This window comes from Astyanax mexicanus, chromosome 18 (genome assembly GCF_023375975.1).
Source record: "Astyanax mexicanus isolate ESR-SI-001 chromosome 18, AstMex3_surface, whole genome shotgun sequence".
NCBI lineage: Eukaryota > Metazoa > Chordata > Actinopteri > Characiformes > Acestrorhamphidae > Astyanax > Astyanax mexicanus.
Genome location: NC_064425.1, coordinates 12,779,870 through 12,851,958, shown reverse-complemented (window position 1 = coordinate 12,851,958; position 72,089 = coordinate 12,779,870). Strand labels below are relative to the sequence as shown.

Sequence of the window (72,089 nt, the reverse complement as noted above, 5' to 3'; positions counted from 1 at the left end):
ATGAACAGGAATAAAATAAAAGACAGAATGAAAAGAAAAAGGAAAGCAAGATGGAAAGAAAGATTAGACAAAAGAAAGAAAGCAAAGCAAGAAAGATTATATAAACAAGAACAAGAGCTGTGAGTTAGATCTTTAGTTTGTGTAAAAGTCAGAATTCAATAATTAGTATTAAAGTGAAGCTGCTGATAGAGAATCTCTCATTTAGTATTAATTATACATGAACACATTAATTTAACAAACATTAAAATATATAGAACCGAAATTTAGTGAAGAGTCTTTATGAGACTGATTACCTGAACGTGTGGAGGAGAACTCAGAGCATAAACCACAGCACTGGCAACATCACCAGCCTGAAGACACTAAAACACAACAGCAGAATTAATACTAACTCTTACTACTGAATTACATTAAGAATAATACATCTTAATATTAAAAGGATTAAGCGTTAATATTATATAATATATATTATGAATATACTACTGCTTTCACACAAAAAAGTCTTGCATCTCAGTTTCTGATATTTTTCTGGAGTTTCTCCTCATGTGGGTATACACACACACACACATACACACACACACACACTTACCTTTATACTTCCGTAAGTAGCTGCAGCTTTCTCTGGGTTTTCACTGTAGAGCCGATAAGCGAATTCTGTTTCCACTAGACCAGGAGAAATACACTGCCAAACAAAGAGCACTAAACATCAGATCTTTATAAATTAGACTCAATACTGAAGAGTTACAGATAAATAAGCTTTAGCAAGTAATCATCTAGATATTACAAACAGGGCATTTAGTTTTGCAGTTCAGTAATAAGGTCAAGTTTAGATTACATGATTTTAGGCCTGATTTTCCAGTCGCTTCACAAGCTTCACAAGCCCAACAAATATCTAGCAGGTTTAATATCTGTACCAGGCAGCGGCTGCTACAGCCAATGAGAGCACAAGACACAAGGAGAAACCTGACTGGAGTTATAATATAATATTTTTTTTCTAATATATTTTTACACAAATTACAATGGGTCTATGGACTAATTTCTTTACACAAAATCACTCTCACTTCAATCAATCAATCAATCAAATGCGAACACATTATTGTTAGCTTTACTCAAGTGGAAGTTTTACCTAATATGTCCCCTTTAAAAGACATCCAATTTGGAACAAAAAGAATGTGTTTTTGTCACATCAATTTGACAACTTGAAAAACATGTATTTGGACAGCAGTCAGGCTCGCCTTGGGTTCCTCCTAGTGAAAATCTATGGGCCCTATCTTACAACTTGTGCAAAGCGAGTCGTGATGCTCATTGCTATCTTACACCCCACCAACAGTCTATTTTTTTAACACCTTGGGATGTATTTGCATTTAAAGCTATTCTCTATTTAAAGAGTGCAGCTCTTTAAATGTGGAATAGCTTTAAATACAAATATATCTACACTGATGGTGATGGTCTGGTGGTCTGGAAGGGAGGTGTGTTCAGGTAAATATCTGGCGTGTTTCTATCTTGGTGGTGGAAAACACAGGTGCTCCACTGACTGATTTAAACCCTAACAACAATAAACAGCCAGATGTCCATTCTTATCTAAGCAATGCAGGTGTGCTGTGATTACCCCCTCTTGTTACACACATATGAACACATACTAAATAAAATAATAATCCTCTTTCTGTAAATGAGCTGCTAGAGCACCTTCACAGCATGAATGAGCAACTGGTTTATTTCACATTACGCCCAAAACACATCCATGATTAATTAAGAGAATTAGTACATGCCTTTTGCTTGTTTCAAGCCGCACAAGATGTACTATTCTCATCGTCACGATAGCAAAGACAAACTGACACGACCTAAATCAAGCTGCACAGTGCTTTCTAGTCATTTACAGGACAAATACACTTTTTGCTTAGTAAAGACAAATTCTATCATTAATCTGTTAAATAGTTTGAGAGTTGGTCTTACTGTAGCTCGTATGTGGCTCTTGGCGTCCCTCAGTTCCTGTCGGAGGCCCTCAGTGAGAGCGGTCACAGCGTACTTGGTGGAACTGTAGAAGTGTACATCAGCACTTTGCACCACCCGGTGTCCACTCATGCTAACACACACAGGAGACAACCTTCATCTTCAAGATCTGAGCAGATAGATAAATCTACTGATTTGGAACCAGGAGTATAAATAGAGGAGTTAAGATTTAACTGGAAGGGTCCAGGAGAAAATCTCCACAATCCCCTGGTCTAAACATGATCATCTAAAATGTGAAAAGCAGCAACTATTGTTCAGCACCTCCAGAAACTCCTTTAAGACAGTTCAAGAACTTCTTTGGATATTGGCATGATGTCTAGCTTTTGAGTATCTTTTGGTGGACTTCACTTTGTCAGGCAGATTTTTTAAGGTTTAATGACATTTGTATGTGTTAATGTATAAAAACGTAAAAACAATTACATACCTGTTTATGTTAATGATGTGTCCATCATCCACATTTCTCTCTTTCATGGACTGATATGCTTCACGAGTGCAGATCGACAGCGCTATTACGTTCACCTAAAAAAATTACAGCCAGATTTAACCTGTATTATTTTTTCTCAAATATCTTAATGCTTATCATCAGTACCAGTCAAAAAAAATGGTCTTACCTTAAATACAGTGTTTTTTCATTATTCTATAATGTTCTGCATTTTATTTTAAAACTAGAATCATACAAATTATGCAGAAAAACATATGGAATTAAAAAAACTGAAAAACAAAAACAAAACAAAAAGAATATTGTTTATATTTTAGATTCTTCAATGTAGCATTTTGGAGGCATAAACAAAAAGAATCAAGACATTGTTACTAGTAAAAGCTAGATCTTAATATACACTTTAATATATATATAGCTATATGGATACTATATTGAGTAAAAAATCTGTGTGAGTTATAGAAGTCCATTTACTACTTACATCAATCATGGTTCTCCAGCTGCTGGTTCTTCCAGTCAGTAAAGGTTCTGGTAGAGCTAATCCAGCATTATTGATTAACACATCGACGCCCTGGTGTGAGGATTTGATTGCAGAGAACATGTTTATAATCTCCTCCTCCACAGACAGATCACACTTGTATGGAATCAGAGTTCCGCTGAATCCGGATCGAGCGCATTCTGCTGCCAGTTTCTGGAAAAGAGAAGAAAACTGAACATTAATGACTTTGTGTCTGAGGGTCTAATTAAACATTGACATCCAGCAACGTTATTATTAAAGCGTATCCCCACTAGGGGTCCCTCTTCTTTACCTTATATTTCAGTCTAGAGTTTCATCAGTTGACTTTATTATTTAGAATTAGCCACAGAAAACACATAGTGCACTGAAAGGGCATAAAATACCATTGCAACTTTATTGTGGAAACATAGATAAAGAGCTTTATGACAGCAATAAACCAAAGGTAGATCTGGGGTCGAATGAGGTAGTTTGCTATAGTTCTAGTATAATTCTGGTAGTTTTTCTATAGTTCTGGTAGTCCTTTATATTTCTGGTAGTTCTACTATAGTTCTAACTATATAACTATAGTTCTGCTGTACCTTTTGTAGTTCTGTTACACTTCTAATTATATAACTATTGTTCTGTTATAGTTCTGCTATAGTTTTAACTATATAACTATGGTTCTGCTGTACTTCTGGTAGTTCTGTTATAGTTCTAACTATATAACTTCTGGTAGTTCTGCAAAGAGTTAAAGTTAGTTGGAGCTGATTTTCTCTGCCTGTTTGTGTATTTTCCAGCACAGTTAAGTATCTATAAATCTATAGCTCTTCTGGTAGATCTGGTATCTGAAGAAGATCCTCAGGTATCTCACCTCTATCTTGTCCACGCTCCTGGCGCAGCCCACCACCTTCATACCGTGCTGAACGAGCTCCTTCACTACAGCAGCTCCGATCCCCACCGAGGCTCCAGAGACCAGAGCTACCCTGCCCTTCCAGCGCTCCATCACACAAACTCCCTCACACCCTCACACACCTCCACAAAATACCTCCACCAAACTCCTCCAGAACGCTCAGAAACAGTGGAGAAGAGCTCCGAGCTGCAGAACAGCAACAAAATCACTGAGTGCCTACTCCTGATCACGTGCCTCCTGCCGGCCATGAGCGCGCTCCAATTCGCGCCCTCTGCACTCGCTCCCTTCTCCTGCACTCTAGTTTACTTTATAAGATCCTGTTTTAGCACCCACCACCTAACATCAAGTTATTTTATTCATCATTACTAAAAAAATCTCTCATTAGTTTAAGATGGTATCTAATTATTTTACATTATTGTGAGATACTATCTCATAATTTTGAGGTACTAAGTCGTTATTTTTAGATACTTTCTCACTATTTTGAGATGCTGAATTGTTATTTTGAGAGGCTAAGCCATTATTTTGACATACTAAGTCATTATTATTAGATTCTTATTTTAAGATGCTAATTCATGATTTTGAAATGCTATCACAGATTTTGAGGTACTAAGTCGATATTATGAGATGCTAAGTTGTTCTTTTCAGATGCTTTATCATTACTTTGAGGAATTTTTAGGTGCTATTTAGGTGCACAGCTGCACCAAGAGATAGAGTGTGGGTACGAGAGTGAAGCATGTAGCGCTTGCGTAAAAGCAAAAAGACGCACAAATTCCGATTTGACCGTGAACATTCTTGTCACATGTCCATTGGTCGATTTAGGACCACATATAAAAGTGTTTCAACTCTGATTTGAAAAAATCTTTCTGCTTTTACGCATATGCTACGTGCTTCTCAACAAATCAACATGTCCACCCTTTTATGCTTTTCTTAATTTAATAGTTACAAAATAATCTAATTCAATTTAGAATGCAACTGAAAAGTTAATTTATTTTAGTAATCAGAAAGTCAAACTTATTACACACAGAGTGATCTAATTAGAGTGTTTATTTATTTTACTGTTGATTATAACGGATTGCACATAATGAAAACCTTTTGCATTTCATTTGGAAACCGAGCTCCAGAGTCTGGATGAAGAGTGGAGAGGCAGCTGAAGGTCTGGTGTAAAGTTTCCACAATCAACCAGTAACAGTTTGGGTCAATAAACTCATCCCCACTTTACAGTGCATCTTTTTATATCTTCAGTTTTAGTCACACCCCCTTTAGAATCAACTGACTAATGTTTTACAGATAGTGCACTGTTTATTTGGGTTTTTCACCCAAAGTTCAACACTGCTAAAGTTCTTTAATAGTTCCAGGTTCAGATCTTCAGTCTTTCAGTCATCCTGTACTTTATACACCGTTTAATACAGGATGTTTATTAAGACATCTGTTCCACAGCCCTCATCTGTACATCTCCAATCTGCAGAAAGAAAGAAAGAATTAAATACAAAAAAAATAAATGCAGAAAAATGAATGATAGAACAGAAACTCAAAGAGAGAAAAAGAAAAGTAATAGGAAGCATAAAGACATGAAAAAATAATACAAGAAAAATTGAAGAGATAGAATGAAAGGAAAGAAAAGACAGCGAGATGGGAAAAAAAATCAAAGAAAGAAGAATTAAAGATATAACAAACAGAAAAAGAAGGAGAATAAAAATTAATGAATAGAATGAATAATACAAGAAAAGGTAAAAGAAAGACAGTAAAAAGGACCACAAGAAAGAAAAAAAGAAAGAATAATACAAGTTAAAAAAAGACAATAAAAAGAAAGGAAAGCAAGATGGAAAGAAAGACGATACAAATGAAAAAAAGAAAGAAAGAAAGAAAATGCAACACAGAAAAAGAAACTCAAAAGATAAACAAGAATAAAAACATAAAAGAAAAAGACAGAATAAAAGGACAGCAAGATGGAAAAAAGACATGAAAAGAAAGAAAAAAAGATGGGAGCAAGAAAAAAGATTAAATAAATAAAGATCTGTAAATAAGATCTAAGAAAAGTCAGAATTCATAATAAACATTAATGTGAAGCTGCTGATAGAGAATCTTCAGTGGTTATCTTCAGTATTAATTAAACAACAGATCTTATAAATGTAATAAAAATATATAAAACAGATATTTCAGTGAAGAGTCATTATAAGACTGGTATAAACATGATTACCTGAACATGTGGAGGAGAACTCAGAGCATAAACCACAGCACTGGCAACATCACCAGCCTGAAGACACTAAAACACAACAGCAGAATTAATACTAACTCTTACTACTGAATTACATTAAGAATAATACATCTTAATATTAAAAGGATTAAGCTTTAATATGATATTATACAATATATTATAAATATATTACTACTATTATTACTGATATTTTTCTGGAGTTTCTCCTCATGTATAGACACACACACACACACACACACGCACACACACACACTTACCTTTTTATCTCTATATGTAGCTGCAGCTTTCTCTGGGTTTTCTCTGTAGAGCCGATAAACAAATTCTGTTTCTACTAGACCAGGAGAAATACACTGCCAAACAAAGAGCACTAAACATCAGATCTTTATAAATTAGACTCAATACTGATGAGTTACAGATAAATAGGCTTTCATTTAAAATTTTACAGCAAGTCCTTAGCAATTACTTATCTAGGTAATGCAAACAGTGCATTTAAAATCCCCATAGATTTAACTTTGCTGTCCGGTAATAAGGCCAGGTTTAGATTACATGATTTTAGGCCTGATTTTCCAGTTGTCAACAAAAGCTTCACAAGTCCAAACAAACATCTAGCAGGTTTAATATCTGTACCAGGCAGTGGCTGCCTCTCCACAAGCACACACAGCAGTGCACAAACCCAACTTTTACATTAACAATAAACAAAATACTAAATAAAATAACATTGCTGTTCCCGTAAATAAGTTGCTGGCGCACCTTTACAGGGCAAATGAGCATGTCAGAGAAGTGTTGGACATGCCAGGGAGCTGAGCCGTAAAAACAGCAATTCGCCAGAGTCACACCTGGCTTTTAAAGGGAATGGCAAGTGACAAGGTGATTGGTTTATTTTACATAACCCATGAATAATTAAGAGAATAAGTTCATGCCTTTTGCTCGTTTTTTAAGCTGCGCAAGGTGTACTTTTCCTGTCGTTATGATAGCAAAGACACACCGACGCACCCTAAATCAAGCTGCACGATGCACGGTTGATGGCTCGTCTATAGAACACTAACATTTTTTTTCATTTATTTGATTAATTGATTGCTTGCCTGATTACTTGTCATTTACAGGAACAATACACAATTTGCTTAGTAAAGACATATTTTTTCATTAATCTGTTAAATAGTTTGAGTGTTGATCTTACTGTAGCACGTATGTGGCTCTTGGCGTCCCTCAGTTCCTGCCGGAGGCCCTCAGTGAGAGCGGTCACAGCGTACTTGGTGGAACAGTAGAAGTGTACATCAGCACTGTGCACCACCCGGTGTCCACTCATGCTAATACAGTATAAAGAAGTATGAATAGAGGGGCTAAGAGTAAACTGTGAGGGTCCAGGAGTTAATCTTCCAGGAGAATTAAAAAAAGGCCACATTATGAAAAGAGTACTGGTCAAAAGTTTGGACAAACCTTCTCATTTAGTTTTTTTTTATTTATTTTCTACATTGTAGATTAATATTAAATACATGAAAACAATTAAGGGACACATATGGAATGACTTAATATTCTGCTGAACTGTTGGGTTTCCATATATAGATGCTAAATGATCAGTATCCAAAGTAGTAGACACTTCTGAGTGCATTTACTGTAAATATGATATGAACACAAACCATCTAATATGAACTGACCGGATAAGATAACACACATGCAGAAGAAACAACTCTTAAAAGTGGCCGTGGCAGAATAAGATGGACAGAGAGCTAAAGTCCCCCTATAGCCAAAGGTTACAACACCTATAAAACAGGTTTAATGACGTCCATGTGTGGAAGTGTATAAACATGTAAAAACATTTACATACCCATTAACGTTAATAATGTGTCCATCATCCACATTTCTCTCTTTCATGGACTGATACGCTTCACGAGTGCAGACTGACAGAGCTATTACATTCACCTGTAAAATTACAACAAGATATAAATGTAAATCAACAGTACCATTCAAATGCTTACACACACTATTTTAAAATGTTCTGCATTGTAGATTAATACTAAAGTATAAAAGTCTAAACTATAAATTAAAACCTATGAAATTAATTAATAAACAAAAAAAGTGTTAAATAAACCAAAATAAGTTTTATATTTTAGATTCTTCAAAGTATCACCTCTTGACAGCTTTACACATCTCTGCATTTTCTCAGTCAGTTTTATGAGGTAGAGTCACCTGGAATTCAGGCTTTCAGTTAACAGCTGTGCTGAACTCGCCAGGAGTTAATTACTTGAATTACTTGCCTCTTAATGTGTTTGAGAGCATCAGTTGTAAAGTTGTGAAGAGGTAGAGTTGGTATACAGTAAATAGCTCTATTTGAGTAATGTTCTAATCCATATTATGAGAAGCAAGAACTACTCAACAAAGTAAAGAAAAGAATACTGTAATAAATGAAGGTCAGTCAATCCAAATAGAAGAATTTCAAGTGCTTTGAAAGTATCCACCATCCATCCAAGTGCAATCAACGCAAAGATCATCAAAAACATCATGAGGAAGCACCGCCTCAAGAAAGAAGAGCAAGAGTTTCCTCTATTCATCAGAGTTACCAGACTCATAAACCTCAGTAAAGTTACCATCACCCCAGATAAGAACACATATTTGTTCTTGTTATAGTCTCGATGACTTCAGTATTCATTTACAACTGACTTTTACTGTATGTTTCCAGACTTTAAATACTTATTTTTATATATTATATTTACAAAGTTTATAATGATAAACTATAAAAATAAATGTATTTAATGTATTTATTGGAGTATTTTAATAGCTTATTAATGTATATATAGTATGTACGTAATGTTTTTGGGGTGAATGTAACCCCAAAAATACAGTTTTACAGCTCTGTGATTTTGGTTTTGCATTAGGTACTTATGCTATAAATTCTTAGAATTAAACACACTGTTTTTTGTTGAGATAAAAAAATGATGTGCTGTACTCTGACATAAAAAACCCACTCTATTAGCAGTAGCTTTTAGCTTAATGTGGATCCCGGTTGGCTCCTTCGATCTTTATACAGGTAGTAACCAGTGTTGGGAGTAAAGGCGTTACTTTTTTCAGTAACGAGTAATCTAACTAATTAATCTGACTGTAACTATAACGCCGTTACCATTTCCAACACCCCGTTACTGCACATTACTTTAGCCGCTTTTTTTTGTTTGTTTTAACTTCACTTTGCCCTGGTTAACTCCTCCTTTTTCTGGTGAACTTGAGCTTCTGTAATCGCGTAGCTCTGGGCGCACGTGAACACCTCCGCGTTTGACTTGCAGCACTGTGTGTAGCTGTTCTTAAAAATCATGTTAATTAAATAATAGTTCTATGCTTTTATGTTACAGTGTTAATAAACATAATTCTGATTATATTTCGCTCATTCAATCAGCCCGAAAACAGACAGTTTATGGGGCGGATCGGGTCGGGCAGAACGTGCACGGGCTCCGGCTGGGTCGGGTCGGATTTTTTGGGCCGATCTAAGCTCTATTCTCTTTTGGTGAAGCTGTTATATTAATACCATTTTAACGGTCATTAGATTGTTGTTTTTGTCCATTATTTTGTTTAATTTATATAATACATATTTCCTTTGAGTGCGGCTTGGTTTGTTTAATTTCATCCACAGACGCGTTTTTCCGTTTTTTTCAGTATTACAAGTTTTAGCAATTTTCTTTGGTTGTGTGGAGAATTTCGTTTTTTTTTTGAAGTTCGTTAGATTATATTTTTGGCAACATTTTGGGTTCATTTTCGTTTGTTATTTTTCTAATAATAATAGTAAATACATAACTGATTTCCTTTTTTTTGAGGGCGAATAATAAAAGTAATGCAATAGTTACTTTTACTGGTAACTATAGTTACTTTTATAGTGGAGTAACTCCGTTAGTAACTCAGTTACTTTTTTGGAGAAGTAACGAGTAACTATAACTAATTACTTTTTCAAAGTAACGTGCCCAATACTGGTAGTAACCCATATTTTGATAGCTACCAAAAATGCTTTTTAAATAGATGACAAATTATCATAGGATTTATTGTGATGAACAACTTTATGTAAATTTCAAAATGATTTATGCCACTAATACATACACAGTCAAAGACAAAAATGAAGAGATCACTTTAAAATGACCAGTTTCTCTTGGTATATATTTGAGTAAAATTAACATTGTTGTTATGTTCTATAAACTATTTGAACTCTTATAACATAAGTATTGTTATTGTTTTGTCTAAATGAATATGATCTTGTTTTCTTTGCATTATTTAAGGTCTGAAAGTTCTGCATCTTTTTCAATATTTTGACCGTTTCTTATTTTTCGCAAAAATGCTGAATGCTAAATTACAATATTTTTATTTGGAATTTGGGAGAAATGCTGTCAGTTGTTAATAGAGTTTTACACAAACATGTACCTATAAATAGTAAAATCAGAGAAACTGATCTGATTTGAAGTGGTGCAGAGCTGTGTATATATAGATTCTGTTAGTGTCTGGCTTTGCATTTTGAAACATAAACAAAATGAATCAAGAAAATGTTGTTAGTGAAAGTTAAATCTTAATACACACTTTCATATATATGGCTATATGGATACTATATTGAGTAATCAGTTGTTCAAAAATGTCTGGTCACTACTTACATCAATCATGTTTCTCCAGCTGCTGGTTCTTCCAGTCAGTAAGGGTTCTGGTAGAGCTAACCCAGCATTATTGATTAACACATCGACGCCCTGGTGTGAGGATTTGATTGCAGAGAACATGTTTATAATCTCCTCCTCCACAGACAGATCACACTTGTATGGAATCAGAGTTCCTCTGAATCCGGATCGAGCGCATTCTGCTGCCAGTTTCTGGAAAAGAGAAGAAAACTGAACATTAATGACTTTCTTTGTCTGTGAGTCTAATTAAACATTAACGTCCAGCAACGATATTATTAAAGCAAATCTCCACTAGGGGTCCCCCTTCTTTACTTTATATTTCAGTCTGTTTTTTTCAGTTGATTTTATATTTAAAATCCACAGAAAACCACAGGGTGCAACCAAAGAGCAATAAATACCATTGTGACTTTACTGTGGAGAGATAGATACAGAGTTTTTTTGACAACAAAAAAAAAAAACTAAGGTAGATTTGGAGTTATATATGCTGGTATATCTGGTAGTTCTGCTATAGGTCTTTTATAGTTCTGGTAGTTCTGCTATAGGTCTTCTATAGTTCTGGTAGTTCTGCTATAGGTCTTCTATAGTTCTGGTAGTTCTGCTATAGGTATTTTATAGTTCTGGTAGTTCTGCTATAGGTCTTCTATAGTTCTGGTAGTTCTGCTATAGGTCTTTTATAGTTCTGGTAGTTCTGCTATAGGTCTTTTATAGTTCTGGTAGTTCTGCTATAAGTCTTCTATAGTTCTGGTAGTTCTCGTACAGTTCTACTACAATTCTGCTATGGTTCTGCTGTGAGTTAGCTGGAGCTTTATTAGAGTGTTTTATTGTCTCTTTGTGTATTTTCCAGCACAGTTAGGTATCTGTAGATCTATAGCTCTTCTGGTAGATCTGGTATCTGAAGAAGATCCTCAGGTATCTCACCTCTATCTTGTCCACGCTCCTGGCGCAGCCCACCACCTTCATACCGTGCTGAACGAGCTCCTTCACTACAGCAGCTCCGATCCCCACCGAGGCTCCAGAGACCAGAGCTACCCTGCCCTTCCAGCGCTCCATCACACAAACTCCCTCACACCCTCTAACTCCTCCACAAATCTCAGGAATAGCGGAGGAGAGGAGCGATCACTGCGCGCTTCCTCTTGATCATGTGCCTCCTGGCGGCCATGGGCGCGCTCCAATTCGCGCCCTCAGTACTCGCTCCCTTCCTCTGCAGTTGAGTTCACTTCATCAGATCCTACTTCAGGATAATTACCAGCACCCACCACCTAACATTAAATTATTACATTCATTATTAATTAAACTAATTAATTAAACTGATTTCTAATTAATTTAAAATGCTATCTAATTATTTCGAGAAGTTGTTATTTTGAGATGCTATCTCATTATTTTGAGATACTAAGTTGTTATTTTGAGATGCTATCTCATTATTTTGAGATACTAAGTTGTTATTTTGAGATGCTATTTCGTTATTTTGAGATGCTAAGTTGTTATTTTGAGATGCTATCTCATCATTTTGAGATACTTAGTTGTTATTTTGAAGTGCTTTCTCATCATTTTGAGATACTAAGTTGTTATTTTAAGATGCTTTCTCATCATTTTGAGATACTAAGTTGTTATTTTGAGATGCTATCTCATCATTTTGAGATACTAAGTTGTTATTTTGAGATGCTATCTCATCATTTTGAGATACTAAGTTGTTATTTTGAGATGCTATCTCATTATTTTGAGATACTAAGGTGTTATTTTGAGATGCTTTCTCATCATTTTGAGATACTAAGTTGTTATTTTGAGATACTAAGTTCTTATTTTGAGATGCTATCTCATTATTTTGAGATACTAAGTTGTTATTTTGAGATGCTATCTCATTATTTTGAGATACTAAGGTGTTATTTTGAGATGCTTTCTCATCATTTTGAGACACTAGGTTGTTATTTTGAGATACTAAGTTGTTATTTTGAGGTGCTTTCTCATTATTTTGAGGTACTAAGTTGTTATTTTGAGATGCTTTCTCATCATTTTGAGATACTATGTTGTTATTTTGAAGTGCTTTCTCATCATTTTGAGATACTAAGTTGTTATTTTGAAGTGCTTTCTCATCATTTTGAGATACTATGTTGTTATTTTGAAGTGCTTTCTCATCATTTTGAGATACTAAGTTGTTATTTTGAAGTGCTTTCTCATCATTTTGAGATACTAAGTTGTTATTTTGAAGTGCTTTCTCATCATTTTGAGATACTAAGTTGTTATTTTGAAGTGCTTTCTCATCATTTTGAGATACTAAGTTGTTATTTTGAAGTGCTTTCTCATCATTTTGAGATACTAAGTTGTTATTTTGAGGTGCTTTCTCATTATTTTGAGGTATGAAGTAACTGTTTTAAAATGCTGTTTTATTCTTTTTGAGGAAGTCGTTGTTTTGACATGCTATCAAATAATTTATAATAGATAAAAGATAAAGTAATTTTTTTAGATTCTATCTCACTATTTTGAGATGCTATCTAATTATTTTGAGATGTTAACTGATTACTTTGACATACTAAGTCGTTTTCGATACTAATTCGTTAGAGATTGTTTTGAGATATTAAGTAATTTTTAGTGATGCTATCATAATTTTAAGATGCTATCTCATTATTTTGAGGTACTTTGTCATTATTTTTAGATGCTATTTCATAAGTTTGAGATGCTATCCTATTAATATGTTGTTATTTTGAGATTCTATCTTATATATTTCAGATATTAAGTCATTTTTTGAGATGTTATCTCAGTATTTTAAGATACTAGGATGTTATTTTGATATGCAAAAAACATCTTGAAATAACCACTTAATCTCTCAAAATAAGGATTAAGTATCTTAAAATAATAAGATAGCATCTAAAAAAATGACTTCTCAAATAATAACATACAATCTCTTTGTTTGTGCCTGACGTCTGACACAACACCACTACATTGCATTATAGAATACATTAGAAATTTTTGTGTACGGACAACAATATATCCACGCCTTTTTCCATTTATATTCCAGTTTAAATTTAACCCAATTATAACTTTCTTAAATTTTACCCAATTATAACTTTCTTAAATTTTACCCAATTATAACTTTCTTAAATTTTACCCAATTATAACTTTCTTAAATTTTACCTAATTATAACTTTCCTAAATTTAACCCAATTATAACTTTCCTGAATTTTACCCAATTATAACTTTCCTGAATTTTACCCAAATATAACTTTCTTAAATTTTACCCAATTATAACTTTCCTAAATTTAACCCAATTATAACTTTCCTGAATTTTACCCAAATATAACTTTCCTAAATTTTACCCAATTATAACTTTCATAAATTTTACCCAAATATAACGTTCCTGAATTTTACCCAATTATAACTTTCCTAAATTTTACCCAATTATAACTTTCATATATTTTACCCAATTTTAACTTTCCTACATTTTACCCAATTATGGTTTGTAAATAAACCCTATATAATCTATGCAACACATTAAAAGCAACAATTTGTATTTAATTTGCTTTAAGTAAATGTTACCTATATTAAACATTTCTTAGTACATTCCACAAATATACACTTATCCTATTGGCTCCTAACATAATTTATTTGCATAATGGTTGTGCCCCCCCCCCCCCCCCCAAAACCTCACTCACCACCAGTTTGTAGTCAATCCCACTAGGACTATGTTGCCTTGAGTATAACTTATATGTATCTTATATAGTGGTTTACTGCTTGGCCACAGTGTTGTAGGTCATATAAGCAAGTTACAATTTCTTTACTGTTTATAGAATCACACGAGTGTTACAAATAAAAAGACAAAGACAGCCTTAAACATACTTTCTAGTTCAATACTTTAATGTTGTCCACCATATTAACAGCACTACAACAGGACTGTAGCAAGGCACATTATATGTTGAAAAGAGCAGAAAATGCATTAAAGCATTACAATATACAGAAATATATAACACTAAAAAAGGCACAGTGCTAAAAGGAAGTCTGTAAATATATTACTATTATTATATTAATTAATTATTTAAAAATACACTGTTAAAACTGTTTAAAATATAAAATATGTGACGTCTGTTGTAACAAAGAATAAAAGAATGTAAAAAGCATTGATATAACAAATTCCATACTAAGATGATCACAGTTAGTACAGTATGTAACTTATTTTATGGTGTTCAGAGTAAAAATGGTGGTGAAAATGGTACCAACAACCAGTACAGCGTTAACAGATACAACAGTGCAACCAGAGTAAAAGACTTCTCGACTGTTCAGCGGCTGCACCGGGCGAAACGTTCCCACCATGGCGGTTTCATTGTCAAACTGGAGAGTTGAGAATGTAGACAGCTGTAAAGTACAGGACAAAACATCAGTTCAATGTGTTAAACATCTGGTCTGCTTTTGGACAGTTTGTGCAATTTCTCATTATGAACTCGATTCTCTGCATAACACACAACAAACTGACATAAAGTCACATGTTTTCATATCAAAACATCAAAACACTGCCATTTAAAATAACACAAACTGAGTTAATCGGCCAATATACAGTACAGGCCAATTATTTACACTATTTACATTGTAGATTCTCACTGAAGGCAACAAAACTTCATAAAAAACACATGTGGATTTTTATGTACTTAACAAAAAATGAGCTGGCCTCCACAGTCACCGGACCTGAACCCAATCCAGATGGTTTGGGGTGAGCTGGACCACAGAGCGAAGAAGGCAGAGGAGCAACAAGTGCTAAACACCTCTGGGAACTCCTTCCTTCAAGACTCCTTGGAAAACCATTTCAGGTGACTCTACCTCTTGAAGCTCATTGAGAGAATGATGCCAAGAGTGTGCAAAGCAGTAATCAGAGCAAAGGGTGGCTATTTTGAATGAACTAGAATATAAAACATGTTTTTAATTATTTCACCTTTTTTTTGTCAAGTACATAAAACTCCACATGTGTTCATTCATAGTTTTGATGCCTTCAGTGAGAATCTACAATGTAAATAGTCATGAAAATAAAGAAAATGCATTGAAAAAGAGAAGTGTGTCCAAACTTTTGGCCTGTACTGTATGTATCACCTGGCCCCAGTGACTAATTGTTGCCACTTTAATCAGGAATTAACCACTACAACAACAACAAAAAACACAGGTGACATAGACTTTTTGTTTGGTTATTTTAAGATACTAAGTCATTATTTTGACATGCTATCTAATTATTTTGAGATATTAAGTAATTTCATATTATGCTATCATGATGCTAAGTCAGCCAAAAACATAAGGTCATAAGAGCGAGTTACAATTTTCTGTTATAGATAAAAAGACAAAGGCAGCCTTAAACATAATTTAAGATCAATATTTTAATGTTGTTTACCATAATACCATTTTAATAAAACCAGCCTAATTTACAAAATTGTGTTCTAGCAACTGTAAAAAAATGTTACAGTTAATGTTTTTATAACATTCAATCTGTGAAGTTTATTCAACATTTTTGAACATTCTGGTAATATTGTTGCAACATCACTGGTGTCAGTTTTAATTTTTGGGAATGCATTTTTTTAACATTTCCATAATGTTAGTATTTGTTCAGCTGGGAATGTTACGTGAAAAACACAATAATAATGTTGTGATGGAAACCATTATTACATCACATCACATTGGATAAAACTGATCTTCAAAAAATAGGTTAACAGATTGAAAAACAGGTTATTGTTCTTTTATCTTGGAAGTATTTATTAGTATTATTATTTGGAGTAAAACAATATTTTTTAAATTAAAAAATTATATATATTTTTTAAGTGTAACCAGAAATCAATTACATTCATTTAAATATGTTGGCTAAAGTTGCCCATTTTTTGTTTATGGCTATATATTTAATTTTGTTTATAATAATATAATATGAATTCTCCATTGATGGAAAATGCTAAAATATCATTTGTCCAGCAGATGGCCACATAGGTGAGTGATCTAGCAATCCTCACACTGTAACATCTGGATCAACTGAATCAGATGAGCAGGCAGATTATATTTACCCAAAATTAGTTGAATAGGTAGAATAATTTATAACAAACAATGGTATACATTTTCTTTAAGAAGAAAAATAAATACATTTAGGCTACTTAATTTATGCAGTTGTTAAAAAAAAGTGGCAACATATTTTGTTTGATTTTTTTCAGTTTTGACCAAAATAAATAATTTCTGTACATTTCTGCCCAATATATTTATTTGTTTTGCCATCATGCAAACACAGAGTGCATACAGGTAACATGTAAATGTAAAATGTAAAAAATCTGTATTTTTTTTTATATTCCAATATATACAGTCATAAGTTTGGACATTCAATGTTTTTCCTTTCAATGTTCTCATGTATTTACTTTCTTTATATGATTTTTACATTGTATTTAATATTGAAGACTATATTAAAGTTATACAGAAACACATGGTGAATTATTCTGTTAAAAAAAAGAATAATAGTTAAACAAACCAGAATAAGTTTTATACTTAGATTTTTCTAAGTATCACAATTATCTTTAAGGACAGATCTGAACACTCTTGGTATTTTAATCTCAATGTCTTCATGTGGGAGAGTCACCTGGAATAGTTTTCTCAGCATCTTGAAAAAGTTCTCGGAGATGCTGAACAATAGCTGCTGCTTTTTACTGTTTAATAAGTAATTCCATAGGTGTCCCTTAACTGTTTTCATGTCTTACATATTAATCTACAATGTAGAAAACTTTTGACTGGTAGTGTATAGTGAATGCTATATGACCTACTTGATTCCTGCTGAGCGGGATGGTCTGTTCGAACACTGTCCAGATGACTGACTCTGCACAGTCGGGCGTGGTGAGCGAGCCCTCGTAGCGGAAGTAGCTGCTCAGCATAGTTTGGTCTGGGATGAGCGAGTCCAAAGACAGGGACTGAAGGGATGTTCTGTTATCTGGAAATGAACAAAGTCAAGATAAATTACTAAATTAACCCAAAACTGAAACAGTAACAGTACAGAATGGTTTTTGATGTAAAAAGCACAGTTCAAGCAGAAAGATTATTTCTAATGAGCCATAAATTCAAGATAAGATACTAAGAATTAAAAACAGATGGCCCTATCTTACACCCTGCACAAGGTGTGTCGTGATGCGCATCACCAGCAATGTTACAATAGCGTCAGAGTTTAGAAATATATTTACACTGATGGGTGTGGTGGTCTGGAAGTGAGGTGTGTTCATGTAAGTATTTGGCGTGTTTCTGTCTTGGCGGTGGGACATATAGGTGCGCCACTACCTGATTAAAACCCTCAGAGCAGTCAACAGTCAGCCGCCCAATCCTGCCTTACATGTTCCTTACACACACATATGGACGTAAATCCAGCTTTTACATCAACAATAAACAGAATAAATTATAAAATAACATAGCTGTTCCCTTAAATGAGCAGCTGGCACTCCTTCACTGCGTGGATGTGCAGGTCAGTACTGTCTGATAAGATGCGCAAGATACCAACACACCAAAGTCAGGGAACAACGAATGGCACAGTCATTAGTTTATTTCACGTTATGCCCAAAACACATTTCAAACCGCGCAATGTGTACTTTTCCCATCGTTACGATAGCAAGGTCACACTGACATGCCCTAAATCAAGCTGCACAATTTACCAGTGCACTATCAATCACTAAAATAGGACCAAAAGACTGTAAAAATGGATGTAGCAATAAATTAAGTGTGATATTTACCAGGGAATGGGATATTCACTAGAGCGTTTATGATGGGATCATATTTTTGGTTTGAGCTTTCAGCTTCCTGTTAAATAAGAAAGTACAGTAAGTCCATGGACATTACAAAAACGCATTTATCAGCTAAATTAATATCTAATCAGCATTTTAACCTCATCAGTCTAGGTCTTTAGCATTAACCTACTTTGTGTTCAATTACTTTACTGTTATTAGAAAACAAAACAAAAACTGACCTCGTACAAAAATCCAAAAACCGCCACACCAGAGGGGTCTTTAACAGCTTCCTCTACAGATGAGTATGTGCTCTTTATGTGAACAAGATGCATCTATGAGAAAAAATAACTCTTATTAATTATCACAGATCATTAGTTGCAGTGTTTTGCCATATCATATCACTCACAATATATTTTTATACATTGCAGTATTTTACGTTACATTATTTATTTTTCTTTACATTATTATTATTTATCAGCAAATTTGAGTCTTTATAAGTTACTTTTGTTTAAAACAAATAGGCAACATTTGACAGGTTATTTGTTTCTATTGAGCAGCTGAAGCTGTTATATTTCTACTAAATAAAAAAATTATATTTATTTTGTCAAATTAGTATATTCAAAAAATGTATAAAATACTTTTCAGTGTTTTGTCAAATCAATGGCATAACAAGATTACCATTGTCACAAAAATATAATGAAATATAACAATATTATTTTAAAGCCATATTGTCCATCATTATTGTGAAGAGTACTGACCAACAAAATAAATAAATAAATAAAATAAGGTTGTTTTATTTACATTTTACAATTTTACAATCTAACAGAACTGCCAACAGAAATGTGTTTTTGCTGATATAGGCACAAAAAATAACTACACTATAAATAATAAATATTAAATGATAAGTTAAATTATAAGTATATTAAATATTAAAACATTTATAGTAAATTAGGAATTTAAAAATATTAACTTCAGATCCTAATGGATGCAGTAATTTACTTCAGTAGTAAAGGTTTACTTTGATTTGTAGACATAAACTAAAATATTTTTTGTCAATTTTATTTTAAATCATTTTCCTAGTTTATAGATACCCAGGAGTTTATATTTCTGCCTACTTTTTCTGATAGATACTCAGCAACTAGCAACTAAAAACAACAAAAAAAACAACTAAATTTTTATAGAAATTAAGTAATTCTATACTATTCTATACTATACTCTTTTTATTAATTTCTACAATTAAACATCAGCTAACAGACACCTGTGCTGAAAGACATTACAGTAGGAGTGATGTGGGGAGAGAGCACCATCTACTGTACCCACCCACAGAGAGCATGGCCTCTCTCAGACTCTGGCTGCTGATGGCAAGCTGCATAACTGGGATTTAAACCAACGTGGCATAGTGGCAGCACCCATACTCTTTACTATTTACTGTTTACTGACTCTATTACTATTTCAATTTCTTATCTTGTTAAAGTTCACCAGCACTAGACTTTGGTTTAACAGTTTTCTTCTATCACTCCTGCAGCCTCTCAGTGTACAGTAAACCAGAGGCTATCACGCCTGCAGTGTTACCTCCATAGGGTACTGCTCTCCGTCGATGGTGTGCTCTGATCCATGTTCACCGTTCTTCCCCCAGTGGAAATGGATTTCCACTGCTTTGTACGTTGATCCTAAACTTCCTCCATTAATCTGAGCAGCTCCCGACAAGTTGACCTTGACTGAAGATAAGAAAATACAGCCTGAGGAATGCAGATCTTCCTGCAAATGGTATCTGAGAACTTGTATCAACCACAGTGCACTCGTACACAGTGTGATTGTACCAGCCTGAGGCTGTAAAAAAGCTGTATTAAAATCATATTGTTAATTGGGTGTATTTTGTGTGAAGTTACCTGTGTGGCCATTGTTTGTGATAAAACTGTGGAACGTCTCTTTGTAGCCTTGAAATTTAAACGCTGGGAGGGATCCTTCCATCTTAACCTTCTTTGTCACAATATTAATAGGTGACTGTTTATTACCTCCACAGGCTGATACTATTTTTGGCCATTCGCTTGGTCCTGTAGAAAAAATAAAACATATTTAGTGTATCATTGGTTTTAAAAAACACATAGCATTTATTTTTTAAATGCATTTTAGGCTCAGATTAAGGATTTATCACCTTCGCATTTGTGCTCACAAGTGACCTGGGACTGGTAGCACCATTCTGAAAAAGAATCCATATTTATTATTTCAGTATCTAGTTTTTTTGCAGATGTTAGGCTGATGTTGCACAGCATCATTGTAATGGATACCATGGTAATCAGAGGTGGAAAGTAATTAATTACATTTACTCACATTACTGTAATTAAGTAGATTTTATGAGTAATTTGTAATTTTTAAAGTAGTTTTTAAAAAAAGGGGTAATTTTACTTTTACTCAAGTAAAATTTTGACACAAATAATTTACTTCGCTACATTGGAAAACTCCCTGTTACTCAGTAAAAAATGAAATACTGGAGTTTGAATAAAAAAAAAAGTTTTCCCATCAATATGTGCTTCTTTATGGCACTGCGCATGCACCGGCCAACATTTTTTTGTATGTTTTCATGTTTATCATAATAATTCCTTTTAATAATAATAATAATAATAATAATAATAATAATAATAATAATAATAATTCGTTTTATTAGAAACATCTGCTTGGATGTTAAATAAAAAAAGGTGTAAATAGCAGTTAAAGCATAGCAATGGCAAGTTCAAAAATATTAATGGAATGTAAAACTATAAAAATACAGTTTAAAGTCTCCCATATCATCATAACTCCTTAACTTTTTAACATTAAAGAAAAAATGGATCCTAGAAACCTATGCCACTTGTTCTTGAAAATGTTTTATGAGGTGGTCTGAACAAATACTGCCTGAAAGGTGCAAATTATTATTTATTTATTATTTATGATTTGCTGTACTTTTTTCCATCAAATAAATAAAAGTAACTATGTAACTTAAAGTTTAAAATGTACTCAAAGTACATTTTAAATTGAGTACTTTTTTACTTTTACTCAAATCGATTTTTAGATGCGTACTTTTACTTTTACTTGAGTAGAATTTTAGCAAAGTAAAGGTAATTTTACTTAATTACAATTTTTCAGTACTTTTTTCACCTCTGATGGTAATACAAGGTGTTTAACTATGTAGAGCATTTCTAAACTTTACCTATTCCCTAAATTCTTACAAACAGGGTCAATACAGGGTAAAAATATATACAACACTGCTAACAAATCCTTGCTAAAATGTCCTTTAGCAAGTTTGCACTTGCATCGGATGCCTTTCATTCGATCCTTTGAAAATTCTGGTTGGAAATTTGTCCCCAATTTTTTGAAGGATATGTGGGGTTTAAAGCGACAGTCTGTAAGTTTTGGGGATTTAGAGGCCTCTCCAGTTAGAATGTGACACGCCCTAAATTAAGCTGCACGGTGCAACTCGTCTATAGATCACAAAAATAGGGTCCATTAACATGCATAATACAAAACACGTTAAATTATTAGTTTCGCATTTACATATCAGTTACGTTAATGAAGTCTAGTAAATCATTTTTGGAAAATGATTCAAACACATGTTTCCAGAGAGGGTTAAACAATTCTCTATGATTAAAATCTCTAGTAGATAAGTCTATACAGATATACTTTTATTTATTTTTTTTATTGTTATAGAGGTACAAAAGCTGGAGTTATAGAGAACTAGCAGTGTGGCAGTAATTATACCACACAACTGTGTGTATGTGTGTGTATGTGTGTGTGTGTGTGTGTGTGTGTGTGTGTGTGTGTGTGTGATCAGTTGCAACATAGAATGTGTGCAACTTCATTTTCAGGGTGAGAATGATGTTTGTGTTTTGACTTCATGCGGAGAATCTATTATCAAGCAAGTAAATTTTTTTAGAGCGTGTAGAGATCAGAGATAAGTTCTTAATTCTTCGTTTAAGCTTTTCTGTAAATGTGTGATTATGTAATTCTTGGCTAAATAATACATTTGATCAGTAGTTCGAAGAAAACACTGACTATTAGTTCTACAATAATAATTATTTCATCCACAGAAATAAGATAAATTCATTCTGTAGAAATGAGTGCTATTACAGGTCAAACCACATGATATTTAAAGCAAGTTCAAATACAGAAGAACAAGCAGCATCACTGGGGTCAAAGAACAAACACATTTACAAGCATGTTGGGCCTCTTTATAGCAACAAAGTACAAAGTGATGTACACTTCAATTGGCAGGAAATGTCCTGTGTCATTTTTTTTTACCTATAATTGTTGCTTTTGTAGCTTTATAAACATGTTTAATTACTACAAACTAAACTTTTAAAGTTTTATTGTATGTGTAATAAATCCTCACAAGGGTGAATCAAACTCTTAACCTCAGCTACCTGACAAATGTGTGAAAAAAAGTCTCTATTCATCACTCTGTAGGTAGAAGTATAAATACTAGGGTTTAAAATACTTCTGTAGAATTTGAAGAATCAAGTCAAACTTTTTACTTTTTAAGTAAAAGAGTAAAAAGTACTGGTTTCAAAACAACTTAAAGTATAAAATTAAAAGTAATGTAAGGGGAAAAAACAAAGCCATAAGTCCTATAATGCCCCCCCCCCCTCCACAAAACACATTTTTCTAACAGCCATAATGACTATAATTTCATAGTTTTAATTATTACTGGAACAGAGCTTCAATCAGGCAGTACGACTGCTAACAGAAAAAAATGTGATCTCGTTAAATGAGGGGAAAAGGAATAGAAAGTAAAAATAAATAAAAATCAATAGTTACAATTAGGGACAATAATTCTGTTCTGAAAAATGTTTTTGTATTTGTACTTTGTTACTTTGCTACATTGTGTGTGCCCCCTGGTCTGCTTTAGTTAAAATAAGCACTGTAATTACTGACAAATATCAATATAAAAGACCAAAAAAAAGCCTAAAAAGCTTAAACTCTTTAAAGTTTTATTTTTACATTGACCTCCATTCAAAGTTAGGAACATGTTTGCATTCTCCTATTAAGTTACCATTTTAGAGATACATGCTTTTCATTGAGTTGCAATAAAAATATTATTCTACATGGAGCCAGAATTCTGTATAAATTTTAAAGCCACAATTCTCTGGTACACTTTTTCGTTGCAGCCACTCAAGGGATATACCCCTATATCTCTGCAGACACCCTGCTAGATGCCCTATTTTTATTTGTATTAATTTTACCACATTCTGTACTAGTTTTTTTCTTTTTTTATTTATTGTCCACTATATATATATATATATATATATATATATATATATATATATATATATGTAAATTTGCAATTTGCACTACTAATTTATTATATATCTGTGTTCTTGCACTGATATCAGTCAGCTTCTCAATATGCGCAGTAACTGGTGTTCATTATTGTTTTACTGTGTTTAACTGCACTACCTCCATTACACACACACACACACACAGTAAATTACTTTACTTTATACTTTTATACTTTATATTTTATTGTATCTTTATCTTAATCTGTATCTAATCTGTATCTATCATATCTTTCTTCTTGTACATCTGCTACTGAATGTCTAGAATTTTCCTCTGGGATCAATAATGTATCTATTTACCTGTCTGTCTGTCTGTCTGTCTGTCTGTCTGTCTATCAGTATGGCTGCAAACCATTCCACATTACATATTACATTATATCTATCTCTCTCTCTATCTGTCTGTCTGTCTGTCTGTCTGAAAACTATTTTACATTACATATTACATTCTATTTATCTATCTATCTATCTATCTGTCTGTCTTTCTGTCTGTCTGTCTGAAAACTATTTTACATTACATATTACATTATATCTGTCTATCTGTATGTCTGTCTGTCTATTTATCTATCTATCTGTCTGTCTGTCTATCTGAAAACTATTTTACATTACATATTACATTATATCTATCTATCTGTCTGTCTGTCTGTCCCTCTGTAAATGATTGTACACTGTATATATATATATATATATATATATATATATATATATATATATATATATATATATATATATATATATATGTGTGTATTTAAAGAGACACAAAACAGACTTACTGTAAATAAATAATAAGTACAGAATTAATGTAAATATAAATAATAAAAATAATAAAATAAAGCACTGTATACGCAGTACCTGCCCCGGCTGCGATCCTCGACAGAGAAGCCAGAAAAAGGAATGAATAAAAAACGTACATCCTAGTTTGTTTCCTGTGTCCAGAGAACTCATGCAAGGTCATCAGTGTCTCAGCCGTGATGTAGCAGAGAAGCCTTTTATGCTACAGTATTCTGCGTTATCTTGCAACACACACCAATAACTCCTCCTTTCAGTCATTCTCTACAGATAAGCCCATAAGGTTTGATTGCATAAGGATGAACTCTGAAAATACAGGACATCATAAAAAAGTCCCAGGTATCCAGACAATATATTTCACAGAACGAGACATATTTATATACACTCACTGCAGAAAAAAACGAAAAAGAAATCTGTAAAACAGTTTACACTGACTCATATTTCATAGTTGTAATTATTACTGGAACAGAGCTTCAATCAAAATCAGGTGGCATGTATGTGATATCGTTAAATGAGGGGAAAAAGGAATAGAAAGAAAAAGTGAATAAAAATCAATAGTTACAATAAGGGACAATAATTCTGTTCTGGAAAATGTTTTGTAAATAGTTTATCGTGAAAATGGTTTCCCTTATACATAAATTTACTAAAAATTAATTGTATTAAACAAATATGAGTTAAAAAAGTAAAGTGTCACACGGCAATACCATTCATAAGGAAGATAAAGGTTACCAATATTTAATAGACTGATATAGACAATATTTATTAAGCTACACATACAGAAGTAGGGTACTATTTTTGCAATCGTTAAGCGAACTGTCAAATGTGAACAGTGACGCCTGATTTAGGCTGTGACGGTGTGTCGTTGCTATCATAACGACGGGAAAAGTACACCTTGTGCATCTCAAAACACACAAAAGGCATGTTATAATTTTCTTAATTAATTGATCATGGGTGTGTTTTGGGCGTAATGTGAAGTAAACCAATAGCATGTCACTTAACATTACTTTTAAGAGCCAAGTGCGCTGTTTGGAGTTTGGACTTTGGAGGATTGCTATTTTAATGGCGCAGCTACCGGGTCAGTTTCCTCTGCTGAGAAAAGTTAAACACATTATGTTTAACTTTTCTCAGCAGAGGAAACTGACCCGGTCATTTGCGCTTGTTTATTTTGTTTATTGTTGATGTAAAAGTTGGGTTTGTGCACCGCTGTGTGTTCATGTGTGAGTAACAAGCGAGCAATATGATAGAAATTTACCTAAACACACCAGCGGCGTAGATATATTCACAGGCTCCGTTGCTATATAAACAAAGCAGATGGAAGGCGTGAAAATAGACTGGTGGTGGGGAGTAAGATTGCAATGAGCACTGCAACACGCTTTGCACAGGGTGTAAGATTTGTCCTGTTGGAATAGAGTTCAGAGAAGAAAGGGTCTAATGTAACGTTGTACTATAAAAGTGCCTGTAATGAAAGATGATCTACAGAAAGCCCAAATATGATAGACAATGCTGTAAGAATAAACTTCTTTTTTTGTAAGGGTCATAAGGTGATCAATTCAGCAGCTCAGCAGACCTAATTGGCTTACCAGTATAGCCAGAATGATCAAAAACAGAGCTTTGTTTCTGGTTCTTTTTGTTTCTGGCTGCCCTGTAAACTCAATGAAGGCAGTCTGAGAGCTTGTTCTAGGAGAAGAAGAGGGTGAGTCTGCCAAATGACTGGATAAGTCTGTGCCTGTTATAAGGACCAAAGGTGATCTTTCATCATGCGAAACTGCACCCCAAGCACACCATAAACATCAGTCAACAACAATTTTGGACAAGGACATTAATGGGGCCTCCATTCATGTATTTACTGGTTAATTTTCACCAAGACCAAAGCTGGACTCATCATTAAAAACTGATCTAAAGTAAGGCCTGAATATTCTTTACAGCATACATATATAACCATTTTTTTGTAAAGGTCATAAGGTCAGCTCAAGGACACACATATTCCCGTCTGCAGTTGACTCAGATTATCTCTCAGAATAGATCCTGCTGTCAAAAAACAAACAGTTCACATACAGAGTAACACAAAGTACCCATACATCACCACTTAAGTTCCCACTCATCCATCACCCTAAGAGCCAATAAACAGGCAGCAATAGCTCGACTCAATCTGTGAACGTTCTCATACTTACAGGAACAGATATCTCTGCCTCTGAGTGCTAACTCTAGAGTTAATAATTTATAATTTAATAGTGTTAAAAGTGAAGTGTCACAATGTGTGTTCAGGCCTTGGGGATTCTATGGAAGATGGTAATATAAAAAAACATACAGCCCTGGAAAAAAACACTTAAAAATTAGTGATGAGTTTCTTTTTTTTTTTTTACCAATTTGAAAACCTCTGGAATTTAATCAAGAGGAAGATGGATGATCACAAGCCATCAAACAAACCAAGCTGAACTGCTTGAATATTTGCACCAGGAATGAGTGGCATAAAGTTATCCAAAAGCAGTGTGTAAGACTGGTGGAGGAGAACATGCCAAGATGCATGAGAACTATGATTGGTTATGATATGGTTATTCCATCAAATATTGATTTCTGAACTTTATGAATATGAACTTGTTTTCTTTGCATTACTTGAGGTCTGAAAGCTCTGCATGTTTTTTGTTATTGTAGCCATTTCTCATTTTCAGCAAATAAATGCTCTAAATGACAATATTTTTATCTGGAATTTGGGAAAACTGTTGTCTATACTGTTTGGAGGGCAGAGGTTAAAAAAATCAAAATGCACTTACTATATTTAATTTAAGATTTCTAATTAAATTATGTTTTATGCTAAACTTATTTGTCTACATCTACAAAGAAAGTTCGCTGTTGCAACAGCGTGTTAAGCCCCCTTGCATCTGTATTTTTTTAGAGAAAATGGTTAAAAAATGGCTAAAACTGAAAACATACAAAGATAAAATAGATACTGTACTGTTCTATACTGTACTGTAGTTGGGCCTCAATAAGCGAATACGATGAGTCAGCATATAAAGAGGAGATGCAGTGGCTAACAGACTGGCGCAGAACCAACAACCTATCTCTAACCGATTAAACCAAAGAGATGGTTGTTGACCTCAGGAGAACACCAGGTGTCCACCACCTGCTGAACACCAACGGCTCTGCTGTGGAAATTGTAAGGAACTGCAAGTTCCTCCGTGTTCACTTTGCAGAGAACCTCACCTGTACATTTCCATCTCCCATTTTTACCATGTTCTATATCGGAGTCTCTCTCCCCTCCATCACTGACATCTACACCACACACTGCATCCACAAAGCCACTAGCATTGGAGCATCCGAGCCTCTACTACCAGACTCTGCAATAGTTTCTTCCCACAGACCATCAGACTCCTCAACACACAGACACGGAACTGATTCCCCTCTCACACACACACACACACACACACACAACACACTGCATCCGCAAAGCCACCAGCATTAGAGCATCCGAGCCTCTACTACCAGACTCTGCAATAGTTTCTTCCCACTGACCATCAGACTCCTCAACACACACAGAGACGGAACTGATTCCCCTCTCACCACACACACAACACAAAGGGCTCTATTTTAGTGATCTATAACACGCCGGTCAATTATGCATTGCACAGCTGGATTTAAGGTGTGTCGTGTGTGTCTTTGGTATTGTGAGGGCGCAAAAATACGCCTTGTATACACCTCAGCAGAGGCAACTGACCTGCGCATTCACGCTGTGAAGGTACAACAGCTGTCTTCCTGTCCTGTCTCCCCCTCCCTCTCCCCCCTTCCCATGTACTTGTGTGTACAAAGGGGTTAATTGCCAATTTCACTATTACTTGTGACTGTGTGACAATAAAGGCATTCATTGATTCATTCATTCATTCAGATTGTTAATCCAGTTTGTGGTGTTTCAGGTTTGACCTGTTTTAAAGTAAAAAATATGAAAAATGTTTATCATAATCATTTTTGAAACATTTCTGTTGAGCGCAATTAGAGTAATGAATATGTAAATGTGAGAGACATTCAGATAAAAAATAAGGGAAGGGAGGGGGAGGAAGAGGTTTCAAGTTTTCAAGTCCAAAAAAATATATTACACTTTCATATTACAATTTTAGAAACAGTATGAATCATGGGTGAAACTCTGTAAAATAAGAGTAAAATAATTAAACAAATGAGAGGTTGTGTATTTTATCCTTCTAAAATATATATATAACTGCTATAACACTTGTGTTAATGTTTATTTTTATACATCTTTAATGCCAATGCAATTATTTTTTTTAAATCTTTCAAATCTGAACTGTGAGTTACTGTAGTAATTTACACAACATCTGCATTATAATGCAACACTCATCAATGATTTAAGGCTCTGAGTCACTGTGACACAGTGATACACAATGACTGTGGTGTTGGAAGATATTTACCACACCCTTAACACTCAGAGTGTCTTTAGACCAACCTAAAATAGTTTTTCATTTGGAAAATATATTCTGAAAACCAGTGTCATAGTTACTTTGGAAAAGATATCTGATTAGTGATTACCCCTTTAAAAAATAAATTAGTTACATTATAAATTACTTGATTTTAAAAGTAACTAAGCTACTTTTAAGTTACTTTTAAGTTACTGCCACCTCAACTAAACAGTTTTGCCAAAAACTCATTTTGTTGGAAGCTTTGCTCCACATTTGAATTTTTTTCTGTAAATGTGCCGCTGCGACTCCAAACCTTTCTTCAAATTTGACGTTGTGTTTTTAAAGCTAGGTGGCACTTTGTGGCAGCACAGAGTGAACAACCAACCTTGATATTGATCATGTTTAGCTGATACAAACTCAGAATAGTGTCTGCATTTCCAGCTAGAAGTATTTATGTCGCTAGGTGATGTTACATGTGTGTCACATAGGCCTGACTTCACTCCCCGAGACGCAAGAATAAAGTAAAAATATACTGTAGCAAATAGTAATGTTCTGTGTTTACTGACTGTTAAAACATGCACTGTTGTGTTTAAGGTACAAGACAAGCATGTGATTGGGGGAGAGCATAGGGGAGAGGGGTGAGTATCTTTTTACTAAGGAAAATGACAAAAACGTAACGCAAAGTGATTTGGATAAGTACTTTAATCTGATTACTGGATTGGTAATAGTAACGCGTTAGATTACTCCTTATATAAAGAAATGGTCAAATTAGAGTAATGCATTACTAAGTAACAGACATCACTGCTGACAAAATGTATCAATAGAACTAAGAGCTCACAAAGCAAAGTCAGTGATTCAATAGTGCATTTAGATAAGATAAGATCAAAAAGATCATTTACATTGTTACAGCTGCAAAGTGATCGCAATGAACAAAATGTAAATAATCCAAAATCTGGAAAATATTTACATAAATATTTACATAAAAAAATTTAACAAAGTTGTACTGCACACTGTGAGGTATATTAGAATTTTATATTTCATCTCTGACATTTCTTGGTATCAAATCAGCCCTCCAGGACTGGCTCTACTCTCAGATATTGGTATTCCTAATTCACAGCTTTAGGAAATTGAATCAGTTACTGCTTTGTCTAATTAGATTAACCTTAATCTTCACTTCTTGGCTGGATTATACCAATATTTACCTGTTGACTGCTGCTACTAGTTACACAGTGTCTATATATTTATAGAAATAATCCCATGTAGTACAGAAATAGATCCACAATGAATGTCCAGCCTTTTAGTGCCTCAATAAAATATGCACGCTGGAGAGATATCACGTTTATGATTACTGCAGATCCGCTCACACTGCAGAGCGCTTCCCTTCCCTGAGTACTTTATGTCTTTGTTTGATGAGGGGAAATACAGTCTGCACTCTTAAAAATAAAGAGCCGTAAATAAAGGTGTCACATTTATATACAAGTCTAGCCAGATGCTGCGGGTCATGAACATTACCACCCACTGCCTTACTGTCCACTGTGGGTGGTAATGTCTTCTATGACGGAGAATGTATTCCTGGTACACACATGAAACTATGAAACACATGAAATCTATCTATCTATCTATCTATCTATCTATCTATCTATCTATCTATCTATCTATCTATCTATCTATCTATCTATCTATCTATCTATCTATCTATCTATCTATCTATCTATCTATCTATTACTAACCTGCCAAACTCGCTTTATTAGGTCATTATACTGTCATAACTTACAGCACTCTAGCACTGTGGCTGTTTAAACAACGCAGACAGAAGCATTGGTGGGGTGTAAGATAGCAATAAGCGTTGCGATGTGCCTTGCACAGATAGAGCACACAGTATAAGTGTGCATTGTACAATTCAGCCTTTACTTTTTATTTTCTAGGTACAGATGACTGGAGCCATTATACACAAACACACATCATGTATTTTTACCAAATAATATGTCTTCTAAACCAGAAAACAGGTTTTAAAACCAGTCCAAAACTGAACAAAGTGCAAACTTAGTAAGACATTACAAACATACATATTTTTTGGTGTACAGAAGTAAAAAGATCTTCTATCCATAGCAAAATATCAAGAAATGTAGTAGCTACTTTGAAGAATGTAAAATATAAAACATATTTTTGTTTAAGAAATAATTCCATATGTTTTTCTCTATCATTCAGATGACTTTAGTATTAATCTACAATCAAAATAATTATCAAAATAATGAAAAACACTGAATTTAACGTTTTAACTGGTACTGTATACGACTGCGCTGTCCACACTAAGACTGCCTGTGCTAAGAGCTAATTATTTTGTACCCTCTGCTCCTAAGCAATAATATAACTTGTACATTTCTATTCTCTCTCTCTCTCTCTCTCTGTGCATGCACACTTCCTTTTCTGCTTTTGAGCTCTGACTTTGAGGTTTAGGTTGTCTTGACAACCAGGCATCCGCAGGTTATGTCATTATACTGTGGTGAAAGTACTATCTCCTGTTCATCTGAGAAACTCAGCAAGAGCTCAGATAAACATCTCTGACTTCTGACCTGTCAGCACTGCAGAATAGAGAACATCACACACGGCAGTTGGTGCTCAGTGCATTTAGCACTATTATAAACAAAAGCTGTGGTCTAAGTTTACTGTGGTCCATTAAAATCATAGTTTAGAGCAGAAGGTTTCAACCTGATCTGCAAATTGGCCTAGCAGATTCACGTGACTGACAAAGCTAAAGCTGGTTACTTCAGTATAACTGGGGGCATATTTTCTTAATCTATAAGCAATCCGTCAACCATGCAGCTTGATTTAGGTTGTGTCGGCCTGTCTTTGCTATCATAACGACAGGAAAAGTACACCAAGCAAAAGGCATGTACTAATTATTTTAACAAATCATGGTTGTTTTGGGCATAAAGTGAAATAAACCAATCAGAGTGTCACTTGCTCATGATTCACTTCAAGAGCCAGGTGCACTCTCACTTTGGCGGATTGCTATTTTAACGGCGCAGCTACATGGTGCTGTCCAATGCTTCTCAGCAGAGGAAACTGACCTGCTTGTTCATGCTGTGAACTCATTTACGTACACTACCGGGAACAGCAATGTTGTTTTATTTAGTATTCTGCTTATTGTTAATGTGAAAGTTGGGTTTGCATGTTGGGCATGTGCCTGCATTGGCAAGATAGCAATACGCCAGAAATATAACTGAACACCACCACCATTGGCATACATATACAGTATTCACAACAACCATTGCTATTTGAACGATGCAGAAAAGGGAAAAGCATTGAAAAAAGACTGTTGGCGAAGTGCAAGATAGCAATGAATGCTCTGTTGGGAAAGGATGCGTTTTACCTGGGGAGATGCACAGGATTTGCACAGGATAAGAAATTTTAGCAAATGACTAAGATGGGAGTGGCTACTCGATTTACACATTGCCATCACCTGGAAAAAAAACAAAAACAAGATGCAAATATATTAATGACTTTTTTTTAGTTATTAGCAATTAGCAGCTCCATTTTCATAACCTTAAGTAGCGAGTGCAGGTAGGAGGGAGCTGTTCCATCATCACCTATAGGCAATTGTAATATGTGTCCATTGGTTTTGGCTGGTTGAAAAGAAGGCAAGCTGCTGCGTTCTGGACCATCTGTAGAGGCTGTACTACACAGGCCAGGAGGACCGTATTGGAGCACTGCATTGGCGTGAGATGATCACCGCTTATACCAAAATTTGGGTGGGCTGTTGCGTTAGAAACAAGGGTTGAATTTGTCTGATGTTGTTTAGTGCAAAGTTGCAAGACTGAGCAACAGAGGCAACATGGTGTAAGGAGAGGTAAAGTAGAGCTGGTGATCAACCACAACACCCAGGTTCCTACCAACCTTTGTTAAAGGAGAACTCCGGTGTAAAATGGACTTTTGGTTTAGTAAAACATGAAAAAAAGACTTACCTGTGATGAATAGCACACCTCCGTTCTCCCACCGCGTTCCGAGATCCAGACATTTTAACAGTTTGAGCAAATACCTTTCAGACTGGCCGTGTCACCTAATGACGGTGCTTGGAGCTAAAGCTAGCGTTATGGGATGTAAACAGTGGTTTTTAATAAGCTTCTTGTGCACTTTTTAAGTTATTAATGCCTCGTTTTAAATGTCCGGGCTCTCCGGATTCTAGCAAGGAGGTGTGGAGCTACTTTAAGCTGATTAACGGTGGAAAAAAAACGATTTATCGGTGGAAATTATGACCCGTGTCACCCAGTCTAAAGGGTGTTTGTACAAACTGTTAAAATTTCTGGATTTTAGAACGCTGTGGGAGAACGGAGGTGAGCTATTCATCAAAGGTAAGTACTTTTTATCATGTTTTACTACAACAAAAGTCAATTTTACACCAATGTTCTACATCAAAGTTATTTAAAAGTGTGGTTCGGTGTTCCTGCATCTAGTGCTTTAGGCTGTGCTAATAATGGATTATGGTACATTACGTGAAGGTTTTTGTACGTTCTTCGGTAAAGACTACGTGTGCTCTCACGTTCCTTTGATCACCTTTAACCTATCAAACCTTTTTCTCACGTATAATGACCTTAAAAGGTATGTGTTCTGTCTGTTTCAGCCAGGAGAAGTGCCTATACGCTGCACGAAGGCCGAGGCTGCTGGGCCTCTTCCTGTGGTTTGAAGCATGTGGCTGAGAGAGTGTTAAAAGGAGGCAACGCTTCACTTTGTCTTCCGTTGTTTCCGGGATCTGAGAGCTGCATGTCGTGGTAAGACTTCTGTGTCTTTGTTAAAAAATGTGAAACTGTAGATAGATATTTGAAGTTTAACTGGTTGTAATACTCTGTGATGTATGTGCAGTATTGTATTCTGTGTTATTTTACCTTGAGCACTTAAAAAATCTGTAATCTAAATTTATAGATTTTTTTTTTAAAGAGCATTTTTCTTTTGCGAAGCGTTATAAAGCATGAAAACTAAAAGGCTTTAAGATTTTTTACTTTGTTCAGTAAAAGAAACATATTAAAATGGATATTAGCATCATTTTGTTAATGAATGGAGGATAAAACAAGGATTAAAAGGATGAAAATGAAGGATAAAAATTATATTTGGTATAATATGATGATATTAAAACATGAAACAGGTTCATATTATTATACTAGTGTGTTTACAATCTATTTGTTGTAGTAAATCGTGCCATGCAAAAACTTTGACTCTCTAAATTGACAACTTTACAAAAGAAGGAAAAACTAACTTTTTAACATTTATTGGAAGTCTGTTTAGCAATATTTCAATACAAGTAATTTTGGAGCATTTCTATTGGTTGATTTTTCATGACATTTTGGCATGATGTAAAAAACAACTGCTAAATTCTACATTTTTCAAAAAAATTAAAAGTTAAAAATCGTGCTAGAAGGTTTTTATCTGACAGTGACAATACGTGTACTTCCGAGGTCTTCTTCTTTTTAAACATGTGACATTGTTACACTTTCTATATGTTTTTTACAGTTTTCCTACAGTCTACAGATTTTATTTCCCATAATCCTAAAGAAAAAGCTTAACTATTCTGTGGTTTATTCAAAATTGTATAAAACTGTGAAAAGTGAAATTTGAATAAACGCTGACTGCAAGAACACAAGGCAGGAAGTGTGCAGAGTGGCAGCTGAACCGCTAACAGAAGAGGCGGGAAGATCGAGAATACAGTGCATTCATCCATAAAGTAAAAAGCGCTACTAAAAGTTCTATACAGTGTAGTGTTTCCTACTTTATGGACGAGTGGACTGTGGGCGACGGTGGAAAACCAGAAGGAGCTGCATCAACACTGGCTTTACCAGAGTTACTATGGTGTTGTATTTTATGTATTTTATAACAAAAAAATTGACAGAAATGAAATGTATTATATTTAATGGAATGAAACTGCATGAAATAAATATGCCGATATGTTCACTAACTCTCGATTGCATTTTTATTTTTTTTAAGACGTAAAGATATCCCATATATTAAATAGTGCATGTCAAAAAAATTGAATATGTTTAATATATAAAAACTCATATACTATATAGATGTGTTACACACAGAGTGATCTATTTTAAGCATTTCTTTCTTTTATTGTTGATGATTATGGCTTACAGCCAATGAAAACCCAAAAATCTGTGAATATTATTAGAATATTATATAAGACCAATTGGTACTTTTGGCAGTGTGGGCAGTGTGCCAAGTCCTGCTGGAAAATGAAATCCGCATCTCCATAAAGGTTATCAGCAGTAAGATTTTCTGGGAAAACACTGCACTGACTTTGGACTTGATATAACACAGTGGACCAACACCAGCAGATGACATGCCTAAACCCATAAGCTGTTTGAACATGTTTTACATAAAATTGAATATTTCTAAACATTACACAACTATTTTTAGCTGAATATTTGTGAGCACATATACATTCAAACTGAGATATCTGAGTTAAACCAACTTAAAATAATTGAGTTTATTCTGATGCCATTGGCAGTTTCTTTTCCATTGGCTTCCGGTTCAATCTATTTGCGTACTGGGTGTGTCCCCATTTTCTGACAGACACTTACCTTCAGTGTGTAGTGATTCCCCCTAAGCTACCGTAGGTAAACTTGTAGATCATATATTATGATAAACTGCCTGGCCTCTGTGTTGTAGGCTGTAAGAACAAGCATCATTTTCTGAGCTGCTATAGTAACTCTGTGTTAGCTGTGCTCTTAATACCATTCATCATATAGCTAATCTATGTGAATTTTGAATTTGAGAGAAGACTACTAATGTAATTTTATTCTGTCTACTGCATCTTGTTAAGAGTCTATGTTAATTCAACTTAACTTTGATGTCATTGTTTATTGTTTATTTATTTTTTTTTAGTGGTGCCCCTTTAATTTAGAATTTTTGACTATAAAAAAACAACTACAATATACATATGTTGAGTTAAAACACCTTAAAGTAATCATTAAGTTGCAATACGTTTAAACAAGTGAGGTAGACTGCTATAGTTGTGCAATTAAAAGTTTCAGGTACACCACATTTTAAGTGTCAGGTACTTGTGGTTTGTCGGTTGAACTTAAAGATGATCCGAAAAATGACAAACAGCTGTGGGAAACTTCAAAAGATTATCCAACGGTCTGAAATGATCAGATTGTTTAACTTGAATGTTGTTAACTCAAGTGAGACGCCGCTTCCAGCTTCAACATCAAACCTCAGGGGTTATCAGAACACAGCATAAGAGTGAGTGAGTTCTAACTTAAACCTCTGCTGCCCTTCTGCAGCCAGAGCCAAGTTGCGTAACGTAACTGTGACGTACTTGTGAGGCTGGAGGTTGGTGAGGTCATGTTAAAAACAGTATTGAAACAAGTCCCAGTGTGTCACACAAGGCAGGACCTTCTCCAGCAGCCTTAAATCAATCAGAGATGTCATGGTGAATGATTGGTTTAAGGACACTATCAGGAGCGTTGAGTGCATGTTATAATCAGACTCATAGTCACACCAGTAATGCTTTAAACATCCTTTAAACTCCACAATTTTTCTATTACTTTGTATATTTTATTCTTTTTTTATACTTTATTCTATTCTTACATTATCATTGCTCTTCTGTGATCAATTTGTAGAATTTCCATCTGGAATCAATTTGTAGAATTTCCCTATGGCATCCATCCATCCATCCATTCACCCATCCATCCATTGATCCATCCTTCCATCCATCCATCCATCCATCCATCCAGCCAGCCATCAATCCTTCCATCCATCCATCCATTTATCCATCCATCCATCCATTCTTCCATCCATCCATTCATTCATTTATTCATCCATTTATCCATCCATCCATCCATTCATCCATCATCCATTCTTCCATCCATTTATATATCCATCCATTTATCCATCCATTGATCCATCCATCTATCCATCCATCCATTCATCCATCCATTCATCCATCCATCCATCCATCCATCCATTTATCCAGTCATCCATCCATCCATCCATCCATCCATTTATCCATCCATCCATCCAACCATCCATCCAGCCTGCCAGCCATCTATCCATCCACCCATTTATCCATTTATCTATTCATCCATTTATCAATCCATCCATCCATCCATCCATCCAAAGGGACAATCCGTAAGTTTTGAGGTTTTTGGTAAGCAAATGCATGATTGCTCAGAGCATGTGGTACTTACAGTATTTTTAATGTAGGATAATGTAAATAATTGGTCGTGTAAAAATCTGTACTCCTAAGTTCATTCATTTTATTTTGTTCATTTATAAAATTCTGTCAAAACGTGGAGAGCAATTACATCCAACAAACCTACCAGACCACTCTGTTTTCAGAAGGATTATATCAGATACTGCTTGTGTCAAGATACTGATACCATTGATTAGAATATTTTTCCACTCCCAACTGGAATGCTACTGTTTTCTATTTGATGGAAAAAAAAACTTAGGGACTGCTACTTTGAATATTAAGGTTTTTTTAAATTGCATGAAAAATTGCAACATAAACACAACAAATGAAAATATGTGGTTGTATTTTTACTTTATACATTAATAGTATTAAATACATAAAGAGAAAACAATCAAAATCCTATTCTGAAGCAATACAAAATAAATAACTAATAAAAAAATAATACTCTGTATAAAAAAAATAATCGAACAATGACTGGTATATAATGCTGTTACACTAGCTGCTTCAAAGATCTCCTGTAGCACTCAGAGATAAATCTAAGGGCTGCTTATGGTATTGTAAATCTTAAACATATGATATATTATGATTTCCTTACATCTGTTTCATTTACATAGCTGTAGAAAAGACACTTAACACGGTGAGTAAAATCTTACTGCCAGAATAAAAGTCATCAGGTTGATAAATTCTATCACTTGATCCCAGGTCACATCTTGATAGTTATGTGGTGTATTTGATGTCTCATTATTATCAGTTCCAAGGCAGCGGTTGAAGAAAATTTGAGGGCACAAGACCACGATACCCATGAAGATCTCCCTGAAACAATACAAGAATTTTAATATCCTCATTCAGAACTTAAATTTGCAACAAGGAAAATAAGAGCTGGAAATGAAGGCTGAGACACTTACATAATAAAAACCATCACTGTCCACATCTCCAAAAACATAGATTATATCTCCTGCTCGGAAAGGAAGCTCTTCCTGCAACACAAATTAAACGAAAGTATCCAAAATAGGTTTAGAACATTTTTTTTAATCTGATCCTGTAGACAAAACTAAATATTCTATATACAGTGGTGTCAAAAAGTGTTTGCCCCTTCATGATTTCTCATGCTTTAAAGCATCAGACAAATTTAAATAGTAACTTGCAGTGAGTCTTTCACAACGCTGTGGAGGAATTTTTGCTCCACTTTTCTTTAAAGAATTGTTGTAATACCGCCTTTTTAAGGTCATGCTACAGCATCTCAATAGGATTCAGCTCAGGACTTTCAGGACTTTGCCATTCAGAGGTGGACTTGCTGGTGTGTTTTGGATCATTGTCCTGCTGCAGAACCCAAGTTCAATTCAGATTGAGGTCATGAACAGATGGCCGAACATTCTCCTTCAGGACTATCTGGTAGACAGCAGAATTCATGGTTCCATTTAACACAGTAAGTCTTTCAGGTCCTGAAGCAGCAAAACAGCCTCAGACCATCACACCACCACCATGTTTTTCGTTCGGTATGATGTTCTTTTCTGAAATGCTGTGTTATTTTATGATAGATATAATGAGACGCATGACTTCCAAAAAGCTGACAAAATTGAGACAAACCTTAATGTTCTTTTCGCTCAGCAGGTAATTTTTGCCCAGTGTCTTTCTTATGGTAAGGATAACAAGTGAGCAAGTGAGGCTTGCAGTTCTTTGGATGTTGTTGTGGGGTCTTTTGTGACCTCTTGGATGATTCGTCGCTGCACTCTTGGAGTAATTTTACTTGGGAAGGTTTACCACTGTTTCACTATTTCATCATTTGTGGAAAATGGCTCTCACTGTGGTTCGCTGGAGTCCCAAAACATTAAAATAGGTTTAATAATATTTTTTCAGACTGATAGATCTCAATTACCTTCTTTCTCATTTGTTCCTGAATTTCTTTGGATATGGGTATGATGTTTAACATTTGAATATCCTTTGGGCTACTTCGCTTTGTCAGGCAGGTCTTATTTAAGTGATTACTTGATTGTGAACAGGTGAGGCAGTAATCAGGCCTGGGTGTGGCTATGCTTTAATGGGGGGGGAACTTTTTCACACAGGGCCATGTAATTATGTTTTTTGTTCTTCCTTAATAATAAAAACCTTTATTTCAAAACTGCATTTTGTGTGTTTGTATATATTGTATTTTCTTATTTTTAGATGATCTGAAACATTTAAGACACTACTTTTCACACTACTGTAAATTTATTGCCAAAAACAAAAATCAGAAGATAGCAGATTACAGGCCCTTTACAGCCTAAAATTACATTAGTAAGACCCTGCAAACAGTGGCTCTACCTTTTCTGAATGCATACTCCATGCACAATTAAACGCCATATGTGCACATTCACCTCAATGTCCATGTTGGGGGAGCTTTCCCAGGGGTCATAATCGAAAAGGGCCACCATCCTGTGGACTGCCACATCATCAGGCACAGTGGATAACTCACTCGGTGCTGATAATAACACACAACATAACATGATTTAGCTAAAAATGGGCATCATATTTACAAGCTTGGATACTCGCAGACTACAGTGACTATACTGCCAAAAGTATTTCAATCAGGTGTTCCAATCACTTCTGTGTAAACAGGTGTATAAAAGCAGCAGCTAGTCATGCAGACTGCTTCTACAAACATTACTGAAAGAATGGGTCTCTCTCAGGATAAATATTCCACAGCCAACTGTCAGTGATATTATAACACAGTGGAAGCGACTGGGAAAGACAGCGACTCTGTGCTCTGTCAGTGTAAAATAACAGAGCGGGGTCAGTGGATGCTGAGGAGCATAGTGCACCAACTTTCTGCAGAGTCACTACACCAATCACTACACACCTCCAAACTTCATGTAGCTTCAGATCAGATCAGGAACAGTAGAGAGTGGAGGACGAGAGGGGCGTGGATACTTTTAGCAATATAGTTGTTGTAAAGCCTTTAAAACAAGTAAAGAAAGTAAAGGAAAAAAATACCTCTTGAGTTTTCTGGCGACTCCTCAGGAAGGAATCCCTGTTTAAACAGATGAAGTTTGAGTTCTCCATCTTCTACAGGGATCTCAGACACCATATTACTTGGCACAAACCCGAAGTGACCAGCCAGTTCCCCTTGGTAGAAGCCATCGTCATCTTTATCACCAAAAACCTGATGGAAAATGTTTTGCCAATTAATAATTTGAGAACATTTCAATAAAAAATGGCTCAGAATAGGTGTTCAAACAGACCAGAGAGACAGACTAGTAAACATACAGAATATTGTTATCCATCCCTTCAAAGTACTGTTTATACATTTTTATACAGCTTTCTTTGATCGCAGTGCTGCCTGGTTAAATAAAGACTTTTACATGGTTAAATACCACAATTTTGTAAAAAAAAACAAAAAAAACAAACATTTTTTTGAAATAATTTAGGCCTTTTAGTTATTAATTGCAATAAAGAAATATTAAGCTATTTATACATTTGTGCATCCAAGAAGGAATTAATAATGAATATTTAATTAATAATTTTTAATTAATAAATATTTAATTAATAATTTTATTTAATATTCTTAAATTGTTTTCACACTTAGCTAAGGGTAAACTCAGCCTAACTTAACCTAACTAAACTCAACTCAACCTAACTCAACTCAACTCAAACTAACTCAACTCAACCTAACTCAACTCAAATCAACCTAACTCAAATTAACCTAACTCAACTCAACCTAACTCAACTCAAATCAACCTAACTCAACTCAACCTTTTTGGTCTGTATTGATATATATACATTTTGCAACTTAATTCAGCTCAACTCAACTCAACCTAACTCAACTAAACTAAACTCAACTCTAAGTCAAACATGTTTTAAATACCAATATTGACTGATGCATGGCAGGAAATAAGAAGAAATTTCTGTGTAGTCTGAAGTCTTATAAATGTGATGTAATAGATTCAAAGAAAGTCATTTTAAGGGTCAAAAGGCACAGTGTCCTGATACTGACCCATTTATTCATTTTCCGTCTGGCTAATAGATAATAGAACTGTATGATAAAAGCAGTCTGCATCTGGGAACAACTGTCTACACCCTTTCCAACACTTCTCACACCATTAAATTCTTAAAATTTTCAAAAGTTGATATTTGGTTGGATTTGAAACCATACCATGGCAGCCATATTAAACAGCCTGCAAATACCCAGCTAATACTTATTCTTATGTTGTTAATACTTATGCTGCAATAAGGTGGTGTGCCCAAAGGGAATGTACTGTGAACTTGTTATCTTATCATTTGTCAGGTTATGTTAATAACGCCAATAACGCCAATAAGACCAAGACATCCTTTTGCACACAATCGAACGCGATGTCAAGATAAAGTGAGGTCAATAGAAATGTTTTAGATTACCTTAATAATCTGCCCTTGTTCAAAAGACAGCTCCTCCTCCATCGTCTCAGGGTTCGGCGACATCACAGCAGGGTTGTACGAGAAAAGAGCCACAAAGAGGCGAACGTTTGGGTCGAACATCTCCCGTTCTTGCTCCCAGCTATCCAAATCCTCTGTGGTAGCCACTCTCAATCCATCTGTATGTAGATAAACTCCCATTCCCATCATTTTAGTCCAAGTCGTTCTTGGTAGACGTTCAGAATGTAGACTTTCCACCGATGCAAGTGCCTTTTCCTCGCAATATAAAGTTAATTAAGAGTTTCCTTCAGCCTCAAGAGAAGTACCAAGCTAATCTTCCCAGAACTAATGCTACTGGAGAAAATGGACAAGTATCAAGTGAGTAAAAAACAATTTTGTTTTTAGAGAATACCAGCAGCAACAGCCTAGATAACCTGGACAGAGAATGAAACAGCTGAGCAGGAAGTGAAGACCTGGCGCAAGCTTTAGGAGACTGAGAAATAATCTGAGGTTGGATTTCACTAATCCTGTCCTGCTCATTCCTTCTGATTAGTTGAGCTGTCTCTGGACGAGGCCAAGTGGGCCTAGTTATTAACCTGCTTCTACTCAAACCTCATGTGCCCTGAAACCCCATCAACACCAAGAAACCATTAAAGAGAAAACAGCATTCATTATCCACCCATTTTACCATCCATCCACCAATCCACTGATGCTATTATCCAGTTCTTTCTGGTTAGGGTTACAGTAGGTTCACAGGATACAACGTTTAGCCCTCCTCTTATCATTAGTAATGCCCCCAACACTAGGAGGGTGAGGGTGAAGACTAGGAAGACTAGAATGTTGGCTATCTATTCTTTACTGGATTTTTCACACAATTATCTAATCTTTCTACTCCTTACATTTTAAAAATAGCCTCATTACTCCTATATCATTTCAGCTTGTTTTTATTCCGGCTTCTCACTGTTCATTAAAACCCCTATCCAGATAAATCTCTCCATCCAGATAGAGTGAATCTGATTGTGATTGGATGTAGAGAAGTATAAACAGATACCATTCTGACTCCCTATTGGTTTATACTGTGATCCATCACACCTGCACACGTCCCGCCCCCCCACCCCACACTCCAGCAAGAACATAGCAGACGTATGTAGTCTAGTATGAAGATGATCTGTGCAGAGACTCAAGAGAACTCCAACTAAGCTTCTTTAATATATTTACATCCTACTAAAATACATTCATTTATAATGAGCATATATGCAGCTGAAACAGGGAGCCTAGTGCATCCCAAATTTATCAACATTAACATTTTAATATAACATTAGAGTCATTATGGCTTTTAGAAAAATGTGTTTTAGGGAGGGGGGTAGTTCACTATAGGACCCTGTGTCACGGCCTAAGCTTTTGTTCTTAAAGGCATTTTTTCCCCTTACATTATTTTTACTTTTATACTTTAAGTAGTTTTAAAACCAGTACTTTAACACTTTTACTTAAAGAGTAAGAAGCTTGAGGTGATTCTTTAACATTTGAAAAATATTAAGTAAGTGATTTTGTTTGTTTGTGTTAAAAATACAATTTTATACACGCATTTCAACCATGATATTTGTGAAAAAAATGTTGACTTTTGTTTAGACTGGCAGCTTTTTTATTATTTTAGCCCTGTAAAATAAGAATTCTAATGATTTTTAGGGGTTTATGGCAATTAATCAGTGTAGATCAAAATTTTGGATGCAGCACGGACTGACCAAGTTGTGACAAACACTTTACAGCATGGCTGGGTCTGTAAAAAAAATGTAAAATATCAAATATTTATGTAATGCAGCCAAGCAAGTCAGATGAATGAGATGGACAGACGGACGGACAGATAAAGATACAATAATGTTAAGCATATTTGTTATTAGGGCAAAGCCATGTTTACCAGCATCCAATTAGACATGTATGACGTGATGACGTCAGTGCCCATGTATACGCCCATGCGTACCACCCTTATGCTGTGTGGTTTTTTTTTGAATAAACGGCTGAGTCAGTTGAGGTTGTGCCAGCCAACAGAGAAGATGGTTGTCGTGTGTTTCTCTTAGCCAATCGAGTCGCTAAAGCTGTTTACTGTGTGCCCTAAGAAAAAAGCGAGTGCTGCTGAACAGGGACGATGAGTATCCCCACAGGTTATGGGCCCAGTCACTTAGGCCACAGGTGGAGCAGACTTTTATTCGACGGTGAAGAGAAAAATTATGAACTTTGGGAAGCAAGGTTCCTCGCTCACATGGAACTCCGTAGTCTCAGGGAGACCATCACGGAGACGCCTGATATCGATGCGGGGGATGAAGGAGCTCTCGCCGAAGATGAGGCAAAGAATGGTGAGGCGTATGCGGAACTTGTGCAAGTGTTGGACAACAAAAGTTTATCGTTGGTAATGAGAGAAGCGGAACGAGACGGAAGAAAGGCATTGGCGATTCTGCGAAAGCATTACGTTGGCAAGGACAAGCCACGAGTCGTGAGTCTATACTGTGAACTGTCCTCACTCTGCAAAGCTAGCGATGAGACAGTTACCGACTACATAATTCGAGCAGAGACTATTTTCACGTCATTAAGGAGAGCAGACGAACAAATTAGTGATGGACTTATGATTGCAATGGTAGTGAAAGGGCTACCCGAGTCCTACAAACCGTTCGTTGTGCACGTTACACAGACAAATGAAGTCGTGATGTTTGGTGAGTTTAAAAGTAAACTGCGCAGCTATGAAAGTACAGAGAAATATGGGAGAGGAGACGTGACTGAGGACAACGTGATGAGAACAAGCGGGGCGACGAAAGCACGCGGGAGAGGCCGGGGGAAGAGAGTGGACTTGGCTGACATGGAGTGTTACGCGTGCGGGAAAAGAGGGCACATGGCCCGGGCATGCCCCAACGACGTGCAGCAGAGGAGAGATGATCGAACATGGGACACACCACAGCGAGGAAAAGGGCGCGGTCGTGGACGCGGCCGAGGTCGTGACCAAATCAAGAAAGCTGATGAACAGACAGATACGCAGTCGTCATTTTTCTTTAAGATGAGTGACTGTCACTTGCAAGAAGAAAATAAGAAAGGGCTCATGGTTGACTGCGGCGCCACATCGCATATGATCAATGATGCCACCAAGTTCAAAACGGTGGACAAGAACTTCAGACCCGAGGATCATATGATCGAGCTGGCCGACGGAACCAAGGTGAGCGGAATGGCGAAGATGAGGGGAGACGCCGAGGTCTACTTGCTGGACAGCGAGGGACGACGAGTGAAAACGAAACTCAAGCAGGCGCTCTACATTCCATCGTTCCCACAGAACATTTTTTCTGTCAAGGCAGCAACAGGCAACGGTGCAGAGGTCCATTTCAAAGACGGTGATGACTGGCTAGTCAACAGGGACGGTACAAAATTCAAAATGGATGTGTACGGTAGGCTGTATTACCTTAGCACAGTTGAGAGTGTTGAGAGTGATGAAGTGTATGGTTGTCATGATATACAAACATGGCACAGAATACTAGGCCATTGTAACTTTGATGACATTGTAAAGCTGGAGAATGTTGTTGAAGGGATGTCTATTAAGGGCAAAAATGATAAGTCAAAACAAAACTGTGAAATATGCACACAGGGCAAATTCACACAAAGCAGAAACAGACAGGCAGATGCAAAAGCTACATGCATACTTGAGCTAGTGCACACAGACTTATGCGGCCCCATAGAACCAGCAGATAAAAATGGGTACAAGTATGCAATAGCATTTACTGATGATTACAGCGGGATGATTTTTCCATATTTTCTAAAGGCAAAAAGCTATGCAGCGCAAGCTACAGAGAAATTCATAGCAGACGTAGCTCCCTATGGGAAAATTAAGTGTATAAGGTCTGACAACGGAACAGAATTTACCGGACAGGAGTTCCAGTCCTTACTTAGGAGTAATGGGATAAGGCACGAGACAAGTGCACCCTACTCACCTCATCAGAATGGAACTGCCGAAAGGGGATGGAGAACATTATTTGAGATGGCACGATGCATGCTGTTGGAGAGTAACCTCCCAAAGCAGTTGTGGACATATGCAGTGCAAACTGCAGCTCAGATTCGAAACAGGTGTTACAGTAAGCGTCTAGAGCAGACACCTTACCGTGTTTTCACAGGGAAAACACCCAACCTGTCTAACATGAAGGTATTCGGATCTGAATGTTACACATATAAGCAGGACAAAAAGAAGCTGGATGCTAGGTGTGACAAAGGGATCTTTGTCGGCTATGATAAGTATAGCCCAGCTTACAACATCTACTACCCGGAGACAGGAAAAGTCCTAAAACATAGGCTTGTGAAAACAATCACTAAAGGCAGCGCAGATAGCCAGACACAGACCAGTTATGATATGGAGGATGACTTAGAGAGCTATGGAGATGATACACCAAAGGTAGTGAGCCAGGGTCAGGAACAGTCTGAAGGGACTAGAGAGCCTTGTACGGAGACGACTGAAGTAGGTCCAACCCAGGCAGATGGTACAGAGAAAGAGCAGGTAGAAAGGAGGTATCCTGTGAGGGAGAGAAAGGCCCCAGAATACCTGAAAGATTACCAGTGCACAGCTGACTGTGATGATGAAACAGAAAATGTAGATTATTTCTACAGAGTGACCTATGGTGTTCCTAAAACGTTTAGTGAGGCAATGAGTTCAGAAAAATCTAAATTATGGGGTGATGCAATGAAAGAAGAGATGCAGTCTTTAACTGAGAATGAAACTTTCACTCTGACACCACTGCCACAGGGTAAACAAGCAGTGGGAGGTCGCTGGGTATATGCAATAAAAGAAAGCCCAAATGGATCTGAGACTTGTAAAGCCAGATATGTAGCAAAGGGGTACGGTCAGGTAGAAGGGATTGACTATAAAGAGACATTTTCACCCACTGCCAACATGACCTCTGTCCGAGCATTGATGCAGGTAGCTGTGCAGGAGGATCTTATCCTTCACCAAATGGATGTAAAGACTGCTTACTTACATGCTCCCATGGACTGTGAGGTATACATGGAGCAACCGGAAGGTTTTGAGGTTATGTCAAAAACAGGTGAACATCTTGTGTGTAAACTCAACAAGTCATTGTATGGGTTAAAACAGTCCGGTCGCAACTGGAATATGTTACTGCATGATCACCTTACAGGGAATGGTTTTGTGCAAAATGATGCTGACCACTGTGTCTACACCAGAGAATCTGGGAATGAGAAAGTCATACTGTTAGTGTGGGTTGATGATTTAATCATAGCAGCTAGTGAAAACACCATACTGAGAGATGTGAAAGAAATACTGAAGAAAAGGTTTAAGATGAAGGATATGGGTCCACTTAAACACTTTCTAGGTATTGATTTTAACTACAGTGATGGAGAAATCAAAATGACACAAAAGAGACACATTGAGAAAATGTTAGCCAGATTTGGAATGCCTGAATGCAAACCGAGATCTACCCCATCTGAGCAGAAATTACATTTTGGCAATGATGGAGATGTAATTGATCCAACAGGGTACAGAGAAATAGTGGGTAGCTTGATATACATCATGACATGCACTAGACCCGACTTGAGTTGGATAGTTAGTAAGCTATCACAACACTTGGCAGAACCAAACCAACAGCATTGGACTGCTGCAAAACACTTACTGAGGTACTTAAAAGGTACTCTGGATCAGAAATTAAACTACCGAAAATGTGAGAAAAGCTTACAGCTTGAGGGGTATAGTGATGCTGATTGGGCAGCTGACAAAAATGACAGGAGAAGCACCACTGGATATTGTTTCAGCTTAACTGAGACTGGTGCAGTAATATCATGGAAGAGCAGGAAGCAGCCAACAGTGGCGCTATCTAGCTGTGAAGCAGAATACATGGCTCTAGCAGCCGCTACTCAGGAGAGCATGTATCTTGTTCAGCTACTAAAAGGGATGGATGGTAGTAACCAGCATTTACCAGTCAATATCTATGAGGACAACCAGGGGGCGATAGCGTTATCCAAGAACCCAGTATGTAGACAGAGAAGCAAGCATGTGGATATAAAATATCACTTTGTACGGTCTGCACACACAGAGGGGAAGATTAATGTTGTTTACTGTCCTACTGCAGACATGGTAGCTGATGTACTTACCAAACCAGTGTCAAAAGTCAAATTTGAGAAGTTCATGGGTTATTTGTTTGGAGAGTAATGAAAACTGCCAGTATGTCAAATGTTTTTGTTTTATGAGTTTTACTGTAACTGAGTACAGTACAAAATGGGTTATGTATCTTTTTGGTTTCGTTTTCCACTATACAGTTGAGAGAGAGCTGCAAACATGTCTTTGAGTGGGAGTGTTAAGCATATTTGTTATTAGGGCAAAGCCATGTTTACCAGCATCCAATTAGACATGTATGACGTGATGACGTCAGTGCCCATGTATACGCCCATGCGTACCACCCTTATGCTGTGTGTGTTTTTTTTGAATAAACGGCTGAGTCAGTTGAGGTTGTGCCAGCCAACAGAGAAGATGGTTGTCGTGTGTTTCTCTTAGCCAATCGAGTCGCTAAAGCTGTTTACTGTGTGCCCTAAGAAAAAAGCGAGTGCTGCTGAACAGGGACGATGAGTATCCCCACAAATAAAATATAAAGTATAAAACTATCTTCCTTTAGTATGTGTGTAATGGAGGTAGTGCAGTTAAATACAGTAAAACAGCAATTTACATCAGTTACTTTGCATAAAGAAAAGCTGACTGATGTCAGTCATACAGAGAGTGTAAGTACACACGTATATAATAATTTAGCAGGGCAAATTGTGGACAATAACAGTAAAAACAGTAGTGCAAAATGGAAAAAAAATTCCTTGCAGTCACCCAAATAAAAAAGTGTCACAGAGTTAAACTGCTGTCAACATTACCATATTATCTGTAAATGGTTGTCATAGGTATTAACACAACGCAGTGGGTGAGGTTCCTGACGGAAGAACCGGAAGCGTGATGTGGCTGTGGGAGTGCTCTGTTATTGATTAGTTTTTGTTGCATATTTTAGTTCTGATATATAATATTATGGGCGTAACCCCTGATATCGAGGCGCTCTATCAGGTGAAAGTGCAGCCAGCACTTCATTATTTACTTTAATACAACAACAGCTATCAGGTGACTCAACACTAAATCAGATTCATCAGAATAATTTATCAACACAGTATAATTATCACAGATTACATAATAGTAAAGGTTCATTATATGATATTAAAGCCTTGACATTATTGTTATTAGGAGTCAATAATTAATAATAAAGTCAGGTGAAGATTATTAGCCTTGAACAAACACCTTATGCATTAATAAATGTAAACTGATAAAATGATAAAATGATAAACTTTACTCATATAGCACCTTACATGCGTCAGGGCTGCAGCTCAGAGTGGTTTACAGTACAAAGGTAAATAACATAGATGACATAATAAAAAATAATACCGAAAGCAAAGGTTTACATACTTTTATCACTGGCAGATACAGTGCCGTGAAAAAGTATTTGCCCCCTTACAGATTTATTTTGATTTTGCTTTGAACGTATTGGACAAAGATACCCTGAGTAAATACAAAAAGCAGTTTATAAATTATGATTTCATTTATTAAGGGAAAAAAGCAATCTAAATCAACCTGCGCCTATGTAAAAAGTAAGAACCTTCCCAGGAGGATTACTCCAAAAAGTCATGGACAACTCATCCAGAAAGTCCCAAAAGAACACAGAACATCTAAAGAACTGCAGGTCTCATTTGTCTCAGTTAGGTTCAGTGTTTATGATCCAATAATAAGAAAGAGACTGGGTAAAAAATGGTATCCATTACATGGGAGAGTTCCAAGGCTGCAAGCCAGGGCTCGTCATCCAACATCACTGTCTGACCTCACAAATGCACTTCTGGAATGGTCAAAAATTCCAATAAACACACACCTAAACCTTGTGGAAAGCCTTACCAGAGGAGATAAAACTGCTATAGCTGAAAGGGTAGGCAGAGATCAGATTAAACCCTATGAGAATATAAGAAATGTCACTCAAGTTCATATGCGTGCTTTGGCATTTTTGTGTATGTAATTTTTCTTTGATATATAATATCCAAGTCACATAAAATCTCTCTATATCACTCAGAAACAAGTTAAAAACAAATCCAGATTTGCTATTTTGGCAAAATGCAATGCAATTAAAGCAATATTCGTACTGTGATTAGTCTTACCATCATGCATTATGAATTCTGCCTCTGAGACAGCATTAAAGGTCCTTGTGGTTGCCAACTTATTACAGAGCAGATCACAGGAGGAATAATAATATTAAATATAGCCACAAGCAGCAATAAATGACTCAAGCACAATCAAAACAACCAGCTTGTAGTAATGTTGCTGCAGCACAATCTGTGTCATTTTATTCAAGTTTAAAAACATATAGCATGTGATTATATACAAATTAGGTAATAGCAGCGCTGTAGAGCCTCTTGATGGCTGACCTGCTCATATTTTTGCATGTAGATTTAGATGGATGTCTTTAAACTGTATAGTTTGCAGACTTCTAGCCATTTAAGATTGAAAACACAAGACTTAGCTGATATGCTAGTACTACTTTTGTTTAGTGATTTTGTGAAACTTATATATTATATAGATGTATTACACACAGAGTGATCTATTTTAAGCGTTTATTTATTTTATTGTTAATGATTATGGCTTACAGCTAAAGAAAACCCAAACATCAGTGTCTCAAAAAATCTGAATATTATATAAGACCAACTGGTATTATTGGCAGTGTGGGCAGTGTCCCAAGTCTTGCTGGAAAATGAAATCTGCATCTCCATAAAAGTTTTAAGCAGAGGGACAACTCACATAATTTTGACTAGATCAAATGAAAATCTCAGGAGTCCTGCATTTTTTTACAGAATTGGCCAATAAGGAACAACATTTCCTTTTTTATAGATATCTATTATGCAAACTTGCAAGATGTAGTGTCCTGCTTTTAAATTAAACATGTTTCAAATGGCCAAGTGAATAATAAGTGTATAATTAGACATACATAAACTTCCTGTATAGTTCCCTCTAGTGGCCACTTTCCGGACTTCACTGGTTGATAGAATACAGTAGCCTATGCCTTGAGACATATACCGTTCAAGTTTCTTCTTGACTGATTAATGTTTAATTGCCTCAAATTTGATTGCCTAGTAGTGACCACAGTTATACAGATGTATCAAGTTGTTCCTGGGTCGCCAGTTACAGAATTACAGGTTCATTAGTAATGAGGTTCTGGGAAAATTATGAAATATTGATGATCCTCCTGATGATGCGTAACATTTCTAATATGAAAGAATGCAGTATTTGCACATCTGTAGTTTCTTTCTTTGAAGCATCACCCTGGGTTTAGTTTGGTTTCACACAGGCACAAATCTTAATGCACAAAAATGCCCCCCAATAAACCATGTGAGTATACTCTGAATGTGAAATTTGCCCCTGCACTGTTCAACATATTGTTTTCAATAGGATGCATGGCACAGATGTCCATGAAGTAAACATAAATTTAGTAAATACTTTATATTGTAGTAACTGTATTAATTATGTGAGTAATAAATCATGTTAAACTGCACCTGAACATTGGGAAATATTTTTGACAGCTGGTTCAGATTAAGTTTGAATCAGGTTTTTATCACAAACATCCCATTCCAGAGTTTGTTTGAGACCAGTTGGAGACCACCTCCTTTTCTGGGTCTTGGTGCCATTGCTGTGGTCTGTGTGATTTTTGAGTCAACAAAGGATGCAGCTTAATTTAGCTAAATGCTTTCATTAGAAGGGGGGTTTCCACAATCATTTGCACATAGCTATAGTATATACACCGTCATAATACTACAATTATTACTTTGAGATTCAGCATTTGTATTAATTTCGAACATGACACTAAAAACATAACATTCTCACCCTGATAGATAACAGGTGTATTAAGACATTCCACTGCAGCTTTCAAGTTATTTGCCTCTACTTCAGTCACTCAGCACATTTTGGTCTCAGTTATCATCAAAACAACACAAGACAGGCCAATCATTAACACTGACTGATACAGGTAACACAGCTGTAAACCTTATCACACACCACAACACAATACAGCTTTTATTTAATGCAACAACTGCATTTTTGGCAACGCTTTGTAGTCAAATCTGTCTCCATAGTACATAATCACTATTTGAACAGTTTTACATTTACACAATCAGTTTTACAGTTTTACATTTACACAAAATACAAAACCAAAATCAGACCAATAAAACTTTATTATGCTACAGTAAGATGGTAAGCACAACTTACTTAAGTTTGAACATGAAGCACTAGGCAAGAAAGGCTTTTAGTGTGTCTTTTATAATTAAACAGTGTTTGTTTATTTGCTTTTAAACATTAATTTCACAATTTATTTATTTGATAAATACACAATCACAATGTCTTTGTAAAGTCGATGTTTTTTATTTTTAAAGTGTGGCTGTAAAGAAAAAGAAATGGCACAGTTTCCGCAATACCAATCAAATCTTTTCTTATTATTATCATTTGACATTATTTTTTTTTAGATATTAAGCTATTTTTTTAGATAATATCTCATTTTTTATATTAAGTAATTATTTTGATATACTAAGGGGATATTTAAAGATGTTTTTGCTGACTTATTATCTCAAAGTAATTATATAGTATCTCTAAATAATTATTTAATATCTCAAAATAATGATCGTATCTCGAAATAAAAAAATAGTATCTCAAAATAACTTAATATCTCAAAATAAATGTTAGTATGTTGGTAATCACAGCCATTATTTTATAAATGACAAAAGCAGTATACATTTATACACAACTTTTTTTTTTAATCAATTATCCACAGACACCATTGCATGTGAAAACTCACACAATATATGTTCTGTTAAACACAAGTTGACATTCATGCTGAGAATTGTATTATGGAATTACATAACCTGTATAACCTGTACAAAAATCTGTAATAATGTGTAGTTCACCAGTAGTTACACTGCTATTACATGGATTGTTCATGTGTAACTACACCGTTATTAGAGACATTATAAAAGGGGAATTTTTAGAATTTTTACAGTATATTCAATGTGCTCTCACACATTACTACTACTACTACATCCGATCCCAATCATTTTAGAATGGATACAATAAAATATGTTACTATCACAAGGCCAACAAAACAATAAAAGTAAAATTCTGATTATTCCAAAAGCTTCTGCTTGATCTGGCAGCACAACTGAATACCTGGTTTATACATAGTGCCTCAAATCAATAAAACTAAGCCTAAGGATTATGATATCAGTCCTCATATGATGTTAAGCTCTGATATCCTTGGCTTGTCCTTGTAAGGAGCTAATATAAAAATACAGGGGCTTCCCCTATAATCTAAATTGCTTTATGTCAGGATTGGGGATGCCATTCTCTCAGCAAATATTAAAGCAGTGTACTGCACCTTTAAATGCACATCCCTCATCAAATAGTGATTCTTCTGTTCACACCAGTACCCTTAATGAGTGTGTCAGAGGGGGCGGCTGAGGATGAGTCAACATTACACAAAAAGCTTTCCTAGTACTAAAGGTTCCTTGAATAAAATGATTGAATAAAATCTTGTAAAAGGAACAGCACTGGAAGTCCCAGACTGAACTCAATTCATTGAGAAACACCCACATTGTGTAAAGAGGAATACGTAGTAGTGAAGTACAAAAAGCATGTTACATTTTGTTCTATTTTGTGTTGAATTGGCCCTCCAGCTACAGCCTGCAGTGTGTTAAAATATAATCAGTGAACACGCACTTTCACATAAGTCATATTTCTCCACAGGGCTGATAAAAATAAATATTGTGGCGACCGTCGCTACACACAGAGAGTTGCTTCATCATGAGTGAGGAGGGCACAGGAAGGAGGGGCAGCGGTGCACAGTGACTTGCTATCCCATCATGCACCACTGGACCTGCTAAATCCTGACAAATTACAAAATATTTCTATTATTAATGTTGTGATTCTAATAAAAGTGTGTTTTTGCTGACCAATAAGCCATTGTGTTGCTGTTGTGCCTGTAATTATAGTTAGTTTGTCATAGTTTCAGTGTTGAGATGTAGTCAGTTTCACTTGCATGCAGCAATATCGATCACAATTGCCTACAAAACAAAAAAGCATAGAATATATTTTAAAAAGAGTTTCAGTTTGTTCCACATAGGCTCTATTCAAACATTTAAAGCTCTAGCTCAAACCTTCGAAGAAAGACAGAGAAAAACACTCTGCCTCACTGATTTAAAGAAAGCAGACAGGTCTTCTATCTCCTGTGTGTCCTTTGCACTCACCATAGGCAGATGCCAATCAACATGCGCTTAGATAGGGTGACCATACATCCTCCTTTTTTCCAGAGATGTCCTCTTTTTGGAATATGAAAAAAACTGTCCATCCAAGATTTAAAGATGGGATTTTTAAAGATGGGATTTCACAATGATTTCACATTAATGTTTGCTTCTGCAAGCTGCATTCCAAAGCTTAGGCTGCATTTCTTGGCTGCCCGGCAAAAAAAAAAAAAACTTTTATATACTGATGGTCATGTTGGTCTTGCTGCTCAATTTGCTTGGTTATGTTGGTTTTTGTCAACTAGCTTGGTTGTACTGGTCATGCTAGTCAACTTGCTGGTCATGTTGGTCAACCAGCTTGGTCATGTTGGTTTTGGTCAAATCTTGATTACACTCATGCTCGGTCAAATTGGTGTTGCTGGTCATGTTGATCAACCAGCTTGTTATACTGGCCATGCTAGTCAACCTGTTTGTGCACGTTGGTCTTGGTTAACCAGCTTGTAATGTTGGCTTTTGTCAACTAGCTTGGTTGTACTGGCCATGCTGGTCAACTTGCTTTGTCACTTTGGTCCTGCTGATTTGAAACTAGTTTAGTCATACTGGCCAACAAGCTTGTTCATACTGGTCATGCTGGTCAACCAACTTTGTCATGTTGGTCAACCAGCTTGGTCTTATTGGTTTTTGTCAACTAGCTAGGCTATACTGGTCTTATTAGTCAACTTGCTTGGTCACGTTGGTGTTGCTGGTCATGTTGGTCAACCAGCTTGGTAATGATGGTCATGCTAGTCACCTTGCTTGGTCATGTTGGTGAACCAGCTTAGTTATACTGGCAATCCTAGACAACCTGCTTGTGAACGTTGGTCTTGGTCAATCAGCTTGGTAATGATGGTAATGCTAGTCAACTTGCTTGGTCATGCTAGTCAACTTGCTGGTCTTGCTTGTCATGATGGTCAACCAGCTGACCATCGTGACCTGACCATGCTGTTTTTGTCATTGGTTAACACCTATCCATCCATTCATCCTTACACCTAGCCAATGGCCAAGCTCCTATCCGTTCCACACCAGACCGCCACGGCCCTCACTGATCTGAAATCACTCGAAAGCCAAAGATGAGAAGATGAGCCACCCTTTCCAGCACATGAAGTCCAGCAGCAGAAACACAATCCGCTCCACCATCCGAGGGGGCCTCTGGGTACCCATATAAGGAGTGTTACATCATGAGCAAGGCACCCACCTTTTTAGGATGCTGACGTCGCCCTGCAGAGCGTGAGGATGGATGGAGGGATGGAGTGAGGGAGGGAGGGGGGTATCTGGGAGGGAGGGTCTGAGGGGGTCCCGTCGGCACGAGCGCAGATAGCGAGGAACAGCTGCAGAGCGGTTCAGTGAATTGCATATTACACAGCGAGGCAGGAGAGGCAGCGCATTCAGACCCACTGACTGACTCGTACAGCCCAGCACGCGTTAGCGCCAGCGTACGAAGTGTGCACGAAAAAAACAACGCCAAACATGGTCGACCGCGAGCAGCTGGTTCAGAAAGCTCGACTAGCTGAGCAGGCAGAGAGATATGATGATATGGCAGCGGCCATGAAGTCGGTAAGTCATCCAACCTTTAAGGTTTATGGTTTCTTAGCTGGCTATTTGTGTGGTGTGCTCTCTATCTTGGACACCGAATAGAATAGCCCTAGCTAGATTAAATAAATTGATTTGGATTTAAGCAATTAAACAAGTGTATATTCACACTCACATGCTCATCATCATTTCCTGACCTGCACTCACTTATTTTGAGTCATTTTGCGTTATAAAACCTAGTTAGATGAACTAGATAGCTAGGTTAACTAACCTAACTACCCCTAATTAGCTAATCTAGTTAGGTTAGTTAGCTAGATTGGGTTAGGTTTTCTGTGTGGTGTGCTCTTTATCTTGGGCACAGAATAGAATAGCCCAAGCTACTTAAATAGCCGGATTTATATGGTTTTAAGCAATTAAACAAGTGTATATTCACACTCGTATACTCATCACCTTTTTTGTAACCTGCACATTTCCAAGATAATAACTATAACTAACATAGATTAGCTTGGTTAACATAGGTTATCTGTGTGGTGTGCTCAAAATCTGGGAAAATGTAGCATAGACCTAATCTAGCTAACTAGCCTAAATTGCCTGATTTACATGGTTTAAAAGAAATTAAACAAGTGTATATTCACATTCACATGGTCATCACCATTTCAGAAGCTGCACTTTCTTAGGTTTAGACAATTTGCCTTAGGAAACAACCCCTTTTCAAGCTAATAACTAAATAACTAACTAGGCTAACTAGTTAACTAACAACCAAGATATCTAACCATAGTTAAAACTAGCTAGTTAACTAGCCTAGGTTAGCTAGGTTAGTTTATCTGTGTGGTGTGGTTTTTTTTTGGACACAGAGTAGCCCTGGCTAAATAGCTTAAAATAACAATTTCAAAAATAATTTCAAGCAATTCAACAAAAGGATATTCACATTAACACACTTATCACAATTTCCTGACCTACACTCACTTATTTTGAGTCAATCTGATTTATAAAATAGCCCACAATATCTAGGTTAGCTAACTAGTTAACTTGCTAGGTTAACTAACTAACAATCAAGACATTTAAACCTAGTTAGATTAGGTTAGTTTATCTGTGGTGTGCTCTATATATTACTTTATTTGGACACAGAATAGAATAGCCCAAGCTAACTAGCTTAAATAACCGGATTTACATGGTTTTAAGCATTTAAACAAGTGTATATTCATATTGACACACTCATCACAATATCCTGACCTGCTGTCTTATTTTTAGTTCATTTGCGTTATAGAACAGCCCATATCCAAGCTAATAACTAACTAATCTAACGGGCTGTGTGTGTGTAGACTGTGTGTCTGGTCCTTGGGCGGTGCCTCCCTGCCGTAGAACTAACCCTAAGCTAAGCTAGTTGGCTTAGCCACAATACAAATGAATGGGGCGGCACGCTAAAACTGTAATAAAACGCTTAAAAAACGAACAAAAATATATTTTCCCCTATAGAAACAATTAAACACCAGTTTGTGTCTCGTTAATTCGTAGCTACGTGCAGAGACAGCGTTATCATGTTAGCTAACGCTGGCTATTTTTATATTTAAAAAGAACCTTTGGAAACACACAGCTGGACTCAATCCAGACAAAACGCTTCCACACCGTGAAAACCTCCGATTAAAACAGATTTATATCGCCTAAAACGTTTCTAGAGACATGAAAAGACTCATTTCCAATAACCCACATGTTTTTACTCGTTCTATCCACCTCAAATGCTGAAATGTGCTCAAATACGTCCCCCTTTTCCTCTAAACAAACGTTAGCGGCGGCAGAAATCCTTCCAGAATGTTCTTTCCCTCGTTGTCATATTGCAGTGGGGGGCCAGCATTCAGCACACTATATCCTCTAATGCTAATGCACCCTTTTCTCTCTTTCTTTAGCCTCTTTTCTTTATTTTCTCTTTGATTCTCTGTTTCCAGGACAGTGCTGATATTAATGTTGATTTAAAAATGATGTAGAGGTCCTGTTCATATATTTATTGCACGAATTTAGTGTTTAGAATAGCACATTTCCCTTGTATAGTGAGCTATATAACGATGAGCTGGGTTAAATAGCTCACTGTACCTATATAGCTAACTATATATACCCGGTTATCATTAATATATAAATACATACATTTATACATACAGCTCTGGAAAAAAAATAAGAGACCACTTCAGGCTCTGAATCAGTTTCTCTGATTTTGCTATTTATAGGTATATGTTTGAGTAAAATTAACATTGTTGTTTTATTCTATAAACTACGGACAACATTTCTCCATATAAGTCCATATAAATTTGTCACTTAGAGCATTTATTTGCAGAAAATGAATAAATGAAATGGCTGAAATAACAAAAGATGCAGAGCTTTCAGACTTTAAAAAATGCAAAATCAATATTTGGTGGAATAACCCTGGTTTTTATTCACAGTTTTCATACATCTTGGCATGTTCTCCTCCACCAGTCTTGCACACTGCTTTTGGATAACTTTATGCCGCTCCTGGTGCAAAAAATCAAGCAGTTTAGCTTGGTTTGGTGGCTTGTGATAATCTATCTTCCTCTTGATTATATTCCGGAGGTTTTCAATTTGGTAAAATCAAAGAAACTCATAATTTTCTCTTATGGTCTCTTACGGTCTCTTATTTTTTTCCAGAGCTGTATATACATACCTACCTACATCATTCATCAATTTTATTAACCTTATTTAAGCTTAATAAGCCTTTCCACTGAAAGGTTTTTAGCTATAATCCTTTAAAGCACCGAATAAGTGTGCCCACTGTGGAGTCCAAATATTGTTATGTTGTCAAATATTGAGAAGATAAAAAAATACTGCCATCTCACTGTACCTTGTGAAGTTTTGAATAAAAATCATTTTAAATCGAGATTATTTCTGCTGTAGGATTGGATGATTAAAAAAATTATAATTGATTAATCAAAAATCAATTATTAAGCAATCTTCCGTTTTCCAGCCTTTTTCAAATGTTTCTGTCGCACATCATTGGCATTTTGTGATTCAAAATCATTTAAAGCTCTTATTCTTGGGCAAACACTGTAAGTAGTGTTTAGAATAACACAATTTCCTTATGTCTTGCAGTTATATAATGTTGAGATAGGTACATAAGTAGCTACATACCTGACCATCATACATACTTGCATCATTTATTCATCAACAATACTAAGCTTATAAGCTTACTTTGATTTCCACTGAATGGTGTAGCTATAAAACTATGCATTTGTAAGCTCAGAGCCTTTTAAAATGTAAAAATCCTGTGTGTAGTTTTTTTTAAGATTTAGATTTAGAGATGAAAGTGTGAACGCCCATCCTCCAACGCCAGCATCCAGTGAGTAAAGTAGCTAGCTAAGTTCTACTAAGGCAAGAAAGGGCATGGACACTTGAGTTTTAATTTGATCCGTGCACTGCACACACAGGCTGCCGGGTGAGTGACACTGAGGAGGCGTTATTACCACACAGCACAGGAGAGTGTCCCCCTCCTTTTCTGCCTTGTTAAGTGTTGACATCATGTCTGTACAGCAGGGCCGTATTCCTTTTCCCTTCTTGTGACTCTTCACACCAACTACACCAGTTGTGTATATACAAGTTATAATTTATATGCGTATGTATCTAAAATAGGGCTGTCCCTAACGATTATTTTTTAAACGATTATTCTAACGATTATTTTTTTCAATTAGTCGACTAATCTATTCATTGAGAAACATATTTAAATAATTATTTTACGTTTTAAAGCAAACGATAAATTACTATATTTATATATAATAACAACAACAACAACAACAACACAAGCCTACTAAACCAAACCCCACACTTATAATCACTAACATGTACAGCACGTTGTTTAGATCTATAACGCTAAAAATGGATAAGCTCCCATACACCACAACCGTGTGTTGCACTGTTTTCTGTGACCGCTAGATTTTGTGACCACTGGCAAGTAGTTCTCAGCAGACCGGTGCACTGGCCGATTCGAAACGTGTTCGTTTCTAATGTTTACCCCGACTGGCCAAAACGGTTCAGTTTAGGGCTGAGGGTAAGGTGTAGGTATAGAAAGCTTCCGTTTTGCCAATGAACGCTCATAACCGTGAGCACTGGTCACAAAATTCCGACGGTGACAGAAAACGGTGTGACACCGCAGCGCCGACGGCGCTAGCTAAAATAACTTAAGGCAGCTAGCTTAGCTAAACACCTGAACTTATGAATAATGCTACTGTTTCTGGAAACTGCGAAATGCCATGCACAAATATAAACCAAAAATGTATAATTTCTGCCTGTGGCAGGTTTAAAACCTTTGGTAGACAGCCTTAAGTCTTTTTAAGGACACCCGCGGAGACCCTTATGTAAACGGTAACTTACTGTGTGACCCTGTTGACATAGTGCTCCTGGATGTTTGCGCTTCAAGTGCTCCTTTTGCACATATGGCAGAGGACCACATTGTTGCCCTTTTGCGTGAAATGCTCCCAAACTTTAGATGCCCGCTGGCGTTTTTTTGTAGCTGGAGATTGCTCTCCGGAGTCCAAGCTCTCTAGAGCTTAGATTCTCTGCCCGAACCCGACATGACCCGAGGCCCGCCCGTAAATCCGACCCGGGCTCCAGAAAATAGTCCGAGATGTACAGGTGCTGGTCAACGAATTAGAATAATTTGAAATAGTGCAATCATGAAATACTTTGAATGCATTTTTTGTGCAGAAAGCAAATCAGGTGTTCACCGCACCTGTCCTACTCGTTAGACTAATCACAGAACTCGTTACCTGGAAAAAAATTTGCTCAGCTGAGCTTTCCAAAAAGCCCATTTAGGCCATTTAACTGTGACACTGTTGTTTTATTGAATTAGAATAATGGAGAAACCGTTTCATTGAATTAGAATAATTTTTATTATAATTACAATCATCACTTTCTCAGTATTTTGTGGCTGCCCCCTTGGCTTGTATGACTGCCTGAAGTCTCCGCGGCATCGATTTGACCAGCTTGTCGCAAGTTTCCGCACTCACAGCTTCCCAGGCAGTGGCGATGTTCTGCTTCAGTTGGTCCAGCGTAGTAGGCTTTCTGTCGCGAATTTTCCGCTTGACGATGGCCCAAAGGTTTTCAATGACATTGAGGTCAGGCGAGTTGGCCGGCCATGCCAAAACTTCAAGCTGTTTTTTAGTGAACCAATCTTTGGTCGACTTTGCCGCATGAGCCGGTGCAAGATCCTGTTGAAATATGAACTCTTCTTCGCCGAACTGTTCCTCAACAGTCGGAATCAGGAACGTTTCCAGAACATCTTGATATACGGCAGCATTGACAGTCTTCTTGAGGAAGCAGAGTTTCCCTACACCTCGAGCGGACATGCATCCCCAGACCATAACGCTCTGGGGAAACTTGACGGATCTTTTCACGCACTCGTGGTTGTAGGTTTCGCCACCACGACGCCAGACACGAGGACCTTGGTTACCGAAGGAGATGCAGAAGCGTGATTCGTCACTAAAGACCACTTTCTGCCAGTCTTCAGCAGTCCACTCGCTGTGTTCTTTGGCCACTTCAGCCATTTCTCCATTTGTTTCTTGTTCAGCATCGGTTTTACTGCTGGAACGCGAGATTTGAAGCCGAGTTCGCGCAGACGACGGTAAGTGGTTGATCTGGAGACGTCAGCGCCGGTCTGCTTGTTCCACAAGTCGGTGAGCTCGGAAGTGGACTTGAACCGGTTGCTGACTGCGATCTTTCTCAGCTGCTTGTTGTCGCGAGCAGAAGTTTTTCGGATGCCGGAACAGTTGGTGCGCTTGCTGCAGTTTTTCTTGAGAGCTTTGCAGACGGAAGACTGGCTGATGCCGAGCTGCTCAGCAATTTTAGTTTGGGTCAAGCCTTGTTGGCGAAGGGCTTGAATTTGAGCCACTATTCCGGTTGAGAGGTCGCGCTGCTTACCCATGATTGATTTTACAACTTAGAAATTCTACTCAACCCTGACTTTATACTGCACAGTGAACACTCTTCACAGAAAACAAAAATTCGAGCATTTATTCTAATTCAATGAAACGGTTTCTCCATTATTCTAATTCAATAAAACAACAGTGTCACAGTTAAATGGCCTAAATGGGCCTTTTGGAAAGCTCAGCTGAGCAAATTTTTTTCCAGGTAACGAGTTCTGTGATTAGTCTAACGAGTAGGACAGGTGCGGTGAACACCTGATTTGCTTTCTGCACAAAAAATGCATTCAAAGAATTTCATGATTGCACTATTTCAAATTATTCTAATTCGTTGACCAGCACCTGTAGGCGTCTGTTTTTTAATTATATTTTTATTTAAAAAAAAAATAACGAAAACTGAAAGTGAAACTTAACTAACTCATTTATAAGCGCTGTTTTCACTACCGCAGTTCTACAGCGGGGGTGTTGTGCCGATTCTGTCCGCGAAGCGGGAGTCAGATTCAGCAGAGAGTCGGATTCGGCACAAACGCGGCGGCACCTTGCGGTCCGCGGTGTCAGTTGTAAGCATACCTGTCAAGTTTTGGACTTAAAAATAAGGGATTTTTTCCGCCGCCCCAACAGCCCAAACGAGGAAAAAAACAAATTATATACATATATATATATATATATATATATATATATATATATATATATATATATATATATATATATATATTTAACAAAGTTAAGATAACTGAGTCACAAGCTGTATTTTATTAAACACACAATGGGTTTAATTTATGTTTTGATTCAGAGAAGAGTCTTTTTAACCAGCTATCAGAAACAATCTCATCACAGTTTACATGGTTAATTACCTATCTTTTAGAAAAATCTCCGTATATCCAGATTAGTTTTAACGACAGCTGCTCCGACTAGCTGCCTGAACTCACAGCGAGGGGAGGGGCGGGGCTTCCCGCACACTAAACTGCGCTCCGCAAAACCAGCAAGCTGATTGGCTGTTTCTCCTGAAAGGCGGGACTTTCTCCTTGAACCGGCACCACGATTGGTTAAGAGACACACAGCGGTCAGTGCATTGTCGCCTGTGGCCTATATATTTTTTTATTTAGTATAATACGGGAAATTTACGGGAAAATACTAATACGGGAGGACGGCGGGAAAGAGGAGTAAAATACGGTAGTTTCCCGGCCAAAACGGGAGACTTGACAGGTATGGTTGTAAGCGCTCGCGCTAGCCGCAAAATACGGCAGAAAACACTGAGGGAGCTGCAGAATTATGAATGGGACTAGAATATGAGCACGAGGAGATCAAAGAGAACCTTCACCTGTGAGTAGCTCTCACCAGAACAAGCAAATCTCTCTCTCTCTCTCTCTCTCTCTCTCTCTCTCTCTCTCTGTGTCTCTCTCTCTCTCTCTCTCTCTCTCTCTCTCTGTGTCTCTCGCACGTGAACTCCTCCGCGTTTGACTTGCAGAAGCTGTTCTTAAAAATCATTTTAATTAAATAATAGTTCTATGCTTCTATGTTACCGTGTTAATTAACATAATTCTGATCATATTTCGCTCATTAAAACAGCCCGAAAACAGCCAGTTGGAATTTTTGGGCCCGATCTAACCTCTAATGCTCTCCACAGGCGCCGCCATGTTTACGACGCGCCGACGCACGTTATGCAAATCGATGTATTTTTGTAATCGATGACGTCGATTATGTCGACGCGTCGCCCCAGCCCTAATCTAAAATCCCTGAAAAGTGGACAGGACAGCAGTGGAACCTGCAGTGTTAATTAACCCCTGCATGGGTTCTTTGCACAGTCTGCTGATAATTCAGTATGAAAACTAAGGGCACATAATCAATAGCTCCTTATCTGGCCATGATTACTGAAGCTGCTGATTCCAGTGATTACATGTACTTTTGTTTTTTCCATAATTTCCAATTTTTCCACATTTGCTGTGGTGTGCTCCTTTTTTAAAGTAGTTTTGTTCATGCAAAATTTCATCATCTGCATTTTACGATCAACATTTTAAGATCTTTGTGATTTAGTGTGAAGATTCTCACACTATTCTAGGTTGGAGGTCCAATAGTACAGTCGGGCAAAATGATGAAAGTATAATATCCATATACTTAAAGACAGTTTTATGATATGTGTTGTGGTATTTGGTGGACAACATGGTCAAACATTATATTAGAAAATATTGTAAGACATCTGCATAATGCATGATGTTAACCAGTGACAGAGAAGGTGTAATAAGAAAGTATTGCATCAGCCAACTCTACTGCTTATTGTGACATGTAGTGTGTGACTTCATATTGTGATATTTAAATTACTTGAGCTGTAAGATTGGATAAGAAATAATTACTGGCTTGAGTCAATAGTCAATAATAATCAATTATTAAGCGGTCGTCCATTTTCCAGCCTTTTCAAACATTGCTGTCTCACATCGCTGGTATTTTGTGACTCATTTGTTCCACGGATCAGACCTGTGTTCAGATAAGCAATGAAGAGTCCAGCTCTTAACTATTCAAACACCTCACTTTTAAATCTGCAGTGTTGAGCTCCAGCACTGAGCCCCATGTTCAGCTCCCCAGTGTGCCCCACAGGCTGGAGCAGGAGTACAGCTGGCTACTGGCCCTCTCATTGGCAGGAGTCCTCTCTCTCTAATCTAGGTATCAGCAAATCTGGCCATTTGTGAGGACACAGACAAAGGCTGGCAATTAGTGTTCTCCTCCAAGTGCGCAGAGATGCTCAGCAGTTCTTTGTGGTCAGAACTGCTGTGGCCAGGATTCACACAATTCAGATTCAAAAAAATCCCTGTGTGGGAGTTTTCCTGTCCAACTCTCGATTGGCTGTGCTGTAACATGATGAAGGAGATGAAGGACTCCCATAGAGCCGTGGGAATGGGATTTGGACCACATAGGCTTTTTGTTTTTGAGGTAAAAGAACCCAAATAACTGAAATACGTACAACATTTTCTTTAAAACTGAACAGATTCAGTTCAATCTGTTTATCTCAACAGACGATTTCACTTTTGACAGACTGAAGCTGGTTGAAGATATAAAAGCAAATGTTAAAGATGTAAAATCGATGGAATAAAGCAGATGATGAAGAGGTATTCGATATTCTTCACATGCAGAAAGTATATTGTACAGAATCAGATTGTATTCGGTCATGTTTTAGAAAAATAAGAATTAGTGCAGAAGAAAAAAGTACCTAAACTAACCTGAAAATCTGATGCATGAAATTACAGCTTTACATTATAGATTTACTGTATTTTTCAGACTATAAAGTGCACCAGATTAAAAGGTGCACTATCAATAAGCGTCTATTTTTCTTGTCTATTTTCATATGTAAGGCGCACCAGATTATAAGGCGCATTAAGTGACACTAGTAAGGGTGCCTACATTAAAGTGAGCAAGTAAACAAAACTGTAATTAAAAAAAAAAAAAAACATTTTCTTTCAAAGTCAAACAAGCACTGGATGTTAATCTACACAGATTTCTCTCCTGAAACTGTTAATTTGGTTGAGTAAAGCTCTTCCGTTCCTTTACAGTAAGCTTACAGTTCCAATATTTTGTCTAAGGGTGAGTTTTCAGTAAATTGTCTCCAGCACTAAGGCTGCGTGCAGCAGCATTAGCATTAGCTGCTAACAGCAGCACTATCAGGATGTAAATGCCGCTCGACAGCGCTAAACTGAGGAACCCTGAGTGTTCCACTAACCCAAGATGTTATCAGCTAGCGCGTCGTGCCACGTGCCACACGGTAAATACGCAGACTCTAGTCCAATATACTTGTCTCTGAATGGCAAAAGAGCTAGCGCTGCGGTTAGCGGCTAATGCTAATGCTGCACCCAGCCTTACTGAAAACTCACCTTTATAATGCTGTACACTTCAGCGGAGTAGCTTTACTGCTCCTTAATACCTAACTGGAAGAATTCATACATAGGGCGCCCTGGATTACTTTTTGGGAAAATAAAGTATTTTAAGTGCGCCTTACAGTCTGAAAAATACAGAATACTTATAAATCTCATACATTTACCTGTTAGCAAGAGCACGAGAGTTGATGATGTCTAAAAGCCAATGGATGTTAAAGTTGCGTTTTTTTCATAGGTAAAAGCCCTTTTAGCCACAGAGCTGCCGGCAATCTTCACACCGGCTATGCTTTAACCCAGAGACAGAGTTTTTTGCAAATTGCTCTGGAGTAAGAAGCTTTTCATTCTGAATACTTTCTAAAACACATTTTGGCTGAGACTAGGGGACAGCAGTTTGATGGTATTTTATTGGATCATGAAACTATACATACATATTGGATAAGATCATATGTGTGCTTGAATGACATTGACCATCTGCATGCTTCATTACATACATTGGATACAGTGCAGCAAATCTTGAGCTCTGTATATCACTGTATAATAAGTATAGTTTAGGTACAGTGTTTAAATTACATTACGTTAAAGTTTTTAGAAATGTGTTGCTACTGATGCTGCTGCATTGAACAGTGTTTTATACCTTATCATCCAGCTCTAGCTTTAGCTGGGACATCACACATCAGCCAGCATCATTGTCTCTGAATACCAGGACTAATAAAAGGAGACAAAAATAGCAGTGCATTTCTAATTTTCTATCTTTAGCTTTTCAGCAGTGCTTGGTTACATACAGTGTGACATACTGTCATTTTTTGTCTTTGTCACTTTCTTTCCCACTCCTTGTTCTGGTCCTTCAAAGCTCCATTTGCTACATTTTTAAAAGCTTTTTTTAACAGTGGTGCTATTTTTGTATCTGAGACTGTTGTTTTATGCATATGGTTTGTTATATAATATGCGGTTCCGTTTAAAATATTTAAGTTAAGATATTTCAAATATTTAACAGAACCGTCACGACAGTTATTAAAACAGTTTCTAGGGACAATTGTATACATTTTATTTATATACCAATTATTTGCACATGTTCTTAACTGTTGTGTACTGTAAGTGCGCACCACTTTTAGTACCGAATAGTAGTAAAACATGCCTTAATGGACGTACAGACATTAAGGACGCCATGCATACCTCTCTGTAGTTCTTATGTAACCACATCCCAAACAGAAGCACTCTACTGAAAATTGTCAACTGGGGCTGAAAATTGTTCTTGCGCTGTCACTAAATGAGATGCAGACCATGCCGAGATATGCGAGGCATCTGATCTTACGTAACTGGAGTTTCTGCTCTTTTAACATTCGTTTGAGGTTTTATGGATTAAAATTTAAAATCAGTAGTAATAATAACAATGCATAAATACATAATGATGATAGAATATGCATATAGTGCATATAGTGTATGAGCAAAGGTCAGTGAGAAGGCCACTGTAACAGGTGAACTGCCACGTAGTGATCGTCTAGGCTTACAGTGCAGCTGCCCGGGGCTGTTCGTGGGAACATTCCCCCACCCCCCCCCCAGCACCCAGCACCCAGTGTACACGCCCCCCATCCACCCATTCACCCTACCCCCATCCTCAGTGTAGCTGAACCCCGCTTGCTCCAGTAGTAGCACTCAGTCGCTTCACAAAAACATGAGCAGCCTTGCTGGCAGTTGGAGGTGGACCGCTGTACCAAATGAGACGATTGCCATGGAAACTGGAAACAGCACTAGGCGTAGAGCACTTGTTCATCTCTATGGCTGCACAGTTGCTTTGTGGCAGCCAATGACGCCCAGTGTGGATATTGCAGCTGAAGAATTATTGCTTTGATAACGAGCGTGCTCTGCCTCGCACTACATATTTATTATTTTGATTACAAGGTTTTGTAACTTTTCAAGGACTTTTCACTTTTCAAGGGCGTGGCTATTCTAATACAGACCTGATATCCGAGAAAACACTGCACTGACTTTGGACTTGATATAACACAGTGGATCAACACAAGCAGATCACATGACTCTCCAAACCATCACTGATCATCAGTAAATTTTACATTTCATTTGGAAATCTAGAGACCAGAGTCTGGAGGAAGAGTGAAGAGACACACAGTCCAAGCTGCTTGAGGTCTAGTCTGAAGTTTCCACAATCAGTGATGGTTCGGAGAGCCTGCTGACAGCTTTTTATGGAAATGCGGATTTCATTTTCCAGCAGGACTTGCCACACTGCCCACACTGCCAAAAGTACCATCCAAACAGATTATATAATATTAAAAATTTTCTGAGACATTGATTTTTGAGTTTTCAATGGCTGTAAAACAGATCACTCTGTGTGTAATACATCTATATAATATATGAGTTTCACATTTTGAACTAAATTACTGAAATAAAGTAACTTTCCAATGATCACAGTGTGGGTATGTGCAGTAGTCACATCTCAGGATGTCCAGTGTCAGGTGCAGTGTCAAATTATATAAAACGTGTCATGCTGTAGTGTTGTAGTCAAGACCACTAGAGCAGAGTCCAAGTCTCAACTAAAACTGGGACACATGAAGTCCGGGTCAGGAGCAAGATTTTAGTTTAACCTTCACTTTGTTGCAGTAGTGCATTCTTGAATTTAATTTTTTTAATTCAGTGTTTTGTCATATTTGTCACGCCAAGAGTATCGTTATCGTGAAAATATCATGAAATATCGTGATATTATTTTAGGGCCATTTCACCCACCCCTATCTGGGACAATGCTAACAATGATAACTTGGAACATATTTCAATAAGATTCGACATAAAACAAGGATACATAACTCTCACCATTTGTGGAAAACTCATAAATGTTCTTTGTAGTGTAAAATTAATGAATGAATTAACTGGAACCTTGACTTTCACCTCTTCTTTCATTGGCTGTAGCTAGGCTAGTCGCTGCGCTAACTTCCAGTCACAACACTTTTCACACTATAAGATTTAGAGTCCCCGGCTGGTCCAGATATTAAACCTGCGTTTACTTGGTGAACTTTGAGATAAAATTTAATCTTTATGCAGATTAAACATGGTAACCAAGCCAGCATTGACCGAATAGCAATTTAACGCTTTTATGCTTTTAATGCATTTTGTATCCAAAAACAGTCAGAATCATGACTACTATTGTGTAGTGCTAATCTGGTGTAAAAAGTACTACATGTATACTGTGTGAGTTGTGACCTATAGGTCCCTATTTTAGCAATCTATAGCTTACCATTCAATTGTGCATTGTGCAGCTGAATTTAGGGCAGGCTGGTGTGTTCTTGGTGTCAATAGAGAGCGCGAAAAAAACGCCTTGCACGGTTTGAAACGGGCAAAAGCCTTGGTGCTAGAGAAACCTCACTGAAAACTCACCCATATAACGCTCCTCAGCTGAGTGGCTTTACTGCTCCTTAATACCTATTTAATACCTTCCTACATAAGGCACAACAGATTATAAGACACACTGTTTTTGGAAAAAATTAAGGATTTTAAGTGCACCTTATAGTACTAAAAATATGGTAGATTGCCAAGATAAGATAGCAACAAGCACTGCGTCACACCTTGTTCAGGGTACGATAGGGCCCATAGTATGAAACATACACAAGTTTGCAATTCTAATTAATCATTAGATAATATAATGTTCTTGTAAAATGTAGTAAATCTCTAATTGGTGATCTAACTTGGTTCTTTACTAACCCAGCATTCTCTTTTTTTGTGCTCCAGGTAACGGAGTTGAATGAGGCCCTGTCCAACGAGGAGAGGAACCTCTTATCTGTGGCCTACAAGAACGTGGTGGGTGCCCGCCGCTCTTCTTGGAGGGTCATCTCCAGTATTGAACAGAAAACCTCCGCAGATGGAAACGAGAAGAAGATAGAGATGGTGAGGGCCTACCGCGAGAAGATCGAGAAGGAGCTGGAGGCCGTGTGCCAAGACGTGCTCAACCTGCTGGACAACTTCCTCATCAAGAACTGCAGCGAAACCCAGCACGAGAGCAAAGTCTTCTACCTGAAAATGAAGGGCGACTACTACCGCTACCTGGCCGAGGTGGCCACGGGCGAGAAGAGGTCCACGGTGGTGGAGTCTTCAGAGAAGGCCTACAACGAGGCTCACGAGATCAGCAAGGAGCACATGCAGCCCACTCACCCCATCCGCCTGGGCCTGGCCCTCAACTACTCGGTGTTCTACTACGAGATCCAGAACGCTCCAGAGCAGGCCTGCCACCTCGCCAAGACCGCCTTCGACGACGCCATCGCCGAGCTGGACACCCTCAATGAGGACTCCTACAAAGACTCAACCCTCATCATGCAGCTGCTCCGAGACAACTTAACACTGTGGACAAGTGACCAGCAAGACGATGAGGGCGGGGAGGGCAACAATTAAAGAGGTAGCTATCTCTCTGATGAAGAAACGCGATTTTAAAAAAATGAAACGGCTGGTGGACTTTGGCAGCAGCTTTTGCCATGGTTTCCTCTGCAGCAGCAGTTCTTTATTTTTCCACGAGTTTAAAGAAAAATATCAAGGGTGGTTTAAAAAGGGGGGGCTGAAGTCTTAGTTTGAATATATACAGAAATATATATAGCTGAATGGGCCTCCGTCTTCTCGGTTATCTTTGACATTTGCCAAAACCACTGAAAATGTCAGTCAATCAGCCAGAAGGGGTCGTTGTTGGTTTGGAATGGCAGCCTCGCACTGGCATATGGACTGATGTAGTTCAAAGGGATGCTGCTTATTTATGTTTTTGGGGTAGTAGAAAAGCATTTGAAGAAGAGGATAAGCTGAAAAAAAACACTTGAATGCGACGTCTGCAAAATAGTCTTCAATGGTTCCAGTATTAATCTCAAACCAAACAACAAACCAAACAACACTGAGGCAGATTTGTGCTTTTGTGCTGGCAGTGACAGCGAGATGCAATGCATTAAACAACATGTCAACAGCCAATAAAACAAAAACCTGGTCATCAAACTGTTATACATTGCTGGAACCTTAGACTATTTTGAAGGTCAGATGAGAAGAGAAGCAGAGACTTATCTGTTTAAAAAATATATTTAAAAAATAAATAAAATAAAAAGACAATAAGGAAAAATATTGCAGCTTCAGAGTTTGTGGTTTACTTCTGTGTTTAATTTATTTTTGCACTTGCCAACTATACTGTTTTGTCAGTGTAAGATAATTACGATGATGAATACTATCAATGATTCAATATTGTGCATGCTGGTGATGTATTTATATACAATAGCTTGACTTTATTAACTTATACCTTGGATGTTATGTATTCCTATGATTGAGAAGTAAACAAGCTTCATATTGATTACTGATTATACTGATTAATTTATGATTTTGTTTTGTTTTTTTCGTTTGTTTTTTCTTTTGATTTGCTATACCAAAATTGTGATTGTTAACAATAAATTGATCTGTTATGGGCGTTGCTGTTGTGACATGAAATATGTTTATTTCTTTAGCTAGACTGAAACTTGAAAAACACTACTGATCACTTAACTGTGCACGTGTTTTTCTTAGTAAACTATAATCATGACATTGTTTAACAATGTTTCCGCTCTCGCTCGACGATATATGAGTGCTTTTCTTGTCATGTTATGCACAATGAAACATGTATGGTTTGAACTACCGTGGAGTATCGGAATCATTGTTTCTGTGACACACTCAGAACATGGACCATAAAATTGTATTTGGCAGTATTATTTTTTTCATTCATATATTTGTTTTTGTTCTTTTTTTTTTAACGTTTAGCTGTCTCCTGGGTGACAAATATCTTGAATGTGAATAATTATGTAGCAGTTGCACAAGAGCCAAAATAATGACAAACATGAAAAAAAAAAATCCACAAATAAATAAAGAAAAAAATTGAAGCGGTCATAAATTCATCGACTCTATGTTGGCCATGCTTAACAATGTGTACGCAATGAACAACTGCAGCTGAACAAATGGAATCAACTCACATTTATAAATAATGTGCATGAATATCATTTCAACACTGATTTATTTTTACCAGATGTTTGCTTACTTACTTATTTACTTACAATTACACTTATATAGCACCTTTTTGCCACACAAGGACTCTCTTACAATTACATTCTACACACACTCAACATACCAATGAGAATCGGCAGCCAATCGCACACAGTGTTGGTTAGTTGGTGAGGTGCAGTGGATAACACTTCCACCTCATTTATGTAATAGTAAGAAATATTCATGTTTTTGGACTGTGGGAGAAAAGCATAGTCCCTAGGGGAAACCCACACAGACACAGGGAGAACGTGGAAACTCCAACCAGATAGGGACTTGAACCCAAGACCCCAGTGCTTGGAGGCGAAAATGCAAACCACTTATTGACTTTTGCTCATGACTAAAATGGTATAAACCAAAAATTCAGCCCTAGGTTTACTGGGAACAGCTGATGGTTGATTAGGTACATTAAGTACAGTAATTAAGTTCATTAAGTACATTTTCTTAAAGGTACTAAAATAAGATACAGTAGTTAAGATTTAAATACACTATATGGACAAATGTGTTGGAAAACCTGCTTAGTCATTGTTTCACTTTAAATTAAGGGTATTTGAAGTTCATCCCGCTTTTGTTGTAGCTGCTCTTTCTCTATACTGTCCATGGAAAGCTTTAATACTACATTTTAAAGCATTGCTGCAAGTATTTGATTGCATCCAGCAACCTCACCTAATCCCCAACTCAGCCCATCATACACTACCCGGCTGTCAGCGCCAACTACACCAGAGTCTACAGACTAAAGCATATGAAAATCTAGGTAAAAACCAAGCCAAACTTCATAGCAGTGTAATTCCAGCTTAAAAGAGAACTTTAAGAAATGGACTTGGTTTGTAGTGAATCAAAATTCATTTGACAAACATTTGTCCAATAGCTCACCTACATTCTCACCCAGCATTTCCAAATACAGCACTTTTAGCTGATGCT

General features: G+C 36.7%; 5 protein-coding genes across 5 annotated transcripts in view; 1 reads left to right on the top strand and 4 right to left on the bottom strand.

Moving 5' to 3' along the window:
* LOC103042688 (dehydrogenase/reductase SDR family member 11-like) overlaps positions 1 to 4,097 on the bottom strand; it is a 4,612-nt gene extending 515 nt beyond the window's left edge. Inside the window, exons 1-6 of the mRNA XM_022669898.2 lie at positions 3,811 to 4,097; positions 2,925 to 3,134; positions 2,432 to 2,526; positions 1,951 to 2,080; positions 587 to 679; positions 294 to 359 (exon numbers count right to left, since the gene is read on the bottom strand). Coding sequence (XP_022525619.2) covers positions 294 to 359; positions 587 to 679; positions 1,951 to 2,080; positions 2,432 to 2,526; positions 2,925 to 3,134; positions 3,811 to 3,942 — 726 coding nt within the window. The 5' untranslated portion in view covers positions 3,943 to 4,097. The remainder of the gene's footprint in view (positions 1 to 293; positions 360 to 586; positions 680 to 1,950; positions 2,081 to 2,431; positions 2,527 to 2,924; positions 3,135 to 3,810) is intronic.
* Positions 4,098 to 4,878: 781 nt separating this feature from the next.
* LOC103042381 (dehydrogenase/reductase SDR family member 11) lies at positions 4,879 to 11,872 on the bottom strand. Its single transcript, XM_022669901.2, has 7 exons — positions 11,620 to 11,872; positions 10,684 to 10,893; positions 7,890 to 7,984; positions 7,242 to 7,371; positions 6,322 to 6,414; positions 6,047 to 6,112; positions 4,879 to 5,308 (listed from the first exon to the last, which is right to left on the bottom strand). The coding sequence occupies exons 1-7, from the start codon at positions 11,749 to 11,751 to the stop codon at positions 5,267 to 5,269; spliced, it is 768 nt and encodes a 255-aa protein (XP_022525622.2). The 5' UTR covers positions 11,752 to 11,872; the 3' UTR covers positions 4,879 to 5,266.
* Positions 11,873 to 14,529: 2,657 nt separating this feature from the next.
* On the bottom strand, positions 14,530 to 24,697 carry ca4b (carbonic anhydrase IV b). Its single transcript, XM_007248607.4, has 8 exons — positions 24,566 to 24,697; positions 20,563 to 20,607; positions 20,297 to 20,461; positions 19,980 to 20,125; positions 18,647 to 18,739; positions 18,414 to 18,480; positions 17,463 to 17,626; positions 14,530 to 15,045 (listed from the first exon to the last, which is right to left on the bottom strand). Exons 1-8 carry the CDS (start codon positions 24,666 to 24,668, stop codon positions 14,863 to 14,865), a joined length of 966 nt encoding a protein of 321 aa, XP_007248669.3. The 5' UTR covers positions 24,669 to 24,697; the 3' UTR covers positions 14,530 to 14,862.
* A 12,725-nt stretch (positions 24,698 to 37,422) lies between these two features.
* si:ch211-105f12.2 (RIMS-binding protein 2-like) lies at positions 37,423 to 42,064 on the bottom strand. The gene is made up of 5 exons (XM_022671161.2): positions 41,465 to 42,064; positions 40,067 to 40,235; positions 39,451 to 39,554; positions 38,002 to 38,073; positions 37,423 to 37,909 (listed from the first exon to the last, which is right to left on the bottom strand). The coding sequence occupies exons 1-5, from the start codon at positions 41,669 to 41,671 to the stop codon at positions 37,844 to 37,846; spliced, it is 618 nt and encodes a 205-aa protein (XP_022526882.1). The 5' UTR covers positions 41,672 to 42,064; the 3' UTR covers positions 37,423 to 37,843.
* Positions 42,065 to 55,111: 13,047 nt separating this feature from the next.
* Positions 55,112 to 71,022, top strand: ywhag2 (3-monooxygenase/tryptophan 5-monooxygenase activation protein, gamma polypeptide 2). The gene is made up of 2 exons (XM_007248606.4): positions 55,112 to 55,378; positions 68,868 to 71,022. The coding sequence occupies exons 1-2, from the start codon at positions 55,292 to 55,294 to the stop codon at positions 69,522 to 69,524; spliced, it is 744 nt and encodes a 247-aa protein (XP_007248668.1). The 5' UTR covers positions 55,112 to 55,291; the 3' UTR covers positions 69,525 to 71,022.
* Positions 71,023 to 72,089: the final 1,067 nt, after the last annotated feature.

What these genes read in the sequence shown, in the direction of transcription:
- si:ch211-105f12.2 (XM_022671161.2), bottom strand. Translation starts at nt 41,671, where the DNA reads ATGATGGGAATGGGAGTTTATCTACATACAGATGGATTGAGAGTGGCT. An exon ending in AACAAGGGCAGATTATTAAG is followed by an intron (nt 40,236 to 41,464) that starts GTAATCTAAAAC and finishes ATTTTCCATCAG; the next exon opens with GTTTTTGGTGATAAAGATGA. An exon ending in CCCCCAACATGGACATTGAG is followed by an intron (nt 38,074 to 39,450) that starts GTGAATGTGCAC and finishes TTTGTGTTGCAG; the next exon opens with GAAGAGCTTCCTTTCCGAGC.
- ca4b (XM_007248607.4), bottom strand. Translation starts at nt 24,668, where the DNA reads ATGACCTTGCATGAGTTCTCTGGACACAGGAAACAAACTAGGATGTAC. An exon ending in GAGGATCGCAGCCGGGGCAG is followed by an intron (nt 20,608 to 24,565) that starts GTACTGCGTATA and finishes ATTCTTTTTCAG; the next exon opens with AATGGTGCTACCAGTCCCAG. An exon ending in AGTGAATATCCCATTCCCTG is followed by an intron (nt 17,627 to 18,413) that starts GTAAATATCACA and finishes GTTCATTTCCAG; the next exon opens with ATAACAGAACATCCCTTCAG.
- LOC103042381 (XM_022669901.2), bottom strand. Translation starts at nt 11,751, where the DNA reads ATGGAGCGCTGGAAGGGCAGGGTAGCTCTGGTCTCTGGAGCCTCGGTG. An exon ending in AGAGCCACATACGTGCTACA is followed by an intron (nt 6,415 to 7,241) that starts GTAAGATCAACA and finishes TTTGTTTGGCAG; the next exon opens with TGTATTTCTCCTGGTCTAGT. An exon ending in GTTCTCCTCCACATGTTCAG is followed by an intron (nt 5,309 to 6,046) that starts GTAATCATGTTT and finishes TTCTTTCTGCAG; the next exon opens with ATTGGAGATGTACAGATGAG.
- ywhag2 (XM_007248606.4), top strand. Translation starts at nt 55,292, where the DNA reads ATGGTCGACCGCGAGCAGCTGGTTCAGAAAGCTCGACTAGCTGAGCAG. An exon ending in TGGCAGCGGCCATGAAGTCG is followed by an intron (nt 55,379 to 68,867) that starts GTAAGTCATCCA and finishes TTTGTGCTCCAG; the next exon opens with GTAACGGAGTTGAATGAGGC.